Source organism: Marmota marmota, unplaced genomic scaffold, assembly GCF_001458135.2.
Source record: "Marmota marmota marmota unplaced genomic scaffold, marMar, whole genome shotgun sequence".
In the NCBI taxonomy this organism is placed as follows: domain Eukaryota; kingdom Metazoa; phylum Chordata; class Mammalia; order Rodentia; family Sciuridae; genus Marmota; species Marmota marmota.
The window spans coordinates 74,562,753-74,634,841 of record NW_026000026.1 but is presented as its reverse complement, the minus strand read 5'-3'; the positions used below and the strand labels follow the sequence as shown (position 1 = coordinate 74,634,841).

The 72,089-nt window shown below is 39.3% G+C and overlaps 1 long non-coding RNA gene across 1 annotated transcript; it reads left to right on the top strand.

Moving 5' to 3' along the window:
• The first annotated feature begins 14,610 nt into the window (after positions 1-14,610).
• LOC107142306 lies at positions 14,611-57,817 on the top strand. Its single transcript, XR_001503540.2, has 4 exons — positions 14,611-14,839; positions 22,399-22,787; positions 54,052-54,152; positions 56,867-57,817. It is a non-coding gene; the product is annotated as an uncharacterized LOC107142306 (long non-coding RNA).
• The last annotated feature ends 14,272 nt before the right edge of the window (positions 57,818-72,089 follow it).

The window sequence follows — 72,089 nt, the reverse complement described above, 5'->3', positions numbered from 1 at the left end:
TCTCTTTGCTCTATTATATTGTTATGGGGTTTTGTGCTAAGTGACACTATGGCTCAGATCATCTGAGCAGTGACTTAACTATGCTGTTTGGATTAACTTCTAGGGCCAGCTGCTTTTAACTAGGTGCTCAGTATTATAAAGGTATTGAAATGTTCCCTTGAGATTTGCATGAGCTTATCCAATTCCTGCTGGATCTGGGAACTGTCAGTTATTGAACTTATATGTGCCTGAAACTTTCCAAATGCAATCCCATACCATTTAATCCTCCCTGAATCTAGGCACTGTTAACCCCATTTTGCAGATAAAGCCACTGAGGCAAATCCCTCAAGGTCACTTAACTAGGCAGAAGTAAATATGAAATTCCAACCAGAGTTCACATGCTGTGTCCTTTTTTCTTCCTCCTCTCCCCCAGCTGAACACATAAAGCACCAAAGCCCAACATTTGAACAACTTTTTCTGACACATTATAAGAAAAAAATTCAAATTTTCCATACTTTACTAGGATGTGTGCTGATCCTATTTCACAGTTCTATCAAACTAGAAGCCAAATTATGTTTTATGTACCTATCCAAGCAGTTGGTTGTAAATGTGACAGTACTGGTGATGTGGTGACAAAGATGGTGATGACAATACTTTCTTCTATTGAGCACAAGCCCTGTGCCAAGCTCTTGGCTTAGCACTTTACATTCTCGCATTGATCCCTTTCATTTTTACAAGAATCCTGCCAAGTGTCCAGATGTGCACATCTAGGAGACAGCACGCCTTAGATTTGGTCTCAGGACCCTGACTCCAAATCTTGTGCTTCTATAACAGTGTCCCTGTGCTACTTGGATGGTGAAATCTTGAATTCATAACTTCATCTAACACAGATGAAGAAAAAAATGATAAAAGAAAACAGATGCTGGGACATACTACAGGCCTCCACTGCACTCACAGCCATTCTTAGATTTACATATTTTATTCTGCAAGGCCCAGAAATATTTAGACACTTTAAGTTAATCACTACCTGTCACAATTTATCTGGGCTGTTTCTTGTCAGTAAGCACATGTAGACATCAGGACCCATTTGCCCTCTGCTTCACATCATATTTTTTTTTATTATTATGCAGCCATAATATTAATAGATGAGCTCTCTTCCTAGGAGAAGGCCATTTTTGTGGAGTTGAAGACTATATAGGTGCTTGACCTAAATTAACTGGATAATGGCCTCAGTCTTTTCAGTAATTCAACATCACAAATTCCCTTGCGGTTCAGACAGACATTCGTTATGGCTAAGATGACACTGTGTCCTCCAACAAATTGATAAAAAACTGAACCGAATTCTACACAAGGCTCACAAACTCCCCAAGCCTGAATTTTTTAACTTTACCCCCAAATTACTTCTCCAAATTAGAGCAAGACTGTCTGCCTAGTTATGGGACTCCTGAGCTCACTATCAAAGGTCATTGTTATGGTGATATGGGCCTGCTGTGTACCTGTCCCCAGGTGAGCCAGGCTGGCTGTAGCAACACATACCACAGCCTGGTATTTCTTCTGGAATTGACAGCAGGCTTTATATAAGGGGAGCAGTAGGTTCTTATTAACAAAGCTATAAACCATCTCAACTCTTTTTCTTGCTATAGTTGTATGAGAACACACTATTGATCCAGTAAGCATCACTTGTAATAAGCAGGGTCCTCCAGAGAAACAAAACCAATAGCATATATATAGGATTACAAGAAATTGGCTCATGAGATTCTGGGTGCTAAGAAGTCCCACAATCTGCCATCTGCAAGCTAGAGACCCAGAAAAGCCAGTGGTGTAGTTCCAATCCAAGTCCAAAGGCCCAAGAGCCAGGAGAACAAATTATATAAGTCAAGTCTGAAGGCCTGAGAACCAAGAACTGAGGTATGAGGTACAGTCAAGTTCAAAGACCTGAGAATTAGGATTGCCAATGTTATAAGACCCATTCTGAAGGTAGGAGAAGACCTATATCCCAGCCCAGTCAGATAGAGAGAAAAAATTCTCTCTTCCTCCATCTTTTTGTCCCAACAGACTGGATGATGCCTGCTCCCCATACTGGGGAGGGCAGTGGACACTTCTCAGTCTATTGGCTCAAACATTCCTATCATCTAGAAGCACACAAACACACTCAGAAATAATGTTTAGTCAAACATCTGGGCATCCCATAGTCCAGTAAAGTTGACATATAAAATTAACCATCAAAACAATTTGAGAATCTCACCTTCCCTGAGGTGAATCTTGCCTTCCTGACGGGCATGTCATAGTTACTCTCTGTTGCAGGGATTGGTAAAGAGGGAGGAGAGAAAATGCCAAATACAAGTAGAACCTACTACACATGCTTTCCCCTTCTTGGAAAGCTCACAGTATAGACTAGCATGATAAAGGCCCTTAAGAGTGCAATATAGACACATTAACTTTGTTTTACCTTCGTCTCCAGTTTTGTTTTACAGTGTCAACCTCTGAAGACGGGGGTACCATTATGCTCTAAAGCCACATTCTTTTGAGTAGTCATGGACCCTGGTTTCTGGGGAAAGAAAAATTAAGAATACAGTGTGCTGAGGCCAGCAGAATCCTAAGAGATTTCATTGCCTTGATGGCAGCCTCCCCTCCTCATTATAGTCCTGGAACAACCTGGCCTAGACAAGTTTTCACAGAGAATGTACAAAGTTCCAAAATGAAAGCTCCAAGATCTCTCCTCCCAATTCCAACCCATTCCTAACACTCACCAGGGAGCTGGGGAGAAAGGAGCAGAGCTGATCAAGGAAACAACCACCTTTGTCTTGCTCCATTTCTTCTTCTCCTTTTGAGGCCAAGCTCCTTTGAACTTTTGCTAGATTTCAGAAATCCTGAATTTATATACAGAGGACAGAAAGTATACATTCTTTACCTTTCCTAGTCCCTTATTTGCAAAGACCAGAAACAAAATCCTAAAGTCTAAAGACAATATCTTTTTAGCAAAATATTATAATACAACTAAAAACAGGAAATCTGCTGCAAGGCCATTCAGAGCCATCCCCTCCTCCACGAACACCCTGGGGATGGGAGAGGGTTAGGAGTATTCTGATCCTTCTGAGTTCACTGCTTATTCTGTTTCATTCCCTGGACACTCTGTGACAAATTACCACCATGATCTGACAGAGCACTGGTGTTCCACAGAATCCAATTTGGGGACAGTTATTTTACCTTATCCAGACCTTCTTTAAGAATTTTTTAGATATCTATATTGATCATCTTTGTGTCACTATAATGAAATGCCTGACACTTAGGAAGGCTATTTACAAAGTAAAGAAAGGTTTATTTTGGCTCCCTAGTTCTGGAGACTCAAGTCCAAACAAGATCAGGTGGCTCCTGTGGTCTGGGACTCTTAAGAGGAGCACTTGTGGGAGACAGTACCCACTTCTTGAGCCAGGAAGCAGAGAAAGAGGATAAAAAGGATAAAAGGATAAAAGTCCTCCAGTCCCTTTCAAGGACATGCCCCCTAGGACCTAAGAAGCTCAATAAGCACAACCCCCCACCCTGCAGTTAAAGAACACAGCATGTTTCTACCCTGAGAACCAAGCCTTTAAACAAGGACCTTTGGTGGACACTCATCCAAACCATGGTCACAGGTAATGAACATGGCTCAATTCTTTTAAAAATTAGGACACTGTGCATAAAGCTAAGGCCCCCTTTTACTAATAGGCCCCCTCAATCCCAGTCTCTTCCCTCTCTTCTTAGAGGTGATGAGATTGTTTTGCTCCCTGCGCCCCCCACCCACTCACCTTTACATACACATAACACTCACATTCAGAATTCATATAAAATAGTTAACATGGGTTTGTATTTTTGTCGTTAATGATATCATAACATTCTGCTACTTGTTTTTTCAGAGAAAAATATTTGGGGGACATCAATCTTGTTAATGCATACCCAGTCACTCATAGAAGGTGAGTTTTTATTTTCAGTAGGTGCTGCCTGGCAGTGAGCAAATACATCCCACCAGCAGGAGAGCCCAGGGAGGAATCTCCACAATGATTCAAGGCAATCAAAGGGGATGATGAGGTGGGCACATAAGCTGATTTGGACAGTCATTGTTCATTTTCAGGCCAACAGTCTCAGAATCTGTTCATTGTGACACAAAAGCCGTAGGTCTACCCCCATTTTTTTTTCAATGCAAGTGCTACCTCTGCCTGTCTGTGCTTTCTTTTTTCCTTCCCAACTGTCTAATGATATCCTGTCTATGTTGGTATTATGATCTTCACTGCCATAGAAGGTGCCTAGTGACACATGAGGAGTGGAAGTCAGATATGTTACCATTGAAAATTTGCCATCGAATTTTTCTTCATTTCTCATAACTAAAGATCTCTTCTACTTAGTAAGAAAGAGGCAGGTAAATGACAGCCTATCCATGTACATGCTCCAATTTCTGGAAGTATATACAATTTATAAAACTGTAATGATAGACTTTTGAAGCAGGGAATTTTAGATTGAAGGGGGTGAAAGGAGAATTTTGGTTTTCATTATATGCCTCTGTAATGTTTGATGTTTTTCCTTTAAAATCTTGGACATGTGTTAATTTTAAAATTAAATAATAATACTAAAGACATCATAAGCCCATCTCTGCGAGGCCCTTCAGTGATAGTTAATGGTGGGAATTTCAGGCCCTGATATGTTGTCACATTTGAGGCCCTTTGGTGCCTCTCAAATTATACCATTTGTCATCCTCACTGGCTCAGTGTGCCAAAGCATAGTCTGCAGATCTCGAGTCAAAAGGTAAAAAGTTGCAAACCAGGACTTTCCTACCTCTGAGACTCCTCTGATATCTCTTCAAAGATCCACTCTTGAGGAAATCATACCCCAGTGATCAACTGCAGAAGGTCCCTGCTCTAACATGGTCCCTGCTCTAACAGGGCTGTGGGATGTTGGGAATGTCCTGGGCTAGGCATGGGGTGGACTGGAAGAGTTGAGTTATGTGAGAAAAGACAGTCTCGCCCCTGTTTGGTGTCTACTGGACCTTTACCACTAGTAGACACCTATCTTTTGCCGTCCCATTCTTTATAAAATTCCATGATAGAACACATTCGCCACATGACTTCCATGCCTAGATTTTTAAGAGAAGAAATATCCTAAGTATTGTGCTTACAATAGGTATATTTAGATATAAAATTTACATATTTACATACAGACTTCATCACACGATCTCTGTTCATTTTTCCTCTTTTTCCTCTACTTAACAATCAATGAATGAGTGGTCATTTATCCACCTCTTTCTCAGCGCTTTTAATATTTCACCTTATTTTTCTTTAATATATATATTTTTAGTAGTGATGGAAACAATATCTTTATTTTATTTTTTTATGTGGTGCTGAGGATCAAACCCAGTGCCTCACACATGTTAGGCAAGTGTTCTACCTCTGAGCTGCAACCCCAGCCCCTAATATTTCACCTTCTAAATAGCTGAATGGCATTTCAGGGTCTATATGCCTCTGCATGTGCTATAATTTATAAATCTGGTTCCTAATTATGTGTATCTGAGTAACTTTATTTTTTTCTATTATAAATAATACAAAACTAGGGCTGGAGTTGTGGCTCAGTGGTAAAGCACTTGCCTAGCACATGTGAGGCACTGGGTTCAATCCTCTGCACCACATAAAAATAAATAAACAAAATAAAGATATTGTGTCCATTTACAACTAAATTTTTTAATAAAATAAATAATACAGAAATAAATACTTTTAAATATATATCATTGCATATTGGAATAAGTACATCCATAAGATTATTTTCAAATAGCAAAATACCAAAGCAAATAAAATATTCATGTTAAACTCTGATAAATATTGCCAATTCTTCATTGAAAAGGTGTATACCAGCCAACAGTATACAGAAGGCTGATATCCCTCACATCTTAACCAACACTGACTTTTATCAAACATTGTGATAATTGTCAATTTGGTAAAAAAAAAAAATAGCTTATTTTGATAGCTTCTTTGTCAATTTAGTAAAGCATTTACTTTTCTATGTATTGCTTTTATTATGATGAGGTTGAACATTTCTTCATGGCTATTGGTCATTTATGTGTTCTTTTCTGTGAACTTCTCCTTCGTATCTTTGCTCATATTTTTCTATTTTGTGCAGTGAATGGTATAAGTTATCTCTATATAAAGATAGTCTTTATATAGCATGAATATTTTTCCTAGTTTATCATTTATGTTTTCACTTTGTGTCACTTCTTATAATCCAAAAGTTTTAAGCATTTGTATAAAAAATGTACAATATTTTTCCTTAAACTACTGACATACACCCAATTTATTAGACATTTTACACTGTCTTCTTTATATGACTTCTAAGTCCTATGATTCACACTGCGTATTTTCATATTTGATTCTTGTTGCACATAAATGTTGCTGACTTATATTTAATATCCCTGTGTGCGTGTATGCACATGTGTGTGTATTAATCTCTCCAACTAAATTAAAGGCCCTTGAAAGACTGAAGGAACCAAAGGTTTCTGTTTACTCCCTGCAGGGTCCAAAATCCAGTAGTGGACGAGTGTAGGCTGGGGGATGGGGACTTCAAAAGGAAGCATTGCTGAGAAGAGAACTAGGAATACTATATGTGAGAATCTAAAGACAGGCCAAAATCGACAAACTGACCCAAAGGAGCGATTCCCCAGAGAAGGCTTGCATGAGTCCCAGGACAAACCCAGTCTTCCTTACCTATTATCTAAAGTGGAATTGGTTCTGCCATGTCATCATCTTGCCCCAGCCACTGTGCAACTTTACCTGCGACCACTCTTTCCTTGCTCTTCATATCCTGCTGCCTGCCTTCTATCTGTGGTTCAAATATGTGCCAAGTTGGTGTTTACCTAGGCCTTTGCCTGGAATGTTCTTCCCCTTGGTTTTTAAGTTCCTAACTCTATCTTGACATTCAGACTGTGTCAGATGGAATTTTTCAAAGATGGTCACACTGATACATATCCTATCTTATGTGCTCTTCTTACAATGTGATGTTGACACCCCTTCAAGAAGTGGTCTTTGTTTCCTTGGGTTCAACTAGGTAGATCTTGGCAATCATCGTAAGCAATAAGAGTCTAGCAGCAGCAACACGGTGTGTTTTCTAAGGCTAGGTCACAAATGTCAATAGAGCTTGCACCTGGCTCACTTTCTCTTTTGGGATACTTACTCTTGGAACCCAGCCACCATAATGGAAGGAGATCAGGCTGCTTGGAGAGCCCCATGTAGGTGTGCTGCCACTCAACTGACAGCAGCATCAACTGCCAGACATGTGTGAGTGGGCAAATGCTCGAATGGTCCCAGCCCCAGCCTTTAAGCCTTCCAGCCAGGCCCCAGGCACTGCAAGGCAGAGACAAGCCTGGCTCCAACACACCCTGCAGATTCCTGACATGGAGGATCCCTGAACATAAATTGCTTTATGCCTCTAAGTACAAGGCATTTAGCCACAGGAAGTAGAATGAGACCCCAGCTTAAATGTCCTTGGAGAGATTTTACCACATCACTCAATTTAAAGTTGGCATCTGGTTATTATTTTATCACATTTTAAATTTTAGTTCTCTGCATAACACTCTGCAATAGTTTCCTCATCTGTTTGTCTGGTTTGCTTATTGTCTGCCCTCCTCCACTAGAGAGTGAACTCCATTATACAAGGACCCTTTCTGTCTTGTCCACATCAAAGTCCTCAGTATTCAATACTTACAACAGCCCCTGGCACATAGTAGGTGATCAAAAATACTTGCTGAAATTAAGTGTGTCCATGCAATGAAATTCTCCCATTAGTCTTTATTTTTGCTACTTAATGTAGCAAACTTTAAAACTTATTCTCTTCTTAGAGGAAGTATAATAATGTCCTATTCTCTAGTTATATGTGTACTTCAGAGTGATATAATGCAAATTGAAGTAAAAATGAGTAATAACCAGGAGATGCATATGATGAGATTTTTTAAAATTGAGCTTAGCGATGATGCAAATGGGGAAAATAAAAGAAATAAAGGCAATCCTTTAAAATATTAAAAAGAAGAAAAGGAGCTTGCCAAAAGCAGTGATGATTTCAATCACATTGAGTGAATTCTACCACAGAAAACAATTTGTAATTTCTTTAAAAACTGTATAATTCTCTATCTATTCAAATACCACCATGTCAATCAGAAAATGAATGAGATAATATGAGAAAAAAAGAGCTCTTTGAAATATGCTTCTTTATATTTCTTTACATTTGAGTAGAAAGTTAAACAGGAAAACCTTCCCTTTTCCCTATTTATTTACCATTCTTTGTGCAAAAGGGGTTGGAATGAGTAACCAAACCCATGGAAGAATAAGAGAACTCACGTGTGTCAATAGGACTTCTTTGAAAAAGTTTGAACATAATTGCTCTTAAAAATGGTTCATGAAGATGAATCAGGTTCCACAAGCTCCCTGGGAAGTTTCCTCCTGAGATGAGAGTTCAAGGACATCTTTAAATGCATGTCCCCTCTTCTCCCATGGACAAGCACCATTTACATGTTTGTTTTCTAAATCAAAACTATCCTTTCTATTTTGTAAAATATTGGAAACAGCCTAACTGTTCTATTGGCCTTAGAGAAAGTATTGGAATCACAGAAAGGAACACAGACCTAGAATTATAAAGAACTGTTTGGGTTAATATTCATTTTTTACAATATCCTTGGGAAAATAAACACCTAACAGCCATGAGCTTGCAACTTGCTCAAGCCTGTCATAACTGATAGCTTACAGCAATGCTTTCTCATCACAAAAAATTTTCAAAGTTCTTCAGCTAGAAAAAGCATAGGAGATGAGGCCTGGCCTGTTTGAAGCTAACTATTCCTCCTGAATAATAATTTGGTACAGAGCAAATCATAGTTTCCAGAGATTGTAAGTTTAAAATAAGAGATGCTAAATCCTCCCTACCATTCAATGTGTAAATATTACTCCATGATTATTTATTGTACTCACTAAATATCTACAGTGAGATTATCTGCAGTCACCCACACCTTCCTTTCTGATTTGGTACCCATTTTGTAACTTCTATTATGAATCTCAATCTAGCTAGAATTCTTTATGTCCCTCTCCTCAAATATGGGTTGAAAAAAAGCATATAGACCAAAGACTATAAAAGTACAATTTTTTACCACATCTAATATCAGTCTTAACCTGTTCATTCAGGAGAGGATGGGACAATGACCTGAACACAGGACCAAAACTCATCACAGGCCATATCTAGATAAGACCAAACTTGTGATTTCAAATCTACCTGCAAGTCAATTTTAAGAATTGTACCAGAGAATATTCCTTTATTTTTGCCTCATGTTTGTGCTTGGAAATGAATTAAATGAGAAGAATATGAAATTAGTCAAAACAATAGCAAATGTCCACCCCACAGACATCAGAAGCATGTTCCAGCCTGCATTCACTATCTGAGATTAGGTCAGGTCTCATTTCCTCTTGCGAGTTGGATGTCAAAAAGATATGGTTGAGTGCCCCTGGTTTCAATGCCAAGTAAGGGGGTGGGGGGTGGGAAGATGGTACCAAACTAATTATTGAAGTCCTAATCCTAGAACTTACTTTCCTGCAAGAGGAAAACTAAGTGGGAGATCATTATGGGCTTTCTACTTAGAAAGTATATTCACAGACTATGTTTTCTGCCTGCAATTTTACTATCCTTCACATGTGCCAATGCTTTTAGTACAAGTATTCCTTGTTATTTTCTAACATTTCCTTCCAGTTCTTATACTTGCTCTACTTTCGCCATCATAATTATTAGGAAAAAAGTTTGTTCCAGGGACAATCAGAAAATAACCCAAATCCATCAGTTGAATAACCACAATCATCATCATTACCATCATCAATCATCACCATCATTATCATTATCCTCAAAAGAGAGTGGCAAAGGTCAACTTGGTTTTAAAAGAATGGATTCTAGCAAGCTTAAAATTCTTGGGTTCCCTCTGTGTTAAATTTGAACTGAAAAAAAAAATCCACATTCTCTTTATTTCTTTTACCAAAATCATATCCTAGTTTTAAAAAAAAAATCTTTCAGGAGCCTTTTTGGAACAACTTAAATGGCAAGTTGGAAATCAAATGGTTCTGACACAATGGTGATTTTGATGAGTTAACTGCCAATGAGCATACCATATGGACAAAACTCCTCCTGAAGTGCACGTGGGTGTTTAAGGATAGAACACGTGGGACAAAGCACATTTCAAGCTTTTTCCAAAACCCATACATTTGCAAAATCATTTGATGAAACACCAGAAATTGGGAACTGATGCAGACACTCAAGTCTTCAACATAGCAGCAGGCTAGAAAGAAGAGACACGAGCTGGGGATGTGGCTCAAGAGGTAACGCGCTTGCCTGGTATGCGTGGGGCGCTGGGTTCCATCCTCAGCACCACATAAAAATAAAATAAAGATGTTGTATCCACAGGAAGAAAATTAAAAAATAAATATAAAAAAAAGAAGAAGAGACACTTGCAAGGCTCTGTTCCAGTGGAGAGGCTGAGGTTGGCCTGCCCTGTTTACTCCAGCAGCCCACCATTGTTTTAGGACATTTTGCAGCCACATCATCTTATGGATTCATACTGGGCTTGAGGTCAAGTCTTTCTTTTTCATGAATTGACATCTATCCAAATTTCCCCAATCCCAAAATGTAACCCATCATTGAGTTTTGAATTTAAATGCAGGAATATACAGTCATTCTCATTAGTCTTCGTCTTCCTGGTTTTGATTCACTGGCTTAGTATATTATGATTATTTGGGTTGGGCATAATGATGCATGACTGCAATCCCAGTGATTTGGGAGACTGAGGCAGGAGGATCACAAGTTCAAAGCCAGCCTCAGCAAATTAGCAAGACACTGTCTCAAAATAAAAAATAAGTATATAAAAAGGGCTGGGGTTGTGGCTCAGAGGTTAAGAGCCCCTGGGTTCATTCCCTAATACCAAAAAAAAATTTTTTTTTGGATCCTAATTCAAACACTTGGAACTTGGAGAGGTGTGTCAAATAAGAAGAAGGGTCCAATTCTGTGTTTAATCTGTTAATAGTGGTATTCCAGGTAAATCTCAGAATCCTTCTCTACTTAGGAGGATTTATTTTAGCTTCTGCTACCATGCAGAGTTGGTATTTGAGATTAAATCTATTCACCAAAATGCTTTAGACATTTCACTTTCTCTTTATAAGAATCATTCACAAATGTGTGATCAGAATCACCACCTTTGATTCCTAAATTCCTCTTGAGTTATATCAGCTTTAGAATTTCTACCCCATTGCAACCCTGCCCAAGTCATTTGAGAGCTATCTTCCTAAACCTGAGTGACTGCCTAGAACCCCCTTGCATTTGTGGGGGTCACTTTCTCCCAAATGCTATCTTTCCTCATGGCCCTTCAGTGGCCTCTTGATCACAGGAAAAACAGTAATAAACTCTTGAGGTTCCTTCAATGTTCTGACTAACAAAAATAAAAAGCAAATAAAAAAATGTATCAAGCTATTTAGAAAAAAGAAAAGGTAATGGAACAATTACTGCTGTTGCTATTGGTGGCAGGCTAGGTGGAAAACATGGAAAATGTTTTCCTAAGAACAGATTTTGTGGATCTGAAGAAAGAGAATACTGGTTCTTCCATATTCCAGGTGAGTCTCACTCAGCCATATGTTAGCAACACCCGTGAGTCAGTCCCTGCCATCTCATGTTCCCATGCCAAGTTGATTTTGTTTATTGCCTCTAAGTATCTGTATATACACTGTTGATCTAGTGAGGGCCAGGGCTTGGACCTCCATACCCCCAGTGCTGAGCATGGTACCTAGGTATCATCAGACACTCTTTGAGAATATGATAAGTGAATGGATACGAGATTGGAACTATCAAGTATTTTCTACTGTTTGCTCCTAGGAAATATTAAGGTATTCCCCTATCTCTAGATTTTACATAGAATTAATTTGGGGGAAAATGAGCAAAATGCTAGATGTATGAATTTGGAGTCTCTAAATTTGGTGAAACACAAGTACTTACTTTGAAAGTGGGAGTTACTGATTTTGCACCTTTCTCCTTTATCTCTTCACTGTAAATTTTATAACACAACCACACAAGCACACAGGAACAATGAAGGTAGTGCAGAGAACATATTATTTTGCTCAATAACAAGAATGATTTACATGCAAAGCTATCTACATTACTCCTTCAATACTTCTTATATCCAAAAATATAAATTTTTTGATGGGTGAGGCCTGCCAGTCAGCTCTGAAATCAAGGAGGAGAAAAGCAGTTACTATACAAATAAAATCATCAGATTAATTTTGTTACCAGTCCAGCTATATAACCATTGACAATCTCATAACCTTCTACCACACACCCAAAACAAACAAACAAAACAGTGCCTGATTACAAAAGGAAGAAGAGCACAAAATGAAATATTTCTTTCCCATTTATCTTCAAACAAAAGATAAAATGTAAGCTATGACTTAATTTGGAAAGCATGGGTTTAGTAAGATCATGGTAGCGACATGATCACTGTGCACGCTGGGTACAAAATGTATTTTTTTTAGTGTACCTGAGCTTTCAAATCGAGACATTATAATAACTGAAAATTATAGGGCAGTGTTGGAGACTCATGGTGAAGAGCACAGCCTTTGAAGTTATGCAGACCTGAACCTAAGTTCCTGTTTTGTCACTTCTTTCTGGGTACCTTGAGCAAATTACTGACTTTCTCCATGCCTCAATTTTCTCTGCTATAAAAGAGAATACAGGCAATTTCTGTTTCATGGGATTGTTGTCAAAATTAAATGAGATAACTCCTAGAGAACACTCACACAGTGTCTGGCACAGGAAGGTACTTAATAAATGTTTGCTATTATAGCCACGATTCTTACATTAATCCAAGAAGAAATAATTTGGCAGGAAGGTTGATGGATTGGATAGAAATAGCACAGAAGTGTCTTATCACCAAGCACATAGCCTTTCTGAGAAACTAGCCAACCAGCAACCCTGATAGCTAATTACATTTCATTTGGTATCAAAGGGAGACAAATATACCATTGCAAGAACCAGGATAAAGAATTGCTAATGGAGATTAAGACAGGGGTCTAAGAAAGAACAGAGGGAAAAAAAAATCCAGTGTGCTGGGGAGAAACCTTAGATCCTGGACCCAGGCAAGAACATCCTTCGAAAATCTTTATGGCCCTATCTGAAAGCTGAACCAGAGCCCCGAGAAGCCAAAGAATTGTAATGTTTCTACCCTTTGGTAGTCAATAAAGTGGTGCTTGGAGGAATAGACATTCCACATGAAAACCGACCAGGGCACTCTATGAGGAAGGATCACCTGGGGCACTGCATCAGAGCTGTCTGAGATTGACTCTCCAAAGCAGACATCCTTCCAGCCTATGCCACATACAGGTCTACCTTTCATATATTCCTTTCATTTGAGATCTTGTAGAAACCATGTGGACATGGCCTCATGGGACTCACAGCTCAGAGACGGGGTGACAATACAGAGTGATGGGTGCTTGGCAGGGCATTTGTGGACCTTGTGGGAAAAAAAAGTCAATTTTGACAAAGAGGCTTCTTGGAGAAAATATCAATGATGGAACACAAAAAGTAAGTAGGGTTAGAAAGGCAACAGGGAGGGGTGTGGCTAGAAGGTCCCCGTCAGAAGAAAAAGTGGGCGTGGGGCCAGCAGAAGACTGAAAGTGGCATGTTTGAGGGATTACAAGATAGACTGTGGCACCAGAGCAGGAGCATGGAGCACGTTTGTTTTCATGAGGGATCGCCAACATTAATTTGCACTTCCTCTGTCCCAGGCCTGTGACAAGCAGGCCCATTAAGGGTATTAGCTCATGAAATCTGCACAGCAATCCTATAAGCTGGGGACTATTGTACACCTCATTTTGCTAATGGGAAAATTGAGCATTAGAGAGGTTAGGAGTCAAGATATTAAGCACTGAGCCTGGTCTGACAGCTTGTGTGAGAGCGGGGATCCTACCAGCCGCCTGTCTGCAGAGCTCACGCTCCTCACTGGCACCTCCCCAGAGGCACAGGTCCTGCCTGCTGCCACACCATGGCCTACAAGTTCGAAGACACAGGGCATTGGAAAGTGCTTTTGTGTCAAACTTTATATTCATGGTTTGCTTAAAATGAAATTGAGATCATCTTTTCACCGAAAAAAGGCCAAAAAAATCCTAGCAAATATGTTTCTGAGTGGTAGATGATATGACCACAGGTTTTTACTTCTACACAGTTTTTTTAATGCAGTTTATTACCTGTACAGACTCCCTCTTCTGGCAAAGTCTTGAGAACATTTTGAAATCCTCTGGCTAGAAAAACCACCTCATCTATAAGAACTATTCCTTCTTGGACTTGGGCAAAGTTACTGGATGTGTCAGAGGCTGGTATTCTATCCAAACACCAGGGGAAGGAACACAGCTTTTATGAGACCACTTAAGAAAGAAAAGAAGCCACTACAAGTACATGACTTTTCTATACACAAATAGCCAGCTAGAACACTGACCACAGCTGCTGTCCCACAGCACCTGGCAGGGTGTCCTGCATGTATAGGTGACCACAGAAATATTGTAAACAGATACACATTTAAGAGCTTGAGAAGTTTCTGTCATTCGTTTCTTGGTTTTCTCGTCAAGGTGGGATATGACAGTATAAGGAGAGATGTCTCTGACTACAATCAGAAGTCATGAGGATTATACAACTTCTATGCCCAAAAAATAATATGATCTCAAAGACATATTTGTTGGTTTGATCCTAGGTTTCGGCACCAAAAGAGAGAAAGAGAGAGAGACAGACAGAGACACACATATTTGAACATCTGTGTTCACTGCGGCATTATCCACAGTGACCAAAGGTAGGAGTGATTCAAGTGTCTACTGATAGATGAATATACATAAAATGAAATAATGTTCAGCCTTCAAAAATCAAGGAAATTCCAACATATGCTAGGCAATACAGATTGAACCCTAAAGACATTATACTAAGTGAAATAAGCCAGTCCCGAGACAAATACTGCATGATTCCACTAATATAAGATAGCTAGAGTAGATAAATTCAGATAGGCAGAAAGCAGAATGATGGTTGCTAGGGGATGGAGGTAGAAAATAATGGGGAGTTATTGTTTAATGGATTCAGCATTTCAGTTTCACAAATAATTCTGGAGCTGGATGGTGGTAATAGTGACAGAACAATATGAATATACTAAAGACTATTGACCTGTATACTTAAAAGATGGTTAAGATGGTAAATTTCATGTGTTTTTTACATAATTTTTTAAAAATTTTAAACGAAGGTAAAATAAAGGCATTTTCAGACAAAGCACAGATTATTATAGTATGATTTTAATATTGATGTGTTAGCTCTCTGGCACTGTGACAGAATATCCAAGAAACACAACAAGAGAAAAGGTTTCAGTCCATGGCCACTTGGCTCCATAATGAGACTGAACATCATGTTAGGAGAATATGGTGAAACAAAGCCGATCACATCCCGGTGGCCAAGAAGTGATAAAGACCAAAGAGAATGGGGACAGGGTCCCAATAGCCCCCAGTGACTTAACTCCCTCCAGTTCAGTCCCACTCCTGAAGTTTCCACACCCTCCCCCCATTAGCAGCATCAGCTGGACACCAAGCCTTCAACACATGAGTTTGGGGAGAACATATAAGATACAAATCATGACAATTGGTACATGATATTAATGATTATAATCCATACTTTATATAATACATAATTATACTGTACCATGCTATGATGATAATCATTGCTAACATCTATTTTATGTATATATTATAGTGAAATGACAATATAACAATAATTGCTATTACAGCTAATGTCTACAAAGCACTTACCACATTTCAAACTCTGTTCTAATTACTTATGCTTTATATGCCTATAAGAGCGCTATGAAGCAGCTATTATTTTCTCCTGCTTATGAATCAGCAAAGTGTGGTACACAGATATATTAAATAACTCCTCAAAGGTACAATGCTAAAAAAGGAAGCTGTTATTATCCTAATGGAATAACTAAAGGGTGGTGGCCACATTGAGGCCCTATGACCTGTCAAGGCTACTTAGTAGAACTGACTGGTAGTTTGGATTAGGAAGACCAGAGGTCCCATTAGATACAATCTCACACAATAGTTGATCAATAATGGTTATAACATAAACAGAGCCCCAAGACTCCAGATATTGGAATGGGAACTTTGGATTTATTGTTCAATCTTCTCAATGACAATAGGAGGGAGGTAGCAGTCATATTCCCATTTTATGGATGATGAAACTGTGGCACGAGGAAGTTGAGAAATTTGCCCACATCCATAAAATAAGTAAGTGGTAGACACAGGAGATAAACCCAGGCAGTCTGATGAAAAACTGTACATTGACCATGCTAGCATTGCTTAAATGGTATCTGAGAATTAACTTCTAACATTAGTCATAATAATTAAAAGAATGAACATTTACTGAGTACTCATCATATTCTAGGCTAAATACTTATCTTATGGGTGCCTCAGAAGGACCTTTGTGTAGGACCCCATTTATAGGGGAAGATGCATGCCCGGGGCTCCCCACTAGCAAAGGTGGCATGATTCAAAGTGGCATCCTCAAAGACTCTACCTTTGCTACACCAAGAGGCAACCTCCAGAGCATTCCTTGGAAGACAGTTAGAAACACAGATTCTTGGACCCTGCTCTAGACACAGTGAATGAGAAACTGCATTTTAACAAGACCGTGTGTGATTAAAGTGCATAATGAAGTTTGAAAGATGCTGCATTTCCCTGCCTTTAAAGGCAAGGCCACAAGTCTGAAGTGGTGAACAGATATGGCAAGACCCCCACCTTCATGCTGGTAGAGAGGAGGAAAACAGGCCACAAATAAGGAAATTATTAGAATTAAAGTCTAGACTTGAGGTGCTTCTAGACATACATTTGCTAATCTCTGCCCTCGACTTATTGAGTCTGAGTCTCTACTGAGCATCTGCATTTAACAAGGCAAACCACATGCCCTCTGCAGTGAAGCTACTGCTCTCTCTGGTAGGACGCAGGGGAAGAATCGGAAAAGGAGAACATCATTGTTGTGTTAGTCAATTTTATGTTGCTGTGACCAAAGACCCGACAAAAACAATTTAGAAGAGGAAAAGTTTATTTTAAGTTCATGGTTTCAGAGATTCAATCCATGGCCCACCAGTGCCATCATTCTGAGCCTAAGGTAAGGCAGAATATCATGGTGGGAGGGTGTGGTAGAGGAAAACTGTTCATCCCAGGTCAGCTAGGAAGCAGAGAAAGCAAGGAGCCAGGGTCAAGATATAGTCTGAGGCCACACCTCCAGTGCCCTACTTTCCCCAGCATCACCCCACCTGCTGGTAGTTATCACCCAGTAGTCCATTCGAATTATTAATCCATCAAATGGATTAATCTACTGATAAGGTTACAGCTCTCATAATATCATCATTTCACCTCTGAACATTTCACCTCTGAGCTTTTCTGGGAACACTTCCTATCCAAACTGTAACAAACATCTTTCCTACTTTTCTCAAGGCCAGAGAGGTGGACCACAGGGAAACCCCCACCCCAGCATGCAGGCCAACTGACAATCTACATATTGATTTACAACACTGAACCTCAGAGATCCATACGATGCCACTTAATAGAGGACACAAGGCTGCAGGCACTCATGATTGACCCTGGGAGTACTGATTTGTCCCTATGGAAACAGCTTCTTGCTTCTAAGTCTGGCTTTACACGTCTGCAGCATGGTGAAGGCCACCCCCATGCACCCTTGGGATGGTTACAGCTGGAAAACAGCAGCCAGGACCTAACCAGATACTAGCCAAAACTATGAGCACATCCCAGCCCAGAATCCATCCTCACCTAAGTAACTGACGCCTGGCTCCTAAGGAGTCTCATATGCAAATCATTTATTAGCAACTCAGACACTCTCCCATGACTGACAGCTGTGAGCCAGGCTCAAGAAAGAAATGCAGGCAAATGGTTCCTGAGATTTTTAATCTGCAAAGCCAAAATCAGAAGAATCAGAGTAAAGGAGTGAGATAAAGAATCTTCCCTTTTCCTAACAGTAGTAACAATCATAATGAACACATCCTGAGTGTTTACCACATGCCTGTTCTGCATTAGAAATCAATGTCTCATTTCATTTACCCATTGGCCCTACAAAGTAAATATCCTAACTATCCCATTTGACACAGATATATAAGGCTGTCACTTTACAGAGAAAGAGGGGAAGGGAGGGAGAGAGGAAGAGAGGAAAGAAGGTGAAGGGAGAGAGAAAGAGTGAGCAAACAATGGGAAGAAGGAAAGAAAAGGGCAGAACTCCAGAGCCCAGCCTTCTTATGCCATAGAAGATAGAATGACTGTGGAAGACCTAAAACAAGAAATTTCTCTGAGGATCAGAAATATTATGAATGGAAACTGACTTTTTAACTTTCATTTGAAACCATAGAAATACTCAAGAGGTTGATTTGTTTTGTGTTCTATAAACTCAGACAAAAAGAAGTTGGCTGAATTTTAACCACCCCCAAACAACACACATGCATGCATGCACATGCGCGTGCACACATACACACACACACACACACACACACACACAGTGCTTGTTTTCTCAATTATGGCTTCTTGGGAGTGAATGGAAAATTCAGAAATCTGATTAACTGTAGCTTACAATAAAATAGCACTAAGTGGGTGTTTTACATGCCCTTTGTTTCTCATTATCCTTGGAAGACTGTCAAGAGTTTAATGAAACTAATACTTTGGGATTTAGATCTCTCATAACTAGAAACCAAACCCTTCCCAAGGCTAACAGCTGAGTCACTCAGGATCTTTGAGCCAGTGGGATGTGCTATGCACGAAGCTGTGTTGTATGTGCATTGCCCCCCGGAATCCTCTCAGCAACCCTACAATAAAGGGATGATTAGTATTTCTATTGAACTGAGACTTAACTGGTTATGGAACTTGCCTAAATGGTAGGAAAATATTATGGTTTGGATCTTGAATGTCCCTCCAAAACTTACAAGTTGAAAGTTTGGCCCCCAATGCAGCAATGTCCAGAGGTGAGACTTTGGGAAGTGATTGGATCTTGAGAGCTTTGACCTCATTAGTGGATTAATAATTTGAATGGAGTGCTAGGAAGAGGAAGAAACTCTAGGCAGGTGAGACATGGTTGGAGGAAGTAGGTCACTGGAAGACTATATTGTGGCCCACAGCCTCTTCTTCTCCACCCCCCACCCACCTTCCTTCCTCTCTCTTCCCCTCCCACCCTCTCTAAACCTCTCTCTCTGAATCTCTCACTCAATCTCCCTCTCAATCTCTCTGACTCTCAATCTCTCCTCATCTCTCTCTCCTTCCCAGCTGTCATGACCTGAACAGCTGTCCTCCACCATGATGCTTCTCCCTTGGAGTCAATCAACTATGGACTGAAACCTGTGAAACCATGAGCCAAAATAAGCCTTCCCTCCATTATGTTGCTTGTGTCAGGTATTTTGGTCACAACCAGAGAAGCTAGAATTGGAACCCAGGAAACTGTACTTCAACAGGTCCTCTCTTAAACACTGTGTTCAACACTAAGCTATAGATCTGGGCACAAGAATCTCTTCCTTTAAATCAACCAAAACAGCTGCTTGGTGTGGAAATGCAAAAAGGTAGTTTGGCTTATTGTTTTCAGAGGTTTCATAGACAATGCCCCCAAAAAACATCATCCCTCCCTTATCTTGACCTCGACCCAGCATGCAGGATGAATGCCTGAGATTCAGGAATGTCAGTAGGAGTCATTGTGCTCACTCATCATTCAACCTTCTCTCCTGACCTCCATGAGAAGTGTACATTGGCCACGCAGTCCATGGGGTGTGGCAGATCGTCCCACAGGACTGATGCATTTGTTCACTCAATAGCTTTTAATCAGCTGACTGCCACATGACGAGCACCAGGCTGTGCTCACGAAGCCCTGAGAGACACTTTATAGATGGGGACAGATTCAAAGTAGATAGGGTTGGCAGGGACTCTCATAAGGCCTATCTCTTGACTCTGGAGGCTGCTCTCTCAAGAATATGCAATAGTGAGCAGGAAAAGTTAGGCATGGTACCTGCTCTGAAGATACCATCACACCAACAGTGGAGGTTACATTAAGCTACTAACCACCCAATTCATGTGTTTTATTACCTCGATGGAAAACCAACCCTTCACAGTTGAAGTCAAGGGCCCTCTGTGTATGTTTAATTGAATGAACCACCTGGAATTAGGATATCTTTCCTTAGCAGTGATGGACCAAGTGTGTGAGAGTGAACTGGAGGAGAGGAAAAGGGAAAGGTGTTGCAGATAGAGGGGAGCAGCACATTTGAAGGCTCTGACACATAAGATGGGTCACCATCTTGGAGAGCAATAGACAATTCCTCACAACAGTGAATGCAGAGGTACCACATGGCACACTGATCCGCTCCTCAGTGCCTACTTACCAAATAAAAACACATCCACACAAAAACGTACACATGAATGTTCATAGCAGTATTATTTATAATAGCCCAAAACTGGGGGGGGGGACTAAATGTCATCAACAGATAAGTGGGTGAGCAAGATGTGGTATATTCATCTGAAGGAATATTACTCATAGATAACAGAAATGAAGTCCTGATACCTCTTCAACTATTGGCGAAACTTACAAATGTTTTACTCTCAAAGGCCAGTCACAGAAGAGCATATTTGGTATGATTCTGCTTTCATGAACTGTCCAGAGTAGGGAATCCAAAGTTGTAGAAAGTAGATTAGTAGTTATCTCAGGTTGGAGTGGGGAGGGAGGCCAGCAATGGGAGTGGCCTCTACCCAGGGCAGGGCTTCTTAATGGGGTAATGTAAATGTTTTAAGATAGATTACCATGATGGTTGCCCAGTCCTGTGAATACACTGAAAATCTTAATCAAATTGTACACTTTAAAAGAGTGACTTTTATAGTATGTAACACAATAAAGGTATTAAAAATATATATAAGAACTAGAACTAGTGCCCCAACTCTCACATTTTCTGGAACGGCACTGGTTTTTGGTAGGGATTTTTTTTCTTTCCAGTTTTCATTCTCCTAAGCTAAGGCATTTGATACTGAATGTCTTTCCACCCTCATCCCATTAAAAGCACTATTCACAAGTTGCACGTAGTATGAACAAAGATGAAGCCACATCTTCTCAACTCTACATCTACAGGCCTGTCCAGTCATAATCATTTCCCTCCTAATGAGCCTTGAAGCCCTTAATGGTCCTGAATCATTCCAAGACTCAAATATTTTCCTTCTATGGCATTTCCAAGTCCTCCCACTACACCCACCGTCCCCCTAAAAAACAGGTCTATGGACAGAAAGTTGGAAATAAAATTTCTTCTTACTCCAAGCTCAGTAGAACAACAAAGACAGCAATGGTAAAAGCGACCCATCCCCCAAGAATTCCAGTTATGTAGTTTTCCCTGTAGTTGCAGCCCCATCATTGAGGCAGGATTTGGCTGCAGTGTGAGGAATTTACGTTACACAAAAGTCATTTTCTTAGGAGCAGCGCTGAACAATGGGCTATTGAGCAAATGTAACTTTTCCATCTGTGAACATCTTTTTTCTTTTTTTAAAGTGTCTCTAAAAATTCTTATCTGTGAACTCCTAACTATGATAGACTTAGTCTTCCCATAAAGCAAGAGGGCTAACGAGATTTCTTATAATCCCCCTCCTTTCCTATTACCTATAATATTTAATGGTTTCCCTTCAATTCTGTCAGCCCTTGCAATTCCTCCTCTGTTTTACTGTGGTTCATTTTCAGCTTAATAACCACCTCATTCTATGCATCATCTCTCTGAAAATTTCGGGGAATAGCCATGTAAGAGAAATGCACTCTTCGAATTTAGAACAGTACATTATGTGTATACTTTTATATTATGTTCCATTTGTGCTGCTCCAACAACATTGGATGAACTCTGTGGCAAACTGAAATGACTGTGATGTTTTCCATTTGGAAAGGGTGGCTTATTTAGCAGGTACATAATAGCATTTATTTTCTTTACCATCAGAAGTAGTGTGGTGTGTTTGCCCCCCCAAACCAGTTCTAGGCATCAACTAGCAAGTTTGAACTATATGTTGTGGCTGACATTATAGCTTCAATGTTTTTGTTTTGTTTTAAAGACTCTTCTTAACCCAGAAGATGGATAAACTTATCCAGAAAGCTCTATTCATCAGAGTTTTCCTATTTGTACTACTAGTTTTTAGTAATTTCTAGCTAGGAATAATAATAACTAATGTTTATTGAACACATATAATGGGCCAGTCACTGTTTCAAAATATATAGATATAGATATGGATAGACAGAGATAGAGATAGATAACTTACTTAGTCCCCACAATGACCCTGTGAAACATGTATTGTTATTATCCCTATTTTATAGATGAAGACATTGAGATAATGAGAACTGAAGAAATTTGTCCAAGATGGAAGAACTGGAGTCTGGTTCCCAAGCCAACAAATTATGATGCCTGGTAGCAGGAGCTTAATAACCTCTTTGAGTGAACACGTTGAGGATATAGAACAATGAAAGAAATCCATGACAGCAAAATTCCATGTACTCATCTCCACCCATCTTTTCCAGCCATTTGCCCTCTAGGAAGCCTCCCAAGATTATGAGAATAGAAAGGACATTGTTCTGTCCTCCCTCCTCCCTGCTTTTTTTCACCTCCTAGATGCAGAGGGACCTTTCTTCAGAATGTGTTTATGGAGAGAAACGTGTAAAGCAAGCCAGTTCCCAGGAACCCAGACATCCATGTGCAAATGTACAAGGTAAATCTAGCTTTTGGCTCATTGTGACTATAAGAATAAAACTGGAGGATTCTGATAAAGCATATATGGACAGCAAACATTCTGCAGGAAGAACTATTTTGGAACCTACAGCTCTGACACTAGGTTTTAATCTTATCTGTTGTTAGCTCTTACTTGAGACCAAGATCACATGATTAAAATTGGAATTAACTAGCTACTTTAACACCCTCTCTTTGGTTCCTTGCTAACTGATTAGATGGATTATCCAGGCTTCTCTTTCTTAGTTTCCAAACCAGAAGTCAATACTTGCAGATCCAAAGAATTTGGCACAAAACTTTTCAGTAGTGATGGCATACTTTGTTCAATGAACATAGCTGCCAGGGTCATTTATTCAAAAGTGTCCATAGATATGTGGCAGCTGCAGGTCCCCACATAATGGCTACACCGATGCTTCAAAAAAGTGAAGAAGAGTTAAACTGAGGTGACTGAGATCAGGTGAGAGGAACAAAAGCCTAGCCAACTTACCTCTCCTGCTGGGAAATCTCCACTAAGCCTGGTTTTTAGCCACATACTCAAAGGGGCAAGTATGCCTCTTTATTTACATTGGCTCATTCAAATTTCCCAACAGTCCTGTTAGAGATTCTGCTTATGCCTGGTAAAGATAAGGAAAGTAGAGCCAAGATGTGGACCAGGTCTTCGACTCCATAAAATCCTCATTTTAGCTATGACAATGCTCTCACCTTTACATCCCAGCATAAAGACAAAACCTGTGCAGCAAATATGTTTTCAAAACCAATTAAGCTCATTTCAACAATCTCAGGATTTTATAAGTGGTAGAAACCCACAGGTCCAAACGCATTTCTCTCAAGAACCTGATCTTCCCCTAATCTAGCTGATGGGAGTAAGGTATTTCTAGAATACCTCCAATTAAATGTAGATAAAGCACACCAATTTATAGGCACTAACAAGTTTAGTGGGGGAGGTGATAACAAAAGATATTAAATTCTTATACTGATGTTTTGTTATGACTCTTTTGCACTGTTACACTTGGGTAATTCGTTTTGGTTGTTGCTGTTCGGATGTTGCTTAATACATCAGGTTTCAAAATCTTTTCAGCAACATCATTTCCTTTGATGGTTGTAACAACCTTCTTAGATAGACAGATGGGAGACTACTATTCCAATTTTACAGAATGAAAACTGAGGCTTTGTGTTCCCACTGTAAGACTGCTGAGTAGTTGAGTGGCTCCTAGAGTCCATTGGTTTGACACCCAAATCAGTGGGAAGTGCCAGTATAATGGATATCACGACAGGATCTACCAGAAGAAATGCTTTTTGGGTATAAGGACATTTATGGTATTTTGTAACAGCAAAAATTTATGAAATAACACATTGATAAGTAAACTGAGTAGTAGTAAAGTACCCATACAATGAAATACTGTAAAGCAGTGAAAATGGTCTCTTGCTAAACACAATAGCATGAATGAATCACAGGAAGGTTGAAAAAAAAAGCCAATTATAAAAAGGTATAATTTGTATAATATTTTTATAAGTGTTGTGTGTAAAATAAAAATAAGCAAAACTACTCTAAGTTTGCACATAGGATAACAAAAATATTAAGAAATGTATGGAAGTAGTAGTCACTAAGTTCAAACTATAATATCTCTCCTTATTCATGGCAGGTACATTCTAATATCTCCAGTGGATCCCCAAAACCAGAACTAGTACCAAGCACTTATAATGCTCTGCTTTTTCCTATCCATGTACATTGATGATAAATTATGAATTGGGCACAGTAAGAGATTAACAATAACTAATAAGACAGAACAATTATAGCAACTTACTATAATAAAATATGTGAATATGGTCTCTCTGCCTCTTGAAAGAGCTAAGACAGATATTAACATTTTTGGACTGTGGCTGGCCACAGGTAGCTGAAAGTGCCTGTAAAAAGGGACAACTGAACTAGTTGCCTCCAGAGAACAAAATGCGAACAGAGTGAGAAGCAGGAACCTAAACTTGTGTTGGTATTGTTTTTATTTCTTATCCTGTAGTCGATACATGGGGGTTTGTAATTTTTTTCTTTACACATGTGTGTATATGTTTAAAGGTTATTGTTTATTTTTGCAATATTGGAGATTAAACCCAGGGCCTTGCACATGCTAGGCAAGCACTCTATCACTGAGCTACATCTTCAGCTCTGTGTATACATTAAATAATTTACAATAACTTTTTTTTAAAGAAATGAAAAAGGCAACTATTCATTCTGCAAACATGAAGGACCAGTACTGTGCCAGGTATTGGAATATAGTGGTGAAGACGGCACTCTGTACCTGTCCTCACAGACACTCTGAGCTAGCAGAGGAGATGAAGAAAATGTTTCATGTCAGGAAGCACAGGAGCTGTGAAAGCATGGGACAAGGGAACCTTGTGTCATTTAGGGGACCTAGGAAAGCTTCCAAGAGAAAAATGCCCTTTTAGTTGAGACTAAAGAATGAAAAGTTGAGGTCATCAGGAAAGAACAGCCAGACTGACCTTAATCAGAATTCCCATATCTAAAACTAAACACTGGAGCAAGCAAGGGAGAAAGACACAAGGAGAGGAGCCAGATTGATACAGGATCTGCTATTCATTACACACTGTGGTTTCGATCTGATTGAGCACCTTACGTGGAAGTGTGCTGCTACATGCTGGCCAGTACCAGGAGGGGTGGGGAGGAGAGTGGAGGCAGCAGAGTTTCCTAAAACCTTCCAGTGACTTCACACTTCAAGAGCAGAATTAGCCCCATGTTCTATCCTAACACAGAAGTAACTTCAGCAATTGAGGGCAGGAAGACAGAGCATGCATGAGCCAACTAAGGCTTCACCTCCATTCCTATGAAGGAATGACTTGGGCAGATTTCCACTTTGTAGGTATTTTACTATTTGTCATAGGCAAGTTACGCAACTCAGTTAGTGATTAAATTACCAGCATAGCTACTATTTGAGAAAGGAAGGTCCAAGGTTGTTTCTTGCTTCTGCATTTTTGGTTCAAATAGAATTGGATTAATTATTTCTCAATCTCCATGTTTAGAAGATGTAAACACAAGAATTATGTTCAGTCTCCAATAGCGTAAAAGGCAGCATTCAAGCTCATTTGTCAACCACAAGGACCTGTGTCTAACCTTGGTCCCATGTTTAGATTTATAAAGTGTGAGATCATTGTCAGATTCATTTATCTCTGTTATTAAATTTACTGGGCCTCATTCAATGACATTATATCTTCTTATCTAATTCAAATAAATGTCTTACTCATGGCTTGAATGTGGATGGCAAAATCTCATTGTTAACTCAGTAATTGAGATAATCTCATTGTTTTGCTTTCTTAATAGAATCTTGAATTGATTGCTCATGACTGGAATTCCATTTGGCTTCACCAAACTTTTCTTAAAACTGCTATTTTTTGACCAGTCCCTGTGTCCCAGTGTTTGCATAAGGATGGAACATTCTTGCCCTATTCTTTATTCTTCACTAAACCCTATTTTTAGTCTGTTTATCTTATCAACAGCATAAAAGTAATCACTTGCATTTAACATTTGTCTTTATTCACTATGATTAAATGTACTGGTGATATAGTAGCTAAAGACACAGGCTTTGGAATAAATCCTAGGTTTGAATCCAAGTCCTGTGACCCTATGGTGACTTAATCTTAACTTCTTCATCAGTAAAATAGGGGGTAGTAATAGTTACACCATAGGGTGTTATGAGGTTGAATAGAGACTATTTTCAATCTCAATTGAGATTAGGTGGATCATAGTAACCATTCAGATTTTAGCCAAAGAAAGTACTATACCCTGTATTCATCTTGATTGGAAATAATGTTTTGTCATTTAAAAATTTGCACCAACCTTCTGAACTGGAACTGTGAAAGGGATTTTCTTTGTGCCTTATGCCACTTATACTGAGAATGTTCACATCTGAATCATTAGTATCTCCTATGTTATGTATACAAACTGGCATCAAAACCCATTTTGTTTGATTTGGTTTCATTTTTCTTGGTAAATTTTCCTAGCAGCCAGGAGTGGACACTTGGTCTGGAGGAGGCAGTAGGCTGTCCTTCAATACCCACTTCAGGTGACTATCCCAAAGCAGAGCATGTGAGGTTTCCAACCACAGCAGCCAGAGCTGTGTGGTAACCACAAGCAACAGCCTGTGTGACTGGGGAAGTCAAGTTAATGGAAGGTTACCCACCATCAATCTGGAATAACCTGGCCCCTACCCAAACCTCATCCGTGCTCTCTTTTGCATTTGGGGCTTTATATATACACTCTTCCCTACACTCACCCTCCCCCTTCACAGACTAATCCCTACCCATCAATATCAGCTTTTGTGTCACCTGCTCCAAGAAATCTCTGACCCCACAACTGGGTCAGAATCTCTGTTGTATATTCCCATGTGTTCTCAAATTATCCCTATCATAGGTGGGCCGTCCTTGCTTTACGGCTTCAGTATGAGTGAACTTCAGTTAACATTATTTGGCTATATAATACCAGTCCTGCTGGGCATAGTGGCTCATGCCTGTAATTCCAGCTACTCAGGAGGCAGAAGCAGGAGAATCAGTTTCAGGCCAGCCTTGCCTACCATGCACAAGGCCCTGAGTTCAATCCCTACTACCACAAAATAAATAAATAATAACACCCCTCCTCCAACAAGGCAGTTCAAGTTTCAGTTGCCATAATATATGAACTTTGAGTAATTGCAAAAACCATGAGCTTCTTGCTTTGGGGGCCTAAAAATCACTTCATAAATAATAGACATCATGATCTGTAACCCATCTCATTACTTCTTCCAAAGTCTATTGGTGATTTGTCACTGAGCCTTTGTTATTCATTTCACACACAGAGACACAGACTAGGAGAGAGAGTCTCTCAGAGTGACATTTTACCAATATAGATAATCAAAAGAAAAAATCTGCCCCAAAATATAAAAGTGCAGCAAAAGAATGAAAAGTGATTAGCCTGGAAGTAAAATTAAAGTCAGGGCTCGGTGCACTGACAAGCACCTGTAATCCCAGAGGCTCAGGAGGTTGAGACAGGAGGATTTTGAGTTCGAAGCCAGCTTCACCAACTTAGCAAGGCCCTTTCTCTAAATAATATATTTAAAAAAGGCTGGGGCTGGAGCTCAGTGGTTAAGCACTTCTGGGTTCAATCCCCACTACAAAAATAAATAAATAAATAAAGTCAAATGTAAATGGAGTTAGTGGTGAAATAGCTGACCATAGAATGAGGACATCTTTCACCATTGAGTACCCTGTAGATATGTAACCAGGCACAGTTAGTGAGGGCAAACTTGGTGGCATAAATGAGCAAAGTGATCGTGTCCAAAAAGGATAAAGATGTCCCATAGGAAGTAAGCTAGCAAACCATTTCACATTAAGGGAACTCTCAGAGATAACTGACATTGACAGAGAGCAAAGGAGAAAAATGTCAGAAGCTGATCCAAATTTAGGAGTGGGCCCATTTGCCGAGATAGAAAAGACATTTGCTCTGTGTTGACAGTTTAAGATGAAAAGGCAAACACTGTTCAAACCACTCTACATAAGTGTTCTATATTAATGCTCAGTATTTTTAATGTCTTAAATTACCGTATGCTAAATAAATAATAGTTTTACTTTATTTTTCATTTCCCAATACCTTATAGTTGACAATAAGAGAGCTTTAAAAAAATCACGGAGCATTTGTGATTTTCTCATAGACTACAATGATCACTTAGCACAGTTGCAGCTTGCACAGTAATTTTTTAAGGTCCCAAACCACTATGAAAAGTGAAGACTGCCTATATATTAAGCATCAAGCATATGCCTGCTACATTGCAGTTGGCTGCTACATGTACTCACAAGGATATAATTTCAGGCTTAGGCAAGTGAGTGAATGAAGGAATGAATTCTAAGTGGGTTTCACCTATATTAAATATCCTAACTAAAGTGGGGTATTTTCTTTCTCCCTGACTAGTGCAATTTGCCACAGTCTCTCCCCTTTGGATGCCTGCCTGGCCCATATCCCAAGGAATAGACCTGCTCTGTGCTCAGAATCATTCTACAGCCCTAAGCTCCTCAGCCAGCAAGTTGATGTGGCCACTTGCAATTGGTTCCACTCAACTCAGGCCCAGCCCCAGCTGGTCATGATCATCACTACTGTCCCAGTCTGGATTTGTGTTTATGATTCAGATACTCCCAATCTTAGATTATCATCATGGAGTATAGGAATTCCTTAAGTAAATAAAATTTATTATACTTTAAACTTCAGTCTGGCCAATCAATAACTTTTATATCCCCTCTTCCCACATCTTTACCAGAGCTGTTAATAAATATTCAGATTTCATACTGATTTTTCCAAATTGAAGAGTAATAAGGTGGCCAAGATGTCAGCACTGCCATGACTGCTCTTTAAAATCCACAAGTGTAATCTTATGATAATTGAAAATCTACTTCTTCTGATATTTCTTTATGCTTTTATCATCATAATCCTGTTTGAAATGCAACTGGGAAAGGACAGAATATAAAAAGGACAATATTCCCACAGTTTGTGGATTTCAGATGGGCGATCTCATTAGACATTTTCAGGAAATACCACAAACCAACTTATTTATGTTTCTTTTTCTCCTGGGATTCTTCTCCAAGGATGTTTTAAAGATTGAATTAACCTCTTTCCAAAGGCCTTTAATAATTTCTCATTCCATGAGTGTATTGAAATGTTTTTCCAAATGCATTGCCTAGAGACAGCCCTGGTGGTCCAGAGGCTAGAACTCTGTGCTATCACTGCCACAGCCCAAGCTCAATCCCAATGACGTTACCCAAGGCTTGGTTGGGAGTTATCGTCCTTCTTTCGTTTAGTTGGTGAACATTTATTGAACACTTATTCTGTCCTCAACTGTTTTCTAGCCGCTGAGAGTCAAACACTTGCATCTGGGCATTACAGACTGATAGCAGCAACAGAGAGTAAACAGGTACACAAACAAAAGGACTTGTAGATAAACTCACACTGCATGTGCTGAAGGGAGCAGATCAGGTGAGGAGAGGGAGAATACCAGGAAAGAACGTGTTCAGGGGAGATGGCCAAGGAGGAACTCTGAGGAGGCAAGACCTGGATACAAGGAGCTGAGGGGAGAAGGATCCTCCCAACAAGCCTGCCAAGGAGTTTCGGGACAGGAAGAGCCTGGAGTACTGAAGGACATGTGAAGAAGGAAACTGGAAATTGTGTGTCTACTTGTACAAAAGTGAGACCCATTTAAGGCCAAAGTGACTCATGTGACTTCCAGAGGTGGCCTTTTGCCCCCGTGAGGCTAGCTCTGGCTCCACAGCCTGCCACCTCAGATTGGAGAGGGTCCACCAGGGACGGCCCCACAGAGGCTCCACCCCCTTCCGTTTTCTATTTATATCAGGCCTGTCCTGAGTGCAGCTCATGCTTGAAGTTTCTGTCCAAGTCTGCTTCTCTGAAACCTGCTGAACTTGACCTGGGAATCACTCTAAGATTCTAAGAGTTGCAAGCTAGTCTTTTCTCAAGTGCTTCCTCTACTAACTGCTCAAGCACAGCAGTTTCCTTGGGCTCCTCCCCACTCCCACAGGCAGGAAGCTGAACACTGTCTTGCCAGCCTTACTGCAGCAAAGGGGCCCTGTGGACAGAGTCTTGCTGAGGCTCCTGGAGGGGAGAATGGCCCTGGGCCAGCTTCACCCTGGAGGGAACTTTGCCTGGTAGGGCCAGGGAATCATCAAATTCATTTTCTCGTCCTTGTTGCTTCAGGATTTCAAAAGGATCACATTTTTAAAGCTCATTATAGCACATAATTGAGAAAGTCTGTGATTTGAACTAAGCCAGGAAACTACTTACCACATGTCATCATGTCATACAATAAAAACTATAACTATATGTAGAATAATTTTAACTAATCAATTTTAAGACTTTCTTGGCTGTTTAATCCAGCTATTCACAGGGTCTGTATAATATTTATTTATGTTATTGCCACAGTTTGGGGAAAGAGGATGACAGATAAACTAATATATCCCAGTCATTCTTCTCTCTGAAGATTTCTTTCTGTGCAGCTCAGTGGTAAAGCACCCCTGGGTTCAATCCCCAGTACCCAACCCCCACTCCCAAAATGGTAACATTATCAACCTCCCAGGACTGCTGAAAGAAGTAAAAGCGTGTGTGGTGGATGGCTTTGCCTGAGTCATAGCTAGGGCTCATAAATAGTAACTATTGTCATCACTTTATGATGAAACACTGTTTCTCTTTAAAAAAAAAAAATCTGTAACTCAGATATTTTACCACTAGAACAAAACTCTTCTATCAGTTAGGACCAACCAAGGATTTATTTTATGTGCTAGGGTGATTTTTACATTTTTCCCTCATATTTCTCAGATTAATGTTATGTATTAATGATGTACATTTCACCACTGGATCCTTCCTTCACTGACAGCACTGTTTAGTCCCACAGAGGGCGAGTCAGAAGTCACAAGGAGTCAAGCAATTGTCAGTAAAAAGTAACCCATGCCTTATAGTCATCTAGGTTTCACTGGAACAAATTATATATGGTCTAAGCTATATTTATTCCACTTCCTGGGCCAGAGGCACTTTGATATTCATTACTCTATAAAATATTTATGATCTAGACATAAGGGGACTAATCTTACACATTGTGATTTTTGATGCCAGTTTAAAATGTGCGCATATGTGTGTTTTCTAGTTCTTAGTGTAATTCTTTTTTTTAATATTTTTATTTTATTTTATTTATGTGTATGTGGTGCTGAGAATCGAACCCAGTGCCTCACACATGCTAGGCAAGTGCACTACCACTGAGCCACAACCCCAGGCCCCTTATTGTAATTCTTGAGTGCTGACCATGTGCCTGTCTCTGTGCTCAGTGTTTTATATGAACTGTCTTATCTCACCCTCCATCTGTAAGTTCAATACCACTTCTAACCTATCATACAGAGGAGAACAAAGAGGCTTGGAGCAATGAGGTCTGCTGCTCAAGTTTTCTCTTCCTCGTGGCAGACACAGGACACAGCCCCAAGTCTGTTGCTTGCCCAGGAGTCTGTATTCTCCTAGAGAAAGCACAGTCAAGATGACAGTATCTTCATCTTGACTGTGCTTGACTGTGCTCTCTCTAGGAGAAACTTCATCTTGACTGTGCTCTCTCTAGGAGAAACTTCCACCGTATCTTCATGCTAAATGCAATGGATGAGAATACAGACTCCTGGGCAAGCAACCTTACCCCTTTGTGCCTCAGTTTCCCCACTGGTTAAGCATGGACAATAATCCCCTCATACACAGCTGTTGAGGGGATTAAATGAGGCCAGGCATGCAAAGCACTGAACCAGGGATAATCAGTCTACCCCTCTGGAATATCACATTTTATGGGAAGAATCCCCAGATGGTCTGGCCTGAGTCCCTTGTTCATAGCCAAGGTCATGTTCCACAACTAGCTCCAACCCCTGTTTCGTTTTCCTCAGATAAGGCTAATTTTTCATACTCATCATTGCTTCCTGAATCAGTATCATTTGATTCCCTTTCTAAGAAAGATACATCTTCCCATGGTTCTCTTGATTTCTGGATTGAGAAATGTAACAGATCTGCAGTCACATGATCCTCTGTCCTCAGCCTTCCTCTTCACAGAAAGGAAATCCATCAGGCCAGCTTGACAGACGTGCATGGGAGGAACAATTGATTGGGATCGCAGCTCAGCTGTGGCCACACATGTGAACTGAGGGCCACACTCCATGTACATTTTCATTCTCCCTCTCTCTACTTTCCCTTTTTCCTCCCTCCCATACCCCTCCCTCTCTCCCCATCTACCTCTCTTCTCATTTTATCCATGTAACATCTCCATGAGGAAGTGATCCAAAGGTGGGTTCTACAACCAGACTGGGGTTGAGAGGGGGATAGATAGGAAATCCTGGCCCTACCACTTGCCAGCTGGGTGACCTATGGCCAAGTATATAACCACTCTATGCCTAGTTTCCTCTTACATAAGAGGGTCTACATTAATAGAACCTACATCATAAAATTGTCAAGAGTTTATCATTGAAGACAGTAGTACCTGGGACATGGCTAGTTCAATAAAATAGTTCTAAAGTATTGCTGCACTAAATCTATGGCAAATTCTGAATTTGAAAAGTTAAATAACACCCCCAGGTTGCACAGGCCATGAGTTGCAGATCTGGGACTGGCTGATCACAGAGTTGGTACTCCAGCCACCGTGCAAACTGCCTTTTGTTTAGCACGTTCTGTAGGTTTCTTGCTCAGCTGAGCAATGCTGAGCTTTGTGGGATTCTCAACATAGACAAAAATGACCTTGGAACCAAGAGTTTCATCCCCAAGAACTTGACCTCAACAAACATATAAAGACATAGGTATAAGAATGCTCATTGCAACATTGCAGTGTAAGAAACCAAAATGCCCATCAACTAGGGACTCTGTAAATAAGGTAGAGTGGATCACACCAAAGTTTCTGTTAAACATCCTGCTGGTAAACAAGAGCAATATGTGCTGATATATATGAGATCCCCAATTCTGGAACAATAATAAAAATAAGGCACCAAACCCAGAGTTATACATACATGTGTGATCTCGGGAAGAATTACAAGAAACTTAACAGCAGTGGGCTCAGAAGAGGGGTACTAGGTACCTTTCACAGGAGAGATTTGTGTTGCTAATTATCTTTTTTGACTATTTTAGTTTGACTGATTTAGGTACTTTTTCACACACACACACACACACACACACAAACTTGTATACAAAAAGTGGTTAGATTTAACACTAAATAAATGGCAGTTTATATATGATTGTTTCAGTACAAGTTTTCTGGGAAATTTCACCTTTTAATTAATTTGGGGGAATTGGACTGTGGGAAATATTCACTGGCTATGGGAGCGAGAATTGGGGTTCTTTTAGAAATCCATCTCAGAGCAGAAGGGCAGGGAACAGTGCAGTGGTGACTCTGGAGTCCAACAAACCCATGGTCAAATCCTGGGTCAATCAATAATGCACTGTGTGATCTTTGAAAATGTTTCCTTATCCATGAAATGGGGTAATGTTATTCATCATGTAGGTTGAAGTGAAGATCAAATGAGATAAAAATCTTAGCACAGAGTTAACATTTAGTAAATGTATGCAGCTGTGTACATGAATAAATAGGTGGGTAGATGGGTATTGCTAAAAGGTTCTGCAAGATGCAAAGACTCTTCCTTTGTTCTCTCTTTTTTTCTCTTGCATGGATACAGAACACTAGTCCCATCTCCTCTGGCTAGATACTGTGGTAATAGCAAAACTGACCAGCTTTGCAGTCACATGGGCCTGTATTTCAATCCCAGTTTTACCACCAACTAGCTGATGACCTTAGGCAAGTTTTATGCTCTCACGGTCTTAAAAAAAAGATAGTAATAATAATAATACCTACCTATAGGGAAATTACATAGGCTAAACAAAATAGTCATGGTCCCTGCTCTCAAATAATCTAGGAATCCCTGCAAACAGACTCTCATGGCTTGTCTCATGAGAGCTGGGCTGCAGAGCACACACATAACTACAGAAGTGGGTGCTGCACTTTTATTCTCCTGTCCTACTTTGGACCTACCACATGTTAAACAAGTACCTGGTTAACCAGGCAAAGTTTGAGGCTTTTATTTTTTCCTTAATGAAACAAAATAATGCTGTGCTACCTAAATTAACACAGTGCACCGCGCACTTCCCTTTGCATGTATAGACACAACCTTTTTAAGATCTATATTAAAAAATAGAATTGGCAATGGCTTTTGCTCCTGCTTAAGCTTGCCAAAAAGGTTGGAAATGAGCATGCTTCTTCCTGCCTTTCTTGGCGGTGTTCCCTATTAGAAGCTGGTGGAGACAGAATCCTTCTCTTCCTCGACTTTCCCTTTAGCTGTGCAAGACAAAGGGGTGGGGTCTAGGAGAAGGGCCCCCGCCTTTCACAATCAAGGATGTGGAAATGTCAGGTGCTGGCAATAAAGTTTGGGAGCTTCTGATCAAGTTCCCATGCTGTTGTTTAATCCTTAATCATCCCTCTTGGCACGCTTCCCATTGCTACTGCTTGCATAAAGTTGAAGTGGCTAATTGCCTCAATCTGTATTTGCTATAGGGTCATGCTTAATGCAAAGCCCACAGGGACTCCCTGTATGATCATTTTGACCTAATAGGTTGTTTTATAGGCTTCTGAGAAGTCTCTCCTGTCTTCCCTTAACATTCTAAAATTTTCCTAGTCCCAAGTGACAGTGTGCAACATGGGTTATATTTAAATATTTCCTGCAGAGAAACAAGATGTTAGTTAAATTCCATACCCATCTCTCTAAATGGGATTAATTATCAACAGGGATTATTGACATGAACTGGAGCCTTTATGGAAATTGCATTACCTGTTTTGTTTTTCTTGAAGACTTTTCCAGCAACAAAGAATGACCATTACTCTTTAAAGCTTCTATACCAAAAAACAAAATGTCAGATCATTTTTACTAATTAAAATTGTAATTTGAGGGCTCTTGAGATCTAAAACATGTCACTCAACTGCAGGCTTTCTCAGAAGAAAACAGGTTTGCACTCTTCAGGAATGAAAGTACAAAATTCTCCCAGGTTATTGCATAAATCAAATGCTCAAGGCTAACCCCATGCAAACACAGAGAGAGCCAACCCCTAGATACCATTCCTGTGTCACCAGAGAAGACCTTGTCCTAAGTTCTTTCTCTCTGACGTAGATGGTAGCATTCATGACTGCTGCCTTAAAACCCCTGAGAGCCACAGGAAGAAAAATAGAGTCAATTTTTAGTCAATTTGTTAAATTTTTCCCTGTCTTAGGATTAACAGTGTTTTCTTCCAGTTGCTTTCTTTTTGTAGCTCTTACTATAGAGAAGCAGATACATAGCAAAAATGTGTCTAATTTCTTGCCCTGTGATAAGAGATATAATAGCACACAATCCCTCCAATGAAAAAAGAAAAAAGAATGTTAAGTTGAATGTAGATAAACAAAAACTGAGAAGATACTTCAATGCATGCAGCACTGAATCCACAGTGGTGCTGAGCCAGGAGAGGTCAGGTGAAGTGGCTGTACAGTGGGCAGGGGACACCCATTTCTTCAAGAGGCATTTTCCACTCTCACCTTCTAATGATCTATGCATACCAGCTCTACAAGACTAAGGGATCCCTGAAATAATATTTAGACTGTCTCATTCTATATCCATTGCAATGAATTCTTTAAAAATCAGAGTGGTTTACAACCCTAAAAGCACTGCAGAGACTTAATTTGATTAACCCAGCTGCAGACAGGTTTCCACACCAGAGCCAATCAGAATCAAGAATGCAAGTGTGGGTATGTGAACCACCCTGGGGCAGCCTGAAGGGAAGTTTGTAGAGGAAAGATCAGTCAAAGAATTCTGTGACTTGTATGGCTTTGGTGAAAGTAATTTAAGCCTCAATGAGCTCCTGCTTATCTGTAATGAATTATACTCCCTACTTACTATAAGGAGCATCAATTTGTAAACCCAAAACTGTTGGTCAAGGTTGCTGACACCTGAGTTTACAGAAAATTTAAAATGAATCACCAGTGTGAGGAGGCTATCATAAAGGCAAATTTTATCTTGGGTCATAATAATATAAAATACATGCATTAAAATGAGAAAGGTGACAACCTTATTCTATTGAATCAAAGTCTGGCTCTCCTGGAGTAGAGCCTTCAATTCAAAAGAGGCTGTGGCAAACTGAAACAAATTGAAATAATAGCTCTTTACAACATAGCAACAGATCAATTAGAATAGCTTTTAAAACTCTAATCCACAGGATTTTAAGTGGTTGGAAATTTATTTATTTATTTATTTATTTTTACAGAGCGAGGCTTCTAGAGTCAAGTAGTTTCTGATATTGAGTCACTGGTCCAGTGATGTCAAGGTTGGCATCTCTGTGATTCTTATTAACCTTTCCTTCCTTCCTTCCTTCCTTCCTTCCTTCCTTCCTTCCTTCCTTCCTTCCTTTTCTTCCTCCCTTTCTCCCTCCCTCCCTTCCTTCCTTCCTTCCTTCCTTCCTTCCTTCCTTTTCTAGAAATTGAACCTAGGGTACTGTACCACTAAGTTACAAACCCAATCCCCTTTATTTTGAGACAGGATCCTGCTAAGTTGCTGAGACTGGCCTCACACTTTCTATCCTCTTGCCTCAGCCTCCTGTGTGAATGGGATTACAGGCAACTGCATCCAGCTATGACCTTTTCCAGTGTTGAGTTTATAAATTGATGTTCCTTATAGTAAGTAGGGAGTATAATTCATAACAGATAAGCAGGGGCTCATAGAGGCTTAAATTACTTTCACCAAAGCCATACAAGTCACAGAAGTCTTTGATGGCCATCAAAGCTCTAGACATGTCATTTATAATCAAAGCAGGAAAAGGAGGAGGGGTGGTACTAGCTTGATCTGTCTTTATTATCAGAGGAAAGAAAAGTGTCTCTGAAAAATCTCCAAGGAGGCTTTTGCTTACATCTCATTCATTAGACCTCTATTTCATGGTCATCTTTAACTGCCACTGAGACTAGGAAGATGGATATTGAGCAGAAGGTGGCAAGGAAGAAAATTTTTAATTGTTACATTTCAGCCAAAGGGTCTACCACAACTATTGTTATTTTCCTTACCTTTTTTGAAAAGGGAACATTTCAGATATGTGAGAGAATCTGATTGGTTTAGCTTAATCAGATGTCCACTCACCCCAAACCAATCAGATACAAACATGGCTCAAAAGACTCATTACTATCAAAAGTTTTTATAATGTGCACCCGTCTGACACACGCATCTAAAAACTGAAACATTACAAATCCAGTCGACATCTCGGTCTTCCTGGTCAATTTTACTTGCTTACCATGATCCCATAGCCAATTACTATCCTGAATTTGACATCTCTTCTTCCCACACATATTTTTATTCTATATTATTGTTTTCATAATATTGCTTATGTGATTTTAAAATTTTGTCTAAATAGTATCCTCCTTAGCCTTCTTCAATTTGCTTTTGTAATCAAATTGTGATTTTTTAGAACGATTCATGTTTGATCTCATTCATTCCATTTCTCTGTTGTGTAAATATTGCCTTGATAGTTACAACAGTTTGCTTATCCATTCTTTAACGGATGAGAATTTGGATTTTCTATAGTTCTTTTTTTTAATTTATTTTTTTACATGAGCTCTGTAGTTCTTTGTTATTAAAATAATGTTGCAATGAGTTTTTTGTATATATCCTTTTCTGTATATGTGAAATCATTTCTTAAAGCATATACCCAGAGATGAAATGGTTAAATCAAACGTTCTGTACTTTTCAATTTTCCAAAACTTTGCCAAATGCCTCTTCAAACTGGTTTATCAGTTTCCCAACCATCTCAGTGTGTTTTTGTTCTAATTACTTCAGACCTTTCAGTTTCTGCCAATTTCATAAGTATAAAGAGATATCTCATTGTCATCTTAATTCACATTTCCTTCAGGACTAGTGAGATTGAGCACTGTGTCAGGTGTTTTTGGCCATTTGACTTTTTTCTTTCATTAATATCCTGTTGATATCCTTTGCCCATTTTCTAATGGATTTATTATCGTTTCCTTATCATTCCTATCTTTCTATGTCTGATTCCCCCAACCAGAATGCAGACATCTCTAACCAAGAATCAAAGCCTTCACCATTCATTCAATTAATATTTATTGAATGTCTGGTATTTGCCAGACAGTGTGGCAAGGCTAGACATACAAAGCAAGGGTCTTGGAGAAGTTATTATGTCTTTAAGTTTTTTTTTAACTATGTCTAGCACCTAAAGAGATCTGTTGAATGCAGTCTTTGCATGAGCAAGTTCTCCAACTTATTCTGATCACTCTAGAATGCAAAGTGAAAATAAACAAGTAGAAGCTACATGGAAAGACTTAGGCTCAAACACAGCAAAAGCTTCCCTGCTGCAGATGTGTTCAGAGAGGGAGTGGTGGGCACCTCTTTGCTGGGGGTATCCAGAACAGCCATCCTGACTTCCCCACAGGCCTGCTGTTGGGAACAGAGCATTAAATAAAGGGTTGGACTAATGATGTCCTCCTCTGTTTCTGAACTCTAATAAAATGGAAAGTGTTGTTTAATATAACTTAAGTTCCCACTGTTTAAAAGTCCCTCATAATTTGCTATAAAAGTCACATATGTCCATCTAATAATTTTCACATTCAAAATGCTTGTAATATCTCACCAAATGCCATAAATCTGACCCTTTCTTATTCTGTGGTTAGTTGTGTAAGTCATTTCCCCTTTGGCCTGCAACCTCACACAGCCCTTCACATTATGACATAGTGGACGCAACCTGACTTCGTGCAGATGACCTTATGTGTTGCTCCATAATACTTGGAAAAAAACAAAGAAAATGTTGCTTCCTCTCCCAATGCTCTCTGTGAGGAATGAAATCATTATTCTGAGCCCAGTCCTTTCATTATCAAATGTGCATTTGAAAACTTAAAAGCTTCATGTTTGGAATTGGGTTCTCTGTTATTGTTGTTGTTTTTTTAAAATGTATGCATTCTCCTAGGATCATATATTTAAAAGTATGAAGAGACCTTAAAATCCTTTACAGTGATCTAAATCACACAGCACTAAAGAATCGAAGAGCAGTCCTCTTTTACCTTCTGGGTATCTATCTTGTTTGTACATCGCAGGTTGCTCTATGGCTACTTAATCAGTCAGCAAACATGTATTGAGTGCCTGCTAGGAATGTGACACTATGCCAAAGTGAGGGCCTGGCGTGCTGTGCAAGAGATGGGGCCTCTGCTTTCTAGGAACTTGCAATCTTATTGGAGAGAGAGGTCATGTGTATTTAAAGAACTGAGACAATTTGACACACATGCCTGAAATCCAGAGTTTGGCACATAGTAGGCATCCAAAAGTATCTCTGCAACAAGAGGGCCTAGGGCAACTCCCAGCAAGCCTTCTGGTTTGCATGCTTAGCTGGATGGCAAGGCCATGTACCTGGAAACACTGCAGAGGGCAAGATGGAAGGAGGGGAACACAGGGAAAGAGCATGAATTTGTCTTGGGCATACTTGGGATGAGACACTACTGGAAATCCAAGAGTTGGACAACAGACTTTAGAGGAGATGGCTAGGATGGAGATACAAATCTGTGAGTTCTTCGCACATAGGTGAGAAATGAGAGAGAGAGAGAGGGCCAAGAGTGCTTCAGAAATGTCAGCCTTGAATGACTGGGTAGGAAAAGATGTATCCACAAAGGAGGTAGAAAGGAGCAGGTGGGTACTGCTGAGAAAAGGGAGAAAAGTCAACAACAGGGTTGAGCAAACCCAGAGGCCACACAGATGGGGACAGGCTGCTGGCCTTTGCTCAAGGTGGCTGGAAAAGACTTGGGGAAGTTAGGCCTCAAGCTGACCCAGAGGAAAGGGGTGGAGGATGGGTTGAGATGTGAAGCGGGGTAGGTCTGCTGGGAGCAGGGCAGCACTACCTAAAGCCCATACTACACAGCAATGGCCAGGGAACGATGTGTGTCAGAGCAGAAATTTCCTACACACTCACCTTTTGGAAGGGGACATGGGAGAGGAAGCCAAGGCCAGAGGGCTTTGCATGTCTGGCAAAGAACCTGGATTTTCCACTCCAACAAAAGAGTCATCTGTGGCTTCCGAGAGTAAGTGACTGTGTAAACCCACGAGAGACACTTGGTAGTTATGGGAGAGGTGATCCCTCTTAGTAACTAGGTGGGGACACACTGCAGAAACACAAATTCCAGCCGAGATTTAGCAGCAAAGGACAAAAACACACTTTTAAGCAGGCAGCTGGGTCACACCATCCTGTGAGCTCATGAATGGGAGAACCTTGGGGGAGGCGCTACTTAGAGTTGTTATTATCACAGTAATAGCCATCCAAGAGGAAGAGGAGAAAAGCAGAGCCTCCAGGCAGAAAGTGGGAAAACAGTGTCTGCTCTGCTCCTGTAACTTCTGCCTCAGTGAGTTACATAAGGATGAGCCACACCAGGTCCAAGGAGTTCAGCCACGGTATTCCCACAGCAGAGCCGTGGTCTTTTTCTGTCTCCACAACCCGGGTTAATTGTATAAGGACAAAGTCTCTGCTTGCTCTGGCAGACTCATGCCTCTCCAGGCATTGGGCCAAGGATTCACATCTGTGTGTTTTAGAAGTGCTACGGCCCTGATCCCTCTTTCTCCTACTTGGTCTTTATCAGAGAAATAGAGAAGGAAAGCAAAATAAAGAGGTTTAGGATTCCTTCTGGGGTTTTGCTGTGGGGCGGACTGGGGCTGCTGGAAAGGTCAACCAAGTTGGTAGTAGGAAAAGGACAAGAAGCAAAAAGGACAAGAAAAGGAGTTGATTTCTCTCTCTGTTCCTCCTTTCCTCTCCCATCAAACCTGAATAACAGTTATGACATCATTATTTCCTTCATTTATTTACCGAGACCTTAACAACAGATTCATCACCAACCCAGTGAATAGGCCCAAATCTATCCCCACCCTCACGAAGCTTGAAGTCCAGTGGGAGAGAGTGAGCAATCACTCACAGGGATGCACCTTTGCAAATATGAGGAGTGCAATCAAGGGCAAGAGCAAGGGACAAAACCCAGGGGACTCTGTCTAGAACCAAGGGTGACTTCTCAGAGGAGTATACAAAGACACGGGGCTATAGGATGCGTAGGAACTTGATAGTCAAGGAAGGTTGGGAAGACAGAAAACGACAAAAGAGAGACTCTAAAGCCTAGTCCACCAGTACTAGAAGCAAAGAAGAAAGGCAGGCAGGGGAGATGACATGAGGGATGCTCCAGGGGACAAACTGCAGTAGACAGTGAGACCAAATTTCTATTTGAATCATCCTCAACAACGGTACAAATAGTATAGAGGCTAACATTGTCTGTGTGTTAAGAGTCAGAAAAACATGCTCCATACTCTCATCCCTAGGGTTGGTCTGTGACCCTGGCTCTGCTTTTTCTCTGGGGTCAATGGATTACTTGGCCGCTGCCAAAGGAGGAGAAAGAAGCAGCCCACAGATGTTCCCTGCAACAGTGGCCAAGAGAAAACTGCTCTCAGGGAGCTGGCACACATTTAGAAATATAGGAGTCAGATGAGGGCATCGTGGAGCTATTTGGAGGTTAAACTAGCTTACTTGAGGATGATATGCTTATGGGGGAAATGCCCAAGATCCACTCTTCAGTGGGAAAAGCCCAGGACAGAGCAGGAGAGATGGAATCTAGTGCCCGGGTTCTCTACGTGTTTGTGCACTGGTAGGTAGGCATGAGTGTGTGTGCATGAGGCTGAAACAAACAAACAAAAAAAAAAACTGCTAACATTTTTATTCTTCTTTCTGCCTTGCTGGGTTTTCATTTTTTTTTTTTTTCTCTAGTAAACAGTTGGTGAGTGGGAAAGAAGATAGCTCCAGTCACCTTCCTCCAGATCTGGCTCAGTACTGGTCTTTCCCAACCTCCTTTCTCCATTTCCATACACCATTGCTCAGCATAAATTCTGCCTGGGGAGATCTGAACAAAAAAAAATCAGCCCCTACGGACTTGTTTCTTTTTGAACAACTGCTCTGCTCCATGGGATCCCAAAGTAGAGCAAAGAGGGACCCTGGGGGAGCTTATTCAGTCATCCCTTCTGTCAACCAGTAATTATCACATGGCTCTTTCAGACTAAGTGTTGTGGTTCAGGTAAGAAGAGAGAAATGGGCGCACCATCCACAGAAGTCACTGAGGTTCCCTAAACCTTACTCTCATGTTTTGCAGTCTGGCTTAAAAATCGTGTCATTTTGCAAGGCTAACCATCTGATAAGTTTATATTGCCAAAGTCCATTGGATCTGAAGATCAGGGCTGAGTTTGGTGGTTAACCAAAGAAGAAAACAATCATCCATTAAATACATGTCTCCAAATATCCTGGTTCACATACCCACTGTAGCATTTGGAATCTCCATGTAAAGCATAACCTAAAACTATGCCTGTGGCTTAGGAAGCACTCAGAAATGTTTCTTGATATGTTTGTTAAGAATCTTTCCATAGCTGATGAAACCAGCTTAAGAGAAAAAAAGAAATATTCACATAACTGAAAAATCCAGGGCAGGACTGGGTCTCATTGGCCTGGACTGGGTCACATGTTTATCACTGAAAAGCCATTTTCCTAAAAGGACAGAATGTTTAAATTATCTAGGTCTGGGTCAGGCACCATGCCTTGAAACCTGAAAAAGGGATTAGCCTTCCCTGAAAGTTCAGATTAAAGGTAGAATAGGAATGGTTCCCAAAAAGGAAATAGAAGTGGTATTACCATGAGATAAAGGCACAGATGCCCACCAGGCAGAGATCACAGATATCCACAAAGTAAGGGAATTTCTTTAGGGTCTTCTCAGGGCATTTGCTTCCAGTTAGGTCCATGGAAACCATATGACATAGTAAGTAGGATACTGGGCTCATAAGGAAAGACCAGGGTTCTAGAGTCTTTAGTTCTTCTACCTTTGGTCTATTCTCATATCTGTTTTCCACAGTGTTCCCATAGTGATCCAGCCAACATGCAGAACTAACCATGTCTCATATTGGAATTCTTCATTGCACCCAGCTGCCTTTCCACCCACACCCAGGACCTGCAGGACCAAATCCAAGGCCCCTAAGTGGCATGCAAGGCCCTCTGCATGCTTTCCTGCCTCACAACTGTCATCCCAACAACTCCGAGCTACTGGGCTGGCCATAGTTCCCCCTAGAACACATGCACCAAGCTGAGCGCATTCTTCAGGTCTTTGCTCATGCCTTTCCTTGGAGAGCCCATTTCTATTCCATCCCCACTTTTTTAACTTGCTAATTCCATCTCATCCTTTACAGCATGGCCAAGATATCATCTCCAAGAAGCCCCTTGCTTTGTTCCAGCCCCACCCTTGCCTGGGTTGTAAACCTCCATGAGCTCTATAATACCCTAAGCATACCTCTGTGTCTGCACTTAAAATATCCTAATTAGCTATGTGTAATTACATTCCTACAAAATAACCATGGCTATTCATGTCTTAATGATATTGTGTCTTAATGATATGGTCTCAAATGATAGCTGCTGGCACACACCCTGGTCCCAAGTAGATTTTCATTAAATGTTTATAGAACTAAAATATCTTAGGACTCAGTTCCCCATATTTAAAACGAGACCACGGAACTATATGAGCTATGAGATTTCTTCCAGTTCTAGAAAGTCACGGATCAAACCCACTCTAGTCACTAGAGAGCAATGTCAAGAGGGAATTAAACAGGAGAAAGTAAATTTTTATTTGGGAGTAGAAATTCAGAATAATCCCTGGCAAGGGAAGATATCCATGGCCAATCTGGACCAACCCATAAATACTTTATACTCAGGATGGAGTAAGGTTAGCATATGTCAAAAAAAGGTGGTGAGAAACAGACATAATGTCTAGTATACACTGACCATACAATAAAGACATACCAGTGGTGTTGAATCAAATGCCCCAAACCCACTTCATCTGCTTCTCCATTGGCATTTACCTGGTAAGGGGAGAGTCAAGAAAACCTCTGTCTAAAATCAACCAAAGAGCCATAGACTATGCTGACCAATTCTCCCCATTAACAATTCAGCATTGAAAAGCCTCTGAAAGAACTTTTAATAACCAAGAGGGAAGAGCAAACACATGAAGAATAAATTGGCAAAAACCTATTAGCAGAGAAATAGTCCTACCAGCCTGGGAACCTCTAGAATATCTGCAGGGGAGATTCACTCCTGTAATTGTTATCACCAACTTCTTTGGACTCTTTTGCTGCTCTTCTAACATCTACTAGAGATTGCATCACAGACAGATGGAATTGATGGTTAGTGGAAATCACACACAGCAAGTAAGACAAAAACATCAGTATTTTACCACACTTAGGCAGATTGACTTTCCCAAGAGCATCCCCATTTTTCAAAAACTGTATGTCAGTTACTTGAGGAGTGAGGAATACAAATTAAGTTTTTATGAAAATCACATATTTTAGTATGAAGTCTAATTAAGAGTTTTCAGGATGCATTTACATCCAAATAAATTAATTCTCTGTGATCGATCCAGCATTGATTTCCAAAGCTTGCAGGGGAGTTTATTTCAGGGGCATTACCTCATCTCTTGTGTTGCCAGTTTTGTTTTTTCCAACCCCTGTGCATTTGTGCCAAAAGATGTGTTTTGTCTCATGACGAGAGTTTTGATAATATAAATGTACTTTGCTTCATTTAATGTATTCATTTAATTTCTGCTTGGGTGATAGTCATCTGTCTTGTCCCCTCTTCTAACTCAGACTTCCTAACAATTTTATGTAGAAAATTAAAGTAATATTCTTTCTGAACCTGAATTGATTTTGTCCAGGTCTTATTTCAGAAATAATTGCAAAGAAGAATAATAGACTCAAAGACCTTGAATTTCACAGATTCCTTCTTTGTTGTTGGGCTTAAAGCCATAATACAAAATCAGAGCATTTTTCTTTCTCTCCTCTTCATCTCTCACATTTAAGAGTAATCACTTGACTTGTGTCACTGGTTGGTATGGCTTTGTTGTTGTTGCTGAAAATAATTCAGTTCAAGGGCTGGTAATTAAATCATCTGCTTATATTTGTTCTCATTTAAAAATCACTCAGAGCCAGAAACCTTTTTCTCTGTAGTTCTTTTAGGCAATGTCAAAGAAATCTTAGACCCTTGGGCTCCTAAGGTCAAAGGGAACCCTCAAATTGTGAAGTCTACCAAATTGGAGGCAGTAACAGGGGCTGCTATCTGGCTACAATGATTCAACCCCACTCTTCACATGACAATTTTATTTGCCCTGATCTATCCAAATATTCACCCTCGTTCCTCTTTCTGTCCCCTTTTCTCTCCCCCATAAAATAAATAAATAAATAAAATCAGTGTGGCCTAGTGATTGAACAGGATAAACAAGCATATTTGAGGAAGGAAGACTATCCCCTCCTCCACCCCACTCTCCAAAAGCAAAATTATGTTAACAATCTATTTTTTCCCCATAGATGACATTAGGACCATGGTATCTAGGTCTCTACTCTAAATATGCAGTTGCAGCCTTAAACTTAAGTGGGTATATTCCTCTGATAGTGTTGTTTGGCCTGGTGACATAAGACCAAGGAATCTGGATTAGGATTTGGGAGAACAAAGTTTTAGAATTGACATTGCCTCTTCTCAGCTCTGTGGCTGGTAAAGGTCCTTAAATTTTGTGAGTCTCAGTTTCCAAATGCATAAAATTTACCTCTAAGTCTTTTCCAGCTCAAACATTTTGGAGTCTTTGATCTCTACTAAATATCTTCTCTAAATCCCAATATTCTGTTTTTCATCTGTTTGTGGTATCTAACTTTAAATTACTCTTAAAGCAAAAGGTGCATTAAGAGAAATTTTTTTTCACATTGATAGCACATGTTTACGCTACAATATCCATAGGAAATATGTGATAACACCTGTGGATTCTGTCAAGTGCCAGTTTGAAGATATCTGTACTTCAGAGAGTAGAGATCTGCAGCCCCAGCACATGCTGCATGGTGAAGCAGCCTGACAGTGGACTTTCTTCAGTCTCACTCAACTTGCCTCCATAGTAAGTGTGCACACAGGGAGAGGGACTTGGCTACCAAAGGAAGAAGAGGATTTTCTGAGCCCATTCCTTAAGCTGCGCCAGTGAAACCTGAGGTAAAGTCTAAACCCAACCTGTCCCCATGTGGCTCTGACATACCCCATATGTAATTACTGAGAATTAAGATGTACTGTAAGTGTATAAATGCACACCAGATTTCAAAGAGTTAGTATGAAAACACAAAATATCTCACTGATTTTTATATTGATTCCATGTTGCAATGGCAACATTTTAATTTTTATTTCTATTTGGTTAAATAAAACATGTTATTGAAAGTAATTTAACTGTCCCTTCTTAGTTTTTACAGTGGCTACTAGAAAAATTTTAATTACATATGTAAATCATGCTAAGACCAGAGACATAGAGGTTTCTTCTACTACTGGGTGGTAAAAGCTGCCTGGATCTTCCATTGGTATATCTGGATTCATCAAGGAAGAAGGTGATGATCAATGACAAAATTCTACCAGGTGAGACCCATCCTGGTCTGATTTCAGGTGGTCACATTTCCAGGACACTGGGCAGAGAAAAGCCTAACACCAAAAGGAGAAAAGTATTTCTCGAAGCCAAGTTACATAATTTTTTTTTTTTAAGTTTGACAAATTCACACTGATTTCAGCACCAGGAACACAGCCAGTTTGGCAGTTCTGTTCTGAATTTTCTCTCTGATCTGAGGTACAAAGTTCCTGGACTGCGTAAGTTTTCCTTCCTGCTATAGTACTTCTGACCTGTTTGGAAAGGTTACAATCAAGAACTTAAACCTACTGCAATGAGATTGCAACGTGATGTAGGAGAAAGTTTGTGCAAGTGAAAACAAAATGAACCAAGCAGCCTGACATTAATACAAACAGAAAAAATAATAGGAGTTTCCTTTTACAAACTTCCTCCTCTCCAACAAGCAATGTTCCTTTAGACAGCAGCTCACAAAACCCTCCATTCTGATATGTGATCTGGGGCCCTCTGGACTCCAGCTCCTCCCTGGCCACCCTTCCTACTAATCACCCTCACACATGCAGCAGCCCTGCTGAGCCACTCACAATCTCTCCAGAACATGCTGCTGCTATTCCCTGGGTCTGAAAGGCTTTCCCCTAATCCCCTCGCTCCACCTGGAAAAAGTATACTCCTCATTCAAAACTCAATTATAGCCTGATTTTCTTCCCGAGGCCTTGTCTAAACATCAGGCTCCTGGACAGGCTCCCAGCCCTGTGCATGTAACATGCAAATCACACCCTGTAACATGTGAATTGCACCCTGTCTTCAGTGATTGCCTCCATCTCCTCCTTTGCAAGATCCTGAAGTTATGTTCTTGGCTTACCATAGGCAGGTAACAGGTGCTTGTATACGGAATGAATTAGTAAATGAATATTTAGTCTCTATAGTTACATTATAGGACTGGAATTATGTTAATAACCAAACTAAGAATTTTCATTCTCTAATGTGAAAATAGACTTTTCACTTTGAGCTCTGCATGGGACTTAATTCCAAAGACATAGAGAGATGATGTATTTCTCCATGTTTAATTTATGCTTAATTCTGTTTTATTAGCAAGTGTTCAGGAGGCATGATAAAGAGGCAATACAGTAGCAGCTGATGATGGATGTGTCATCTTGGATGCTTTATCCATCTCTCTTATGACACATACTTTGACTTCTTGGTCTCAGAGTCAGGAGAAGTGTGGATTCAACCATCTATATTCTGCTACTCAGACCCCTTGTGATCAATAAAATGTATTTTGCAGAAGGTTTGGTAAATGAGAAATCTATTTCCATAACCAGGGAAAAACAGTGAAATCAACTATCCCGGACTGAGATGGAGACCACTGCTTTCCTCCTTACAAGAGCCCCACAATATTCATCTAACCACTTACTTTATATAGAAAAACTCATGACATGTGTCAGTGAAGAAAACAAAATAAAATTGCTTTGTTTTTAAACCTTCTGTGATAGAAAATAAACTTCATATAGGCAAGGATATTGACTATTTCATTCACTTGATAGTAATTATACCAGAAATATATGCTGGCCAACTAGGTAAAAGCCTAGGTGGTGGTGATGGGAGAGGTAGAAAAAGGAATGTTATCAAAATAGTCCCATAACCAGGTGGTGTTCAGAATAGCTCCTTACTGGTAAACATGCTCTCTCACCTATAAAAGAAGATTGATGAAATGGTGTTATTAGACTGTAGCTTTTTCCCCACATGATTCTTGAGTGTAAAATTAAGACAGATATACTTATATCAAGAAGGCAAATGAATGATAGAAATAGTTTTCATTGGAAACATCAAAAACCAACCACGGTAAAACAACCTTCTGCAAAGTGTCCCTTAGAGAAGAACATGGTGTGGAGATGAGACAGTAATGCATAGGAGTTCTAGGTGTGGCTCATTCCTGTCTCTCTTCCCATTGAGTCAACAGGGTTCCACAAAAGGTCATGCCATTTCTGGAATTCCAAATTTTTTGAACCCTCAAAAGTATGTTGAAACTAGAACGTGGGAAGAAAAAATGTTTCACAGAATGGAAAGTTTCATACTTAAGGGAAATTGGTGCCAGAATTCTGATTGGTTAAAAATAGTAGGTTTGTGAGGAACAATAGTTTTCTTCAAAATTAGTTATATCCTTGCTGATGTGACTCTAAGTTAGCCTAATATGGAAGAAAAAATAAGAGGATAAACAGGTTTGTTAAAGGATCTCTGAGTTCAAAGCCAGCCTCAGCCAAAGTGAGGCACTAAGCAATACAAAATAGAGTTGGGGATGTGGCTCAGTGGTTGAGTGCCCCTGAGTTCAATCCCACCCCTATACAAAAAAAAAAAAAAAAAATTCATGCTGTTACTGGATTCCAATNAAAAAAAAAAAAAAAAAAAGTCACCAAAACTAAAGACTTTTTTCAATTCAAAAAAGTAGTAATGAAGACTGGAATAACCTTAGACAGTTTGTATTTCCTCTTTATCCCAGAAAATGTTTTTCTATTATCATCCCAGCGGCAGCGACAACATGTACCCAGCACCGGCAGGAGTCTTTGGAGATGCTATAGAGTAACCATCAAAGCACAGTCTGTTGTTCCTTAGAGTTAAACAAGTCTTCACTTATTATCAGTTGACTTTAGGCAAGTTAATGTAGCCTCTCTGAGAATAATAATATATCTATGAATTTCCTAGGGTTGATGTGAGGGTTGAATAAGATAATGCATGTAAAGTGGTTGATGTGAGGGTGGGATAAGATAATGCATGTAAAGTGATTGGCATTTGGCAAGCACTCAAAAACATTGACATTTTATTGTCATCACCATCATCACAGATATTAATATGCTATGTGGGCATTTGGGGGCAAAATTAACACGTTTACCTTTCCTATGGAAAAAAAAAATAGTTCACCCTGGTAAGCAAAATAATCAAATAAATAAGGATGTGGGGGAGGGTATGTTTTTATAATGAAAAAAAAATTAAAAGATATTGGCAATAGCCAAAAGCAAGGCACTCAAAGTGATTGAAAGTTTGTCTTCTCCAGTCCTTAACTTTGAATGACCTCATCCTATCAACATTTATGTCAACATGGTTTTAGCTTTATGTGTGTCACTAAGCCATAAACTACATTTTTTTTTGTACCAGGAATTAAACTCAGGGGAAGTTAACCACTGAGCCACATTCCCAGCCCTTTTTATTTTCTATTTTGAAACAGTCTCACTAAGTAGATTACAGTGTTGCCAATTTGCTGGAACTGGCTTTGAACCTCCTGCCTCAGCCTCTAGAACTGCTGGGATTATAGACATATACCTCCATGCCCATCCTACAGTTCTTTTTAATACAATCTAAAATTCAAGTTTTATTCTGTTCAACCAATGCACTTATTTCCAATAAATGAGTTTTATGAATATAGAAGAGAAGGGAAAAAAACTTTTTTTTTCAGTGTTGCAGATTAAATCCAGAACCTCATAAGTGGAAGTAAAGGTGGAAGGAAAAGGAACAAGAAAGGGAGGAAGGGAGAGAGGCAGGAAAAAAAAGGAAGAAAGGAAAAGGAGGGGAAAGACAAAAAAGGCAGAAAAAAAGAAGGAAAGTCTTTCACAAATATGGAGAGATGGTTACTGGAAAACAGGTTTCCTGTAGAAGAACCTTGCTTATGGAAGATGAACCAGGCAGCATTACTAAGCAAATTTGGAACCACCGTGATGGCTGGCTGTTGGTTCATACCCTGTTAACTGAGCCCTTTGATCTCAGTGTGTTTCTCAAACCTCAGCACAGGATGGGGGAGCTTCAAATAAATCTTGAGCATTAAAACCAGATGGACTGCCTGGTTATCAAACTCTACACTGTCACTTTTAAACTTGGCTTGGCCCAGTTTAATCTTGTATAGAGGGTTTTAAGGTATAACACTGAGAAATCTCTGAAAAGTTCCCTAATAAGACTCTAATGAGACTACCATACAGTCATGTTTATGAACCCTTTCCTAGATGACCTCCAGGACCTCACATCTCTGTCTTCTGTGCCCAACGCCATGAATCCTAACCAAGAGGAAGGACTCCACAGGGGAGGCAAGGAGGGTAGATGTGGGGAGATGCCAGGTATACTATAAGCATCCCTTTCCTATCTCCATTCATTCTTCACATTCCAGCTCAAACATTGTCTGTACATGTGATAGCAATTCAGCCAATATGCATTGAGTTCCTACTAGATGTGCTAAATGAGCAACCTAAGGCAGAAGAATAGTCAGATGTTAACAAGTCTTTTTTTTCTTTAATTTTTATTTGTTCTTTTTAGATATATAGTAGATGACAGTAGAGTATCTTTTTTAGATGAGAGTAGAGTGTATTTTTAGATGATTTAGTATATTTTTAGATTTTTCTTGTATTTTGACATATTATACATACATGTAGTATAACTTAATCTAATTAGAACCCACTCTTGTGGTTGTACATGATGTCAAGTTACATTGGTCATGAATTCATATATAAACATAGGAAAGTTATATACAATTTATTCTACTGTCTTTCCTAGTCCCGTCCCTCCTTACTTTCCTACATTCCATTTTGTCTAATCCAATGAATTTCTTGTTGTGGTTTAGCATCCACATATCAGAGAGAACATTCTGCCTTTGGTTTTTGAGGACTGGCTTATTTCACTTAGCATGATATTCTCCAGTTCCATCCATTTACCAGAAAATGCCATTATTTCATCTTCCTTATGGCTGACTATTAACCCATTATGTATATGCCACATTTTCTTTATCCATTTATCTGTTGAAAGGCACCTAGGTTGGTTTCATAGTTTTGCTATTGTGACTTGACCTGCTATAAACATTGATGTGGCCTCGTCACTATAGTATGTTGATTTTAAGTTCTTTGGGTATATGCTGAGGAGTCACACTGTGGATCTATTCCAAGTTTTCTGAGGAATCTCCATACTGCTTTCCATATTGGATGCACCAATTTGCAGTCCTACCAGCAGTGTATTAGTGTATCTTTGACCCAACATCCTTGCCAAGATGTTAACCAAGTCTAACCTTCCCTGCTGTGAGGCGGGTTTCCTGGTGGCATCACAAAGTGCAGGGGGAAGAGGGGGAGGAAATATTAATTTTGATGGGAGTGAGGAGAGGACATTTCAGAAGAGCAAACTCACAGGAGGAAACACAGAAGCTCCTTCACCACACAGAGGATTGAGGAAGGGGTGTTCAAAGATAATGAGACTTTTGGAAGCTTTCATCATCTTCACAAAAGTGGTAAAAGATCTCCAGGAACCTCATTATTCTCAACACAAAATATGAATAATCAGGTTTTTTAGTGGAGAGGACTTGGGGCAATCACATCCCAGTAATGATACCATTCAGTTTCTAGACTTTGATTGCCAATGCTGTTCTCCAACAAAAGAAGCAATGACTGAGCCTATGACTGGGACAGGGGATATACAAGATGAGCCTGTCAAAAGAACACAAACCAAATGAAAGAGCTCCCAATGGCCAAAGCTGGAACAGTTTGAGAAGTACTCAATTATAGCCCAAGGCATAAATTTAATCTCCATGACATAAATAAATAGGGAAAAAGAGACAATGCTTCATGCAAAAGAGTTCCAAAGAATTTATGCAGATACTATCAAGGAAGCAGAGCAGCATTCCCCACTCTTTAGTGTGGGCTGTGCATGTGACTGAAGATGGTATAGAAAGGAAGGAGATACCCCAGAAGGGCAGGGGGTACAGGGAGGGATCAAGTGTCAAAACCTGCTAATAAGAATTTTTCCCCCTTCTACCTGAGACCTGTAACTCAGCAACCCAGATGTTCTGAGACAATGCAAATTTGATATCATTTTAATACTTTCAATAAAGATATTCATTAATTGACTATACGTAAATTTTTATACCTCATTAAATATCTTACAGACACACGAGTCACACGGAAGTCTTCTGTCATCCCCAAACTCACCTACTTTGAGAAGGTTTTTATCTTTTTATTTGAGAAGGTTTTTATCTTTGTCATAGCAGCCTAGCACAAGTTAGTGGGTAATTGCCCAGCCTCAGTTTCCTTCTATATATAATAGGTATCACTAGGTTGTTTTGAAGAACAAACATGACCATTAGTACAAGAGCACAGAGCTCACTGCCTAGCACACAGCAAGCAGATGGCAAATGGTAGCTATTTATTAAAAGGTGGTACTAGAGATAATGAAGCTTCTTGACATGGCCTGGGAGAATTATTAAGCATAGTGAAATAGATGAATTTCTGCTGCTACTCACCCTAGAGCACTCCACATATGTGCTCAGATGAAAAACACTAGATCTTTGCTGGTTAAATATCGACAGTTGGAAACATCTACCCACAGTGACTTTCCTCCAGCAGCTCATGTATAAAACCACTGTTTTTGTTCTCCATTTACTTCATCTTAATATGCAGTAAATACTCAGTGAGCATTAGGTACTTTTAATGATATTCTGACAGTTTCTCCCAGTTGGCAATCCCCTGGACTGGTTCTACTGGATTTCAGCTGCACTGGAGGGCCATTACCCATCTATTTGAAATATCTTCCAAAGTTAATTTCTGGGCACTCCTACTTTTATGTCAAATTATCCCAAATATAGCCTCCGCATTTCATCAACTACTATGCAGCTATTTCCTGTGATACATTGACAGGCAAATTGACAATAATTTAACATTGTGGGCATAAATCATGAAGGTTTTCTGTGCCCTGCGGATTTCATCCTAGGCTGTGGGCAGCTTGAGTGCAGGCTCCAGTCCACACACCTGCTCTCAGGCTTGGCCTCCAGCTGGTCCTCACTAGAGGTTGTTGGTGGTAATCACTACAGGAAACACCTCTAGGAAGCACCACCCATTTTCCTAGGAGCCCCTGAGTAGAGCATAGCACAACCAGGACAAGCTCCTGGCTCCACAGCTTCACCTGGAGTTAACTCTCTGTGGAAAACTTGAATGCAATAGGCACCTCTAACAGCTCCATTTATTTTTAAAAGAAATGAAGATATTTTCTCCCCTACTCCACCATTCCAGGAATCTGGAGATTTTTTTTAAGGCAAGAACTATCTAATAATGAGTAATTTCACTGGTCTATATTTAGAAGCAAAGAAGGTTTTTTTTTTTTTTTTTTTTTTTTTTAGGTCATTGCAGGGAAGTTCTCAAAACTGTACAAGTTGGGAAGAATCAAGAGAAGGTGTCTGTCATGATTTTTTTTTCCTTTCAGAGCAAAGAGATTCACCACCAGGAACAAGGTCCCAGAGAGGAGACAAGAGGGACTGGTTCTTCAGCTGCAAAATGGGCATTGCAGTGCCCTGTAGTTCCATGGTGAGGAGCACAAAAGATGGCAAGCATCAAAGCTCTCTGCCCAGTGCTGCTACACCTTCCGGCCCTCTGCACCTGTCTGCCTCTCGGCCCGGGCACTCATTCCCTCTCTCCTGCGGACTGTCTCAGGGCTAGTTCCCTACTTTCAGTCTCCTTCCTCTGATCTGCCAGTTTGCTCTTGTTCTTCCTAAGTCTCAACTTTGATGTGTCACTCTCTTCCTTGAGACATTCTGGGCTTCCTCAGCATGGGCTGGCATTCTTGGCCTCTATTGTTACACCACATCCTGTAGTTCTAGATCTATTCCCTTTTGCTCATATATTCCTTCTCCTGGCCTCACAGGACTCCCTGCCATTCTCCACCTTCTATTTAGATCCCTGTTTCTCCTCCATTGAACCCTACCATATCACTTCACTGTGAAGGGAAGCCTTCTTGATCTTAAATCCTATAATGGCTCTCTGCATACTTTCCTAGCATCTGATTCTGTAGTCATCCAATTATATCTTCAATTTATTATATAGTAGAGAGGCAGTATAATGGTGGTTAAGAACAAAGATTCCAAAATCAGATTATCTGGGGTTGAATCCAAGCCCTGCCACTTCCTAGCTCTGAACTTGAGCAAGTTACCTCTGTCTTTAATTTCTTCATTCCTAAAATACAGATAATGTGACCTGAAAATGCACAAGGAAGGAAACTTGCATGCGTATTATTCATCAAAAGAAGCCAACCTGAAGAGGTTGCTTTCTGTATGTTTTCAGATATAGGACATTCTGGAAAAGATAAAATTACAGAGACAGTCAAAACATCAGTGGCTGCCAGGGGTTGGGGTAGGGAGGGATAAATAAGCAGAGCACAGAGGATTTATAGGGCTATAAAAATACTCTGCATGGTACTGTAATTGTGACTCCATATTATTATATGTTTTTCCAAACACATAGAATACACAACACCAAGAGTGAACTCTAATGTATGCTGTGGACTCTGGGTGATTATGAAGTGTCAATGTTGGTTCATCAGTTGTTATAAATATACCACTTTACAACAGATGCTTACGGGAGGGTTTGGACATGTGTAGGACCCAGTGGTATATAGGATATCTCTATACCTTCCTCTCATTTGGCCTATAAATCTTAAAATGCTCTAAAAAATAAGATCTTAAACAAAATGCACATTGTGATAATTTTTTGGTGGGGAGGAGAGGGGGACCAGAGGGATTGAGCTCAGAGGCACTCAACCACTGAGACACATCCACAGTCCTATTTTGTATTTGACTTAGAGATAGAGTCTCACTCAGTGGCTTAGCACCTCACTTTTGCTGAAACTGTCTTTGAACTCGCGATCCTCCTGTCTTAGCCTTCCAAGCCGCTGGGACTACAGATATGTGCCACCACACCTGGCCGCACACCTGTACTTATTTTCTCCTCCCCTTGAGAGTGGGATGTGCTCATTGACTGTAACTGAAATGACAGTGTGTGCCCTTCCACTTCCTCCTTCTCTTGGATCAATCATTCCGATCAGTCAGCTCCCTGCTTAAGAACACCCATGCAACCCTATGGTCAGGCCCACATGGCAAGGAACTAAGCCCAAGAGATAATTAGTACAGATTAAGTGAGTTGATATCAGCGTAGAAAATTATTAGATATGCCTTTAGAATGTGGTAAATAGTATTATTGTAATAGCTATAGCAGTTGTTATTTTGAAATATATTATTCATATGGAAACATTTAGCATATAAAGTAACAAATAGCCAAAATACTGACAGTGAGTGTCAAATAAAAACATATAGCCATCTGTCATGGTTTGGATATGAGATGTTCCCCAAAAGCTCCTATGTTAATGTAGGAATTGTCAGAGGTGCAAGGATTAGATTATGAGGGCTATAACCTAATCAGTTCACCTTATTTTGAATGGACTAAGTGGTGACTGTAGGCAGGTAGGTCATGGCTGGAGTGGGTGGGTCACTGAGGCATGTCCTGAAAGGGTTCACTCTCCCTGTGGTCCCTTCCCCCTCCTCTCTCTCTTTCTGCTTCCCGGCTGCCATGTCCTGAGCAGCTTCCCTCTGGCATACACTTCCACCATGATGTTCTGCCTCACCTTGGGCTCAGAGCAATGAAGTCTGCCCGCCATGGACTGTGCCTATGAAAACATCAGTCAAAATAAACTTTCCTTCCTCTAAGTTGCTCTTGTTAGGTATTTTAGTCGCAGTGAGGCAAAATTGACAGATACACCATATTTTGCATATTTTTTAAGAAGCAAAATATTTTAGGTAATTGAAGTCCTGTGTACCCTCCCCACATTCCAGTCCTACCTAGCAGGGGGCTACAGTTCCAAATTTTGTGTGATCATGCTTTTATATTTTTATTTTGTGTTCTAAAATAATACTGTGCATAATAGCTCTTTTCAAAATGTGTTTTTGGTCAACACTATGTTTTTGAGATTTATTTTAAAATAGGTAGCTTCAGTTAGTCCATTATAACTACTCTGTTCTATTATATAAATATTCTCTAATTCATCATTTTATTTTTGAGAAAGATTTTTGTTGATTCCGGTGTTAGAAAAATCAGAGATCATCATGCAGATGAGAAGGTCAAGCTGAAGATGGAAATTGACTTGACTAAAGTCATATAAAATATAGTGGAGCCGGGACTTTGAAAGACATTATGGTAGCTGGGAGGGGCCAGTTGTCTTCTCAACATACTTTTCTCTTATCTTTTCTCAGACTCCTTGGGGGAACTCCTCTTGTTCCACAAGATCCTGTTGGGAATGTCAGTGACTCCCTCAAGAGCCAGCAAGAGAACCCATGACTCAGGCTTTGTCAATCACAGTACAACATTCCCTGGTATATAATGATTAGCTCAGGAAGATCATGTTAAACCAATCTGAATCCTGTGATTTTGCTGAGCTTAAAAAAATAGAAGCCTGGAGTTTTCAGAAAACTTCTCTCCTGCTATGTGGGGAAAGTCTGACTCTGGAAAAGAGAATGAAACCAACACAGAGAGAAGCAGTGACAAATAGGTGGGAGGGAAGTGAAAGAACAAAGGTTATTTGGGCCCTTGAATACAAAATGCCTGAACTTCAGTCCTTATCCTTTATTTTTAGCTTAACCCAGTTTGACTTGTGTTTCTGTATCTTGCAACAGAGTCCTGACTCTCAGTTCACTGTCCTTTGTACTCTGCCACAACTGCACCTCCTAGATATTGAGTAAACACTTAATTGTAATGACAACCTCAACAAAGCCATGGAAATATCATTGATCTTGGAGTTAGGGAACACAGCAAGACTAACTGCAGTCACAGTTATAATGTGGCACTTCCCTTCTCTTGGATAATCTATTTCACCTCGACCTGTCATCCATACATTGAATAAATTTTGTCATGTTCCCATTATGTGCCAGAGGAAAAATATGTGACAAGAATAGCATCAAAGACATAGAGGTAATACTTAGTACTCTATGTATTTTATATAGAATTGTAAAATATTAATTCTAAACAGACTGCTATTAATAAATAGTGCATATTTAAATAATCAGAGAAAAGACAAAAAGCCAAGAGGAGGAGCTGGGGTTGTGGCTCTGTGGTAGAGTGCTTGCCTAGCATGTGTGGGGCATGGGCTTCAATTCTCAGGACTGCGTGTAAATAAGTAAAATAAAGGTCCATTGACAACTATTTTTTTTAAAAAAAAAGCCAAGAGGAGTTAAATGGAATATTAAAAATATTTTATTAGCCCAATATGAAACAGGAAAGGACAAATAAGGAAATAAAGAGAGACAGACAAATGGAAAATAAATAACAAGATAATAGACTTAAACTCAACCTTACCAATCATTACATTAAAAATAAGTAGACTGAGCCTCCCATTAAGAGGCAGAAATTTTCAGACTAGGTATAAAAGCAAGACCTAACTGTTTTTGTCTCTAAGACAATCTTTACATATAAACTGTATTAAAAGCTAAAGGATAGAGGCAAAAATTCACCATGCACACTATATGCACGAAAAGTTAATGTGGCTATACTAATGTAAGACACAGATGACTTTAACAAGGAGGTATGTCAGAGATAAAGACAGATGTTTCACAATGATGAAATGTGAAGACACAACAATTATAAATGTGTATTAACCTAGTTACAAAAGTTCAAAAAAATATGAAGAAAAAATTGACAGCACTAAGGGGAGAATTAGATAAATTCACAATTATAGGTGGAGATTTTAACAGCCCTCCCTCACTAATAGCACAAGTAGGAAGCAGATGGTAATTAATAGAAAAAATAATTATATAGAATATCCATATTAACAACCAACAATAAAAAAAAATAAAAATAAAATAAAATTTAAAAAAAAGAATATCCAAACACCATCAATCACCTTGACCTACATAATATTTATAGAACAGTGAAAGCACTGCAAAAACACATTACTTTCAAGTGCACATGGAAAACTCACCAAAATACACAATATCTTAAGCTGAAATATAAGTTTCACTTACATACAATTGTATGTCACCAATAACAAGATAGTAAATGAATAAATAATGGTTCAATACATTTTAAAAGATTGAAATCCTTCATAATATATTCTCTAACTACAATGAAGTTAAATCATAACTCAGTAGCAATGATATCTAGAAAATCTCTAAATACTTTAGTACTAAACAATGCATTTTTAAACCACATAGGAATAAAAGAAGGCATAGTAAGCTAAACTCAGAAATATTTCAAAATTAATGATGAAGAAAATATAGCATATCAACATTTTGGGGGTAGAGCTAAAGCAGCATGTAGGAGGAATTTTATGGAATTGTGTGTGTGTGTGTGTGTGTGTGTGGTGCTGGGCATTGAACCCAGGGCCTTGTGCTTTCATACTGACTGAGCTATATCCCCAGACAAATTTTATGCATTTTAAATGTTATGATAGAATAAAAAATGTAGAAATCACAGATCTGTATCTCCACCTTAAGAATCCAGAAATGCCGGAGACCAGATGGATTCACAGCTGAGTTCTACAAAATCTACAAAGAAGAATTAATATGAATACTCCTCAAATTTTTCCGTGAAATAGAAAAAGAAGGAGCCCTTCTAAACTCATTCTACAAAGCTAGTGTCATCCTGATAACCAAAACCAGACAGAGACACATCAAGGAAAGAAAATTTCAGACCTATATCACTAATGAGCATTGATGCAAAAATTCAATAAAATTCTGGAAAATTGCATTAAAAACATATTTAAAAAATAGTGCACCATGATCTAGTGGGGTTCATTCCAGGGATGCAAGGTTGGTTCAACATATGGAAATCAATAAATATAATTCATATAAATATAATTATATTAAATAGACTTAAAGATAAGAATGATATGATTATATCAATTGACGCAGAGAAGGCGTTTGACAAAATATAGCACCCTTTCATGTTCAAAACACTAGAAAAACTAGGAATAGTATAAACACATCTCAATATTATAGAAGCTATCTATGCTAAACCCAAGACCAACATCATTCTAAATGGAGAAAAATTGGAAGCATGTCCCTTAAAACAGGAACAAGACAGGGATGCCCTCTTTCTCCACTTCTATTCAACATAGTCCTTGAAACTCTAGCCAGAGCAATTAGACAGATGAAAGAAATTAAAGGAATACAAATAGGAAAAGAAGAACTTCAACTATCATTATTTGTGATGACTTGATTCTATACTTAGAGGAGTTAAAAAAAATCCACAAGAAAAGTTCTAGAATTAATAAAGAAAGTCAGCAAAGTAGCAGAATATAAAATCAATACCTACAAATCAATGCATTTCTATACATCAGTGATGAATCCTCTGAAAGAAAAATTAGGAAAACTACCCCATTCACAGTAACCTCAAAATAAATAAATAAATAAAATACTTGGGAATCAACTTAACAAAAGAGGTGAAAGACCTCTCCAATGAAAACTACAGAACACTAAAGAAAAAAATTGAAGAAGACCTTAGAAGATGGAACGATCTCCCATGTTCTTGGATAGGCAAAATTAATATTGTCAAAAGGGCCATACTACCCAAAGTGCTTTACAGATTCAATGTGATTCCAATTAAATCCCAATGTCATTTATTGTAGAAATAGGAAAAGCAATCATGAAATTCATTTCAAAAATAAGATATCCAGAATAGCCAAAGAAATCCTTAGCAAGAAGAGTGAAGCAGGAGGCATCACAATACCAGACCTTAAACTATCCTATAAAGCTATAGAAACAAAAACAGCATGGTATTGACACCAAAATAGACAAGTAGACCAATGGTACAGAATGGAAGAAACAGAGAGAAACCTGCATAAATACAGTAATCTCATTCTAGACAAAGATGCCAAAAACACACAGTGGAGAAAAGATAGCCTCTTCAACAAATTGTTTGGGGAGAACTGGATATCCATATGCAGCAAAATGAAAATAAACCCCTATCTCTCACCATGCATAAAACTCAACTCAAAGTGGATCAAAGACCTAGGAATTAGTCCAGAGTCCCTGCACTTAATAGAGGAAAAGTAGGCCCAAATCTTTATCATGTTGAATTAGGCTCCGACTTCCTCAACAAGACTCCTAAGGTACAAGAAATAAAATCAAGAATTAATAAATGGGATGGATTCAAACTAAAAAGCTTCTTCTCAGCAAAAGAAACAATCAATGAGGTGAACAGAGAGCCTACATTTTGGGAGCAAATTTTTGCCACACACATGTCAGATAGAGCACTAACCTTCAGGACATATAAAGAACTCAAAAACCTTAACATCAAAAAAAATCTATAAATGGGCTAAGGAGCTGAACAGACACTTCTCATAAGAAGATACATAATCAATCAACAAATATATGAAAAAATGTTCAACATCTCTAGTAGTAGAAAAATGCAAATCAAAACTACTCTAAGATTTCATCTCACACCAGTCAGAATGGCAATTATTAAGAATACAGACAACAATAAATGTTGGTGAGAATGTGGGGGGAAAAGGTACACTCATACATTGCTGGTGGCACTGCAAATTGTCACAACCACTCTGAAAAGCAGTATGGAGATTCCTTAAAAAACTTGGAATGGAACCACCATTTGACCCAGCTATCCCACTCCTCAGTATATACCTAAAGGACTTAAAATCAGCATACTATAGTAATGCAGCCACATCAATGTTTATAGCAGCTCAATTCACAATAGCTAAACTATGGAAGCAACCTAGATGCCCTTCAACAGATGAATGGATAAAGAAACTGTGGTATATATACACAATGGAATATTACTCAGCATTAAAAGCAAATAAAATTGTGGTATTTGCAGGTACATTGATGAAGTTGGAGAATATCATGCTAAGCAAAGTAAGCCAATCCCAAAAAACCAAAGGCCAAGTGTTCTCTCTGATAAGTGGATGCTGCTTCATAATGGGAGGAGGGAGGCATGGGGAAAATGGAGGAACTTTGTTTGGGCAAAGGGGAGGGAAAGGAGGGAGGGTTCATGGGGGCAGAAAAGATGGTAGAATGATATGGATATCATTACACATATGACTGCACATCTGGTGTGAAACTACATTGGGTAAAACCATAGGAGTGAAAGTTGTGCTGCAATTGTGCACAATGAATCAAAATGCATTCTGTTGTCATATATGCCTAATTAAAATTATTTATTTATTTTTTAAAAAGAATACAGAACACGGACAGCATATTAATACCAAAGTAAATAGAAGGAAGAAAATGAAGAATGTTAGAACACAATTCAATTAAATGAAATGGAAAATAAGCAATAGGAAATTTTAACAAAGCAAAGGCTTCTTTGAAAAAATTCACAAAATTGATAACCTTTGTAAAGACCAGTTAAGGAAGAAATGAAAAGAACACAAATTGCCAATATTAAGAATGAAAGAGGAGCCTGTTCAACAAGTGATGCTGGGAAAACTGGAAATCCATATGTAACAAAATGAAATTAAACTTCTGTCTCTTACCCTGCACAAAACTCAACTCAAAGTGGATCAAAGACATAAGCACTAGAACAGAGACCCTGTGCCTAGAAGAAAAAGTAATCCAAATCTTCTTCATGTCGGTTTAGCACCTGACTTTCTTAACAAGACTCTTGAAGTGCAAGAAGTAACATTAAGAATCAATAAATGGGATGGACTCAAACTAAAAAGCCTTTTCTCAGCAAAGGAAACAATCAATAACATGAAGAGAGAGCCTACAAAATGGGAGAAAATCTTAACCAAATACACCTTAGATAGAGCACTAATCTCCAGGATACATAAAGAATTCAAACAACTTAACAAATAATAATAATAATAATAATAATAATAACAACCCAATCAACAAATGGGCTAAGGAACTTAAGAGACACTTCATGAAAGAAATACAATAAATCAACATACATATTAATAATGTTCATCGTCTCTAGCAATCATAGAAATGCAAATCAAAGCTACTCTAAGATTTCATCTAACTCCAGTTAGAATGACAATTATCAAGATTACAAGTAATAATAAGTGTTGATGAGGATGTAGGGGAAAAGGCACACTCATACATTGCTGGTGGGACTACAAATTGGTGCGACCACTATGGAAAGCAGTATGGAGATTCCTTAGAAAACTTGGAATGGAACCACCACTTGACCCAGCTATCCCACTCCTCAGTTTATACCCAAAAGACTTAAAATCAGCATAGTATAGTGACACAGCCATATCAATGTTTATAGCAACTCAATTCACAATAGCTAAACTATGGGAGCCATCTAGATGCTCTTCAACAAATGAATGGAAAAACAAACTGTGGTATATACACACAATGAAATATTACTCAGCCTTAAAGAATAATGAAATGATGGCATTTGTAGGTAAATAGATGGAGCTAGAGAATATCATGCTAAGTGAAATAAGCCAATCCCAAAACACCAACGGCCAAAAGTTTTCTCTGTTAAGTGGATGCTAAACCATAGTTGAGGGAGTGGTAGGGAAGAATGAAGAAACTTTGGGTTGTGCAGAGGGGAGTAAAGGGAGGGGTGGGATGGTGGGGATGGGAATGACAGTAGAATCTAGAGACAGACATTATTAACCTATATACATGTATGATTACTTGTGTGACTCAGCACCATGTACAGCCAGAGGAATGAGAAGTTGTGCCCCGTTTGTGTAAAATATGTCAAAATACATTCTACTGTCACATGTAACTAATTACACAAATTTTTAAAAAGAAAAAATAAGTATGAAAGAGGACATGCCACTACAGATCCTTCCATCAAAATGACAATAAGGAAATATAAACAACCTTGTACCAATGAAATTTAACATCTTATGTTAATTGCCAATTTTTTTTTGAAAAATATACCTTATAAAAACTAACACGGGAAGAAATAGAAAATCAGACTAAACCTTATTGTGAATATATTCTATCAATCAGGTATAATCAAAATACACCAAAATTTTATAAGTGTACACACACACACACACACACACACACACACACACAATACACACACCCTAACATAACTTAAAGGAATCAAATTCATTATCAAAAACTTCCTACAAGGAAAACTCCAAGGCCAGATGGCTTCTTTGGTAAATTCTATATAATATTGAAGAAGTAATACTAACACTAAATCAACTCTTTCTGAATTTATTTCACAAGGCAAAATCCTGATAGCCAAATTTGAAAACATTTTCAAGAAACTATGTACTGATATCTTTGAGAAAACAAAAATCCCCCCCAAATATTAGTAAATTGGATGGTAAACAATCACATGAAAAATAATACCATTATTCACTATAGAATACAAATACGAACTACGATGAGATATAACTATCAGTTAGAATGACAAAAGTTTTTAATCAACAACCCAGATGTCAGCAAGAATTTGGCACAGCTGGAACCCTTCAACATGTTTCTTATAAACACTTAATATATGACCCCAATTTATCACCCCTAGGTATTTAGCCAGGAGAAATTAAAATATATGTTCATGTAAAAGCCTATATGCAAATGTTCTTAATGATATTATTATTCATAATCTCCAAAATCATAACAACCCAAATGTCTACCAACTGGTGAATGGATAAGCAAATTGTGATATATCCATACAACTAAAGACTAAGTACATCTACAATGCTTACTACAGACGCTATTTTAAGTGTCTGTAGTAAGCATTGTACAAATCTGAATGCATTTAATCTTCATAACCCTATGAGGTATGTACTTGTATTATCATGCCCATTTTACAGACAAGAAAGCCAAGGCACAATACAGTAAATTTCCCATGTCCAAACAAGTACAACTTTGTTTGTTTGTGTGTTTGTTTGTTTTTGGTACCAGGGGTTGAACTCAGGGGCACTCAACCACTGAGTCACATCCCCAGCCCTATTTTGTATTTTATTTAGAGACAGGGTCTCACTGAGTTGATCAGCATCTCAAGTACAGCTTTGATCCTATGCTGTCTGACATGGGATCTTTGCTCTAACTTTCTCTGGAATAGCATTGTCCAATAGAAACAAAATGTGTCCCATAAACTGCATATCATTTCAAATTGCCTAGTAGCTACACTAAAAAAGTAAAAAATTAAAATTTAACTTAAAAAATTTTACATACAACACAAAAGTTAAAAGAAAATGCAATATTTGCCCAAACAATACAGTTTTGACTAACAAAAGCATGTTTTACACCATTTCCATTTTAAAATTTAAATTCATTAAAATTAAGTAAAATGAGATGGACATCATTACCCTAAGTCATATATGAAGTCATGAATTGTGTGACTCTACTTTGTATACAACCAGAAATATGAAAAATTGTGTTCTTATATAAATTGTAATGCATTCTGCTGTCATATATAACCAATCAGAATAAATTTTAAAAAAAGGAAAAAAATAAGTAAAATTTAAAAAATTATTCTACATTTTTTTGCAGTTGCAATATTTCAAGCAGTCCTGGTGTGTCCAGGGGCTGCCACCGTATTGAACAGTACAGGTGTGGAGGATACACTTTCTGTAGATGTATGTTCCTTGGAATTAATTCCAGAGAATAAAATTGAGGAGAATGAAAAAATAATAAGAAGAAATAAAGTACTGGTACATGCAAAAAACATAAACGAATCTGGCAGCTACTAGGTAAGGTTAAAGAAGGTCCTATTTCATTCTTAAGACATAAGGAAAATATAATGGAATAGAAATCAAATTAGTGATTTTCAGGGGCTGGGTTTGGCCAGAGGGCATTGTCTACAAAAGGTCACGAAAGAATGTTTTTGGGTGATTGATTTATTCTACAGCTTAATGAAGTAATGGTCTTGCAACTGTATGTTTGTCATCAGTCTAAAATATTACCTTAAAAAGAGCAAATTTTGCTGTATATAATGAATCTCCATCATCCTGAATTGTTAAAATTAGAAAATGTTAGCAAGTTGCATACAATAAGATATTACTTGATGCCATTTTATAATACATTGTACATCATGATCGAGTGGCATGTATCCCAGGAATTTAAGATTGGTTTAGTGTTTGAAAGTCAATAAATGCAACTTGCCATGTTAAAAAAACAAAAGAGAAAAAATATGTGTATTTTAGTAGATGCAGAAAAAAAGTGCTTTCAAAAGTCAGTACTTATAATAAAAACTCTCAGGATGTTTGGAAAAGAAGAAATTTCCTCAGCCTGATACAGGGGACCTACAAAACTTACAACTAGATGCATACTCTTCCCCAAAGTTCAGCAACAAAGCAACAATGTCCTCTACCTCCTCTTCTATTCAACATTGTACTGGAGGTGCTAGCCAGTGCAACCCAGCAACAGAAAGAAAGAAAAGGCATAAATAGTAGGAAAGAAAGTATTACTGAACTATAATGCAAAGTATAAAATAAATTACCCAATAGACCCTGTTGATGTAAATAAATGATGAAATGAATAAATAAATAAATAAATGATGAAATGAATAAATAAATAAATAACAGACAAATCTTTTGTACAAAGGAATTAAAAATAACTTAAAAGGTTGGGATTGGAGCTCAGTGGTAGAGTACTTGCCTGGCACATGCAAGGCACTGGATTCAATTCTCAGCACCACATAAAAATAAATAAAATAAAGGTGTTGTATCCCTCTACAGAAAGAAAAAAATAGATACTCAACAGGATCCTAACTCCCACCATCCAAATGTGGGGTGTGACTTCCTTCCAAAGACTACAGTACAGAAAAGAGAAAGAAGAGGAACTTGAGGCTGTGGCTCAGTGATAGAGCACTTACCTGGTGTGCGTGAGGCACTGGATTCGATCCTCAGCACCACATAAAAGTTAAATAAAGGCATTGTGTCCACCTACAACTAAAAACAATATTTAGAAGAAGAAGAGGAACTTGACAATGGAAACCTGGTAAATACTTATTCAGCTAGGTGGTCAAGGCTCACACCAACAGTGATAGCCAAGCTGACAGCATGTCCTCTAGACATGATGGGATGAGCATGGTGGTTCACCTTCCTCCCAGAGCCTATACCCTGCTCTAAAAGGAGGTAATAATAATAATATCCATCTCATTATGCTTGTTAGGAGGATTAGGAACCTGCCCCCTACAAGGTATCTCTTCCCAAATTGACTAACTCTTGACCTACCTAGTTCTCTATATCTTTTCCATGAACTGCACTTCTTAACCTCTAGTCCTCACTGGTTTGTTCCTAATCCATTTCTTTCTCAGCACTTGAATCCTTCACCTCACATTTTGATGCAGTCATTATATTTCTAGCACTTTCTTCTCCACCCCACCCCCACCCCCGTATTTCAATATGTCTGCAGTAGATTGCAAGTTCCTGGAGATAAAAGCTGTTTTTACCTTTTCCAAGGTCCGGGAAAATGGGAGCCCCAGGTGGTATTCATAGATGCTTCTCTGCAGTATTATTTAATTTGCAGACAGGTGATACAAAATTATAACTGAATATTCCTTTTTTTAATGTTTTTTTTGAGAGAGAGAGAATTTTTTAATATTTATTTTTCAATTCTCGGCAGACACAACATCTTTGTTTGTATGTGGTGCTGAGGATCGAACCCGGGCCGCACGCATGCCAGGCGAGTGCGCTACCACTTGAGCCACATCCCCAGCCCCCTGAATATTCCTTATTCAGTTATAAGTCAGACATTGCTCAAAAGAAAGAAAGAGAGAGAGAGAGAGAGAGAGAAGGAAGGAAGGAAGGAAGGAAGGAAGGAAGGAAGGAAGGAAGGAAGGAAGGAAGGAAGGAAGGAAGGAAGGAAGGAAGGAAGGAAGGAAGGAAGGAAGGAAGGAAGGAAGGAAGGAAGGAAGGAAGGAAGGAAGGAAGGAAGGAAGGAAGGAAGGAAGGAAGGAAGGAAGGAAGGAAGGAAGGAAGGAAGGAAGGAAGGAAGGAAGGAAGGAAGGAAGGAAGGAAGGAAGGAAGGAAGGAAGGAAGGAAGGAAGGAAGGAAGGAAGGAAGGAAGGAAGGAAGGAAGGAAGGAAGGAAGGAAGGAAGGAAGGAAGGAAGGAAGGAAGGAAGGAAGGAAGGAAGGAAGGAAGGAAGGAAGGAAGGAAGGAAGGAAGGAAGGAAGGAAGGAAGGAAGGAAGGAAGGAAGGAAGGAAGGAAGGAAGGAAGGAAGGAAGGAAGGAAGGAAGGAAGGAAGGAAGGAAGGAAGGAAGGAAGGAAGGAAGGAAGGAAGGAAGGAAGGAAGGAAGGAAGGAAGGAAGGAAGGAAGGAAGGAAGGAAGGAAGGAAGGAAGGAAGGAAGGAAGGAAGGAAGGAAGGAAGGAAGGAAGGAAGGAAGGAAGGAAGGAAGGAAGGAAGGAAGGAAGGAAGGAAGGAAGGAAGGAAGGAAGGAAGGAAGGAAGAAACTGTAAAAGGGAGAGTCTTCTCCCAATATCCCTTTGTTCTACCTGGCTCTCACATGTCACCCCCCACTTGGCCCCTCCCCCATAGACACTGTATTCCCTGTGTCTATTACATAAAGGTAGCTATCAAATACTCTTGTGCACTTTTATCAACTGTTAGTACACCTCGAACTTTGCAAATCACTGCTTAGAAATCAGAGTTTTCCATTGATTGATGGGTTATAGGCTATTTTCAATCTTTTGCTGTTGTAAACAATGCTATAATGAATATTTTTTACACAAGCTCTTCACACATGTACCAATGCAAAATGTAGGATAAAATCTTAAAGGTGAAATTTCTGGCAATGATCAAAGAATCCTTTCTAAGAGTTTACCAATTTATATATCCATATGTAGTGAATTATATTCCTTATTTCTTAACATCCTCACCAATGCATGAGTGACATAAAACATTAAAAATAGCATCTCAGTGTAGTTTTTTTTCTTGAAGAGTTAGGCTGAGAATTTTATGCTTGGATGACATCTGTTTTGCTTCCACTATGAATTGTCTATACCTCTTTGTTACCCGTTTTCTACTGAGCTGTTAGTCTCTTCCTATCAGTTCTAAGGTATTCTTTATTGTTATAGTTTGGATCTGAAAACATTCCTCAAAGAGTTCATGTGTTAAGCAATTTAAGAACATTCAGAGGTGAGAGGCTGGGGATATGGCTCAGTTGGTAGAGTGTATGCCTTGTATACACAAGGCCCTGGGTTCAATCCCCAGCACCACACACACACACACAAAAAGAAATGTTCAGAGGTGAAATGATTAGATTATTGGAGCTGGAACCTCATCAATGGATTAATTTATTTGATGCATTAATAATTTGAATAAACCACTATGGGGTAACTGCAGGCAGGTGGGCATGGCTAGAGAAGTAAGTCACTGGGGACATGCCCTTGGGGATTATATCTTGTCCTTGGCTCCTTGTGTGAGTGCCCCCCACCCTCTGCCATCTCTCTCTGTTTCCCAGCCACCATGAGCTTCCTTCAGCCAGGTCCTTGCACCATAATGTTCTACCTCACCTCAGGCCCAGGGCAATGAAGTCAGCCAACTATGGACTGAACCTCTGAAAGAGTGAGCCCAACATACACTTTTCTTCCCCTAAATTGTTCTCATCAGATATTTAGTCACAGCAATGAAAAGCTGATCAACACACTTACAAATGAGAGAAATTAATACTTTGTAATAAGAATTACAGTATTTTCCAGGTGTCATTTGTACTTCCTCTCTACTTGTGGTATTTTTGCCATGTATGCAAAATTGTTTGAATTTTATATACTTTAATAATCTTTTATGACTTCTAGATTTTGGTCATAGTTAAAAGGGGCTTCCTATGATTTAAAAAAAAAGGTGGGCTGTTATATTACAGAGCAGGTCGCGTTCCAAAAGAATGGAAAATTTCAATATAAAAATTGAAACCTCAGGAGTATTAAAAGACAGATGTGTCTAGAATTGAATCTAATTTAATTGACACATTTTGAGTGCTTGGAAAAACTCTGGACTCCAAGCTGGACACAGAGGAGTCTTTCTAGCCTCTCCAGGGTTGTTTTCCTCTCTCCATCCCCAGGCTCAAGTGTCTATCAAGGAGCCTCAGCCAGGAGGAATGCCTGTGTCTGACTCTAGACTGTCCAGATACGGTTTTTTTCCTTAAGGTGATATTTTTGTTTCTTTCCTAGTTGGTGTTTTGTTTCATTTTCTCACAAATAGAAAAAAACAAGTTGCTATAGCCACAATTACTTAGAGACCCTTATAATTATCTTTTTCTGCTGATCACTAGGGGACAAGATGAGGGAATTTAATCATTCATTGATTCATCCAACAAGTGTATTTATTAAGCACCTAGTATACACAAGGCAGAGATGGTGAAAGAAAAGCTGACAAAAACACTAGCCTCCTAAAACAGATATTCTAACAGGAAACACAGACCTTAAACACCTAGTTATGTAAGTAAGGTATTAATGATTACAGATGAGTACCAGAAAAAGGTATTTGGTGTTATAAGAGTGCAGAGCAGGGACCTGGGCATAGTCCCAGGTCAGGGGCAAATTCCCTGAAGAAGTTACTTTTGAACTAAACTCTAAGGGATGGGTAGGAACCAGCCAGGCAGAGAGCAGAAACAGCCTTCTTCACAGAGGGAATGAACAATAACAACCCTGAGGCTGCGAGGAGCACAGGACAGCATAGGAAGTAAAGGAGTGTGACGTGCCCGGGTTGCAGGAGGACAGTGGCATAAAGTTACCAGCTGGGTTCCCTGCTCTTGGGATGACCAACTATGGGGAGAAGAGAGGAGTAAGATTGGGCAGAGGGAGAAGCTGAGCTGTGCTATGGACTCAGCAGACCCTTGGTTAGTCCTGCAGGGAGTGCTGACCTGGGCTGGCCTTCAGCTTTGTTCCAAGTTGAGACAAGGGGCACAGCCTTCCTCATCACACCTAGAACATTCATTGGATGTGGGCTGCTCTCCAACAGCCGGTGCAGGCTGGTACTGGCTGTCAGGCAGCAATACTCACAACAGTAGGGAAATAAGTCCTTCGGTCCTAGAGGGGAGAGTGGGCAGCAGAGACAACACCCACAGTAATCAGACAGTTCTGGGCCTTTTAGGTCATGGTGAGGTCTTTGAACTTCATTCCAACTGCAGGAGGAAACCAAAGTAGAATTTTAAACAAGTAAGAGAAATTATCTGACTTCAAAAGGACTAGTCTGGTTGCTTTATGTGTCTCTTTTAAGTGGACAATTGTGGAATAAGAGAAAGCATTCAAGAGGCAAGTGCAGTGTTGGTGTGGACATGTCACTTCCTGCCTGTGGGTCTCCTTTCCCCTCTTTCAAATGTATCAGTGTATCCTTGACATTGCACAAGCTCAGGTCCTGGGAGAAGCCTCCCTGTGCTTCCCTAAGTGACATTTGGTGCCCCTCCTGTTGCTCACATAAATTCTTCTACCTCTTTTTTAAAAGTTTTTACTTTCTATTGAGAAATAACACACATACAGTTAAAAACACAGATCTTAAACATTCAGTTCAATAAGTAGTGACAGTTGTATATGCCCAGATAATCAGCAACCCAAACAACACATAAAACATTTCCTTTTCCCATTAAGTTTCCCAGCCCCTCTCCAATAACAGTCTCAAGCACAGGTCTCAGTCTCCAGCATGTGGATCAGTCTGCCCATCACTGGACTTCATGTAAGTGTAATATGCAGTCAGCAGCCTTAGTTTTGAAATCTTTATGTGTTAAAATATACATAACGTAAAATATGCCATTTTGACCATTATTAAATATACAATTCAGGGACATTAATTATATTCACTTTGTTGTGCAACCATCACCACTGTCTACTTCTTTGTAGCACACTTCATTTTACTAGTCTATTGACCAGTCTCAAGGGATTAAAATCTCAAAGATTGGGATTATGTAATATCACAGTGATTTACATGTTGGTTGAATGAATAAATGTCTAAAGTTCCACTCACTGAATGTATGTTTCTATCTAGGAAATCTAGTAGAGTTACTGAATTACACTTTTATTATTCCTCCTCCATTTCTCAAATGTTATTAAATATAAGCAAGCATCTATGGTATGCCTTAGACATTGAAAGGGGACCAAGACAAAACTGCTGCCCACAAGTCCACAGCTGAATTAGTTAGCTTTTTCACTGATGGGACTAAAAGATCTAACCAGAACAACTGTAGAGGAAAAAGTATTTATTAGGATGCTCATGGCTGCCGAGGTCTCAGTCCATAGACAGCAGAAACTCCATTCCTCAGGGCTTGAGGTGAGGCAGAACATCATGGTGGAAGAGTGTGGTGGAGAGAAGCAGCTCATGATGAAAAGGAAGCAGATTGAGAGAGATTCCATTCTCCAGATACAAATATATACCCCAAAGCCATACCCGCAATGTCCCACCTTCTCCAGGCACATCCCACCTGCCTTCAGTTGCCACTCAATTAATCCCATCAGGTAGTTAATTCACTGATTGGGTTAAGGTTCATAATCCAATGAGTTTTCCTCTAAACCTTGCATTGTCTCATGCATGAGCTTTTGGGGGACACCTCACATCCAAACTATAACAACAGTCAAGTTAGGAACCCACATAGATAAATAGCTCATA